Genomic DNA, 69,622 nt, shown 5'->3' with positions numbered 1-69,622 from the left:
GCGGCTCCAAGAACTGCTTATGGTGCTCCTAGAACTGCTACAGGTCCCAGAGCTGGTGCATCCTCATCTGCTCAAACAACTGCTGCTTCCTCATCTGCTCTAAGAACTACTGCTGCCTCTACTGCACCAAGAAGAGTTGGTTCTTCTTCATTTGCTCCTCCAAGGCCTGCTGCTGCTGGTGCATCTGGTTCTACAAGCCTCAGGAAGAAGCCAAGCAAGTTCAAGACTACTTCTATGCTAGTGGCAATTAGTTAGGCTTGATATGTTCTGTATTCTGGGCAAAACTTGTGATGTGGTAGCAAGTTAATCATGGTATGTTCTGTATTTTGGGCAAAACTTGTGTTGTGGTAAGCTATGGTAGACTTGATATCTTGCTGTCATGTTGGCAAGCTATGGTAGACTGGACATGTTTAACTTGCTCTTATTGATATATTGTTGTCATGTTGGCAAGTTATGGTAGACTGGACATGTTTAACTTGCTCTTATTGATATCTTGCTGTCATGTTGGCAAGCTATGGTATTTTGGGCAAAACTTGTTGTTGGAGTACTCCTTGTTGTTGTGATGATTATGCTCTTTTAATGATGTTGCTGTGATGATTATGCTCTTCTAATGATTATGTTCTTTTAATGATTATGCTCTTCACAAAGTGGTTGGTTCCTTTTTGGGCTAACGCTATCCTCTCGACAACCGTCGACGAAATGCATCAACCTTTTTAGGCTAACCCTATCCTCTCGACAACCCTTGATGAAAGGCACCGACCTTTTTAGGCTAACCCTATCCTCTCGACAACCGTCGACGAAATGCATCAACCTTTTTAGGCTAACCCTATCCTCTCGACAACCGTCGACGAAATGCATCAACCTTTTTAGGCTAACCCTATCCTCTCGACAACCGTCGACGAAATGCATCAACCTTTTTAGGCTAACCCTATCCTCTCGACAACCGTCGACGAAAGGCACCAACCTTTTTAGGCTAACCCTATCCTCTCGACAACCGTCGACGAAATGCATCAACCTTTTGGGGCTAAACCTATCCTCTCGACAACCGTCGACGAAAGGCACCAACCTTTTTAGGCTAAACCTATCCTCTCGACAACCCTCGACAACCGTCAATCATTTCATTCCATCACAACAATAATTTATAAATAAAATTCCATCAACAAGATCAAACTAGACCAGACTGATCACATCCAACAAACAACTTAGTGTTCACATCTTACATCATAATCCATTACAACTAAACAACATACTAATAAGATTTAGATTAACTCCATTACTGAAAATAGAGTACTTAGTTCAACAGAAACAACATAGTTCAACACAATACAACCAACCAAACTTAGTTCAACCTTGTTGCCCTCATACATTATGCCAACAAATTACTCACTCGTCACATATTTCTTTGATTTTCCTCATCTTCATCTTGTTTGCCTCCCCATCCTTAAGCAAATCAGCTATGATATACTCTAACTTCTTCTTATCCTTCTTCATCTGTTCAATCTGTTGAACACCTCCATCTGCTACATGTTGCTTCCAATTCCTAACAAGTTCATCATTGCTCTGCTTAATCACTTGCAGTGCTATCCTAAGCTCAATATTGTCTTTCTCAAGTTTAGCCTTCTCTTCCTGGGCTTGAGCTACAGCACTCTCTACATCACCATCCTGCATAATCTTCTGATAATTCTCTCTCATCACATTCTTGTGAATTGTAGCAAAAAAATTACTTGTTTCTTTGATGTGGTTGTGGTGCTTCTCTTGGATTAGCTTCGTCTCTTCTCCTAGCTTGAGTATGAGCTTTTCTTTAGCATCATTCTCTTTGCTACTCTGCTCATACATATCCCAAAGTTTGCGAAGTGCATTTTTCATGGGTTCTGGCCATTCTGGGTCAATCCATTGAACCAGACCACAATTGTCACCTTCCTATAATAATTCAGACAAAACCAGAGTTAACAGCCACATTCAGAGAAGTCAGTTAACACCATATTCAGTTAACAGCTACATACATTCAGTTAAACAGCTACATACATTCAATTAATAGCTACATATATTTAGTTAACTGAGGTCATTTAAAACCAGACACATTCAGTTAAGCATTGATTAAAGTTGACACCTTTTCCCCTCAAAACAGCTGATAAAACAACATCTTCAGTAAACTAAGTACAGAACTATATTCAGTTCACAGACATATCAACCTATATTCAGTTCACTGAGCATCAAAAAAGGATTTGTATAATGTACATGTACAAGAGAGGACCTGCCACTAACCTGATTACCGCATCCATAAAACCTACGGCCAGTGTTGATTCCTTGGAACACAATAGCCCTATGAACAGGAAGGTTGTGACAGCACATCGGTCCTCCGGCAACAATACCGCACCACTCCGGGTCAACAATGGTCTGTGGGATCTACAATGTTGCAACAGTGCTCAAATCCCAACTCAAATCCGTTAAAACTAAGCTCAAATCAAAGAAAACCCTAACCCTAAGTCAAAGAGAAATGATACTCACGTAGGTCTCGTCCGCGTGCGAGTTGAAGAGGGGGGACACAGAATCTTCGCTGCTAGTTTCGCCGTCCTTCCAGGACACCATCGCTGCGGCGGCCGGCGACGACAAATGGACGGCGGAGGCGGTGGAGAACGCGCCGCAGACAGAGAAGAAGGCGGCCGAGAGAGAGGGGAATGGACGAACGGGTCAGGCTGGGTCGGGCCGGCTCGTTAGGTCAGTGCAACGCCGTCTAACGGCGCGCGTGATGGGCGCCATCTCCCCCTGTCCACGTGGCGCCTGACATTGGGCCCAACAGGTCAGTTTTTCACTCAGACGCGTCAAACCGTGCGATCAGTGTTTTTTGAAAACTGTCAGCTCAAACGTGGTGGTTTTTTGAAAAAAAAAACGAAAGGTGGTGGTTTTCTGTTTTAGCATCCCCTAATGTGGTGATTTTTTGCAATTTACTCGAAAACTTATGTAAAACCAAGAGTACAATCATCCATTTCATGTTTTCAACCCATTTATTTAATTAGGAGAACAACAAAATGGCATGCCAATAATAATTCGAATTGTTACTGTGCCGTTTGCATCCCCTAATTTATTTACAAAAACGGCTTATAAAAAGTCACAGAGGGAGTACTTGAACAGCTTGCTGACACAAAAATCACACGTCCATACATAGCGAGAGACTTCACCTATCCACACATAACAATTTTTTGCTTCTTAGAAGCTGTGTCTGATCTTTCAATTAATCAAGCATGGCTGTGCTGTGCCGGGACTGGGAGGACTCCCTTGTCCTGGAAGCTGACGACGGTGTCGTAGAGGCACTGTGCCGCCGGCGTGAAGACGAGCCCCAGGTCACGGAGCCGCTGGTTCGATATCTTGTACGGCCGCTTCCTCGGATTCACCTCGTCGGAGCACCTGCATGGGGCGCGGTAAAAATATTGAGACAACTACTGCTAGCAATCACTAATATAGATTACTATATTAAGCACGTCACCAAACCATCCAACACACAATTTCCACGGATACACTTGGTAGGTGGTTCGATTATAAATTGACATGGAAGGGTCTAGCACACGTCATCTAATTCATTTACTAACCTGCTGGGGGTGGGGTACTCGGGGAAGAACTTGCGGAGGATCGTGACGACGTCCTCTCGGTGGAGCACGGCGCCGTCGGCGACGCAGAGGTAGCGCCCGGCGGCGGCGGGGGCCTCGAAGACGCAGACGTGCGCCGCGGCGGTGTCGCGGACGTCCACGTACGCCTGCACGGCGTTGGCATACGTCTTGGCGGAGCCGTTGAGGTACTTGAGCACGTGCGTTAGGCTGGCGTTCACCGCCGGCTGCAGCGCCGGGCCCTGCACCAGCACCGGGTTCACCACCACCAGGTCCACCCCGCGCGCCGCCGCCGCCTCCCACGCCGCCCGCTCCGCCACCGTTTTCCCATAGCAGTACCAGTTCTGATCGACATACTCCAAGTTAAGATTGCGACGAGCCGCCGGCGTCCATGCATGGCTGGTGCATGCAAAAATGGGTATTGTTGTACCAGGTACCTTGGTCTTTTTGCAGAACTCGAGGTCGCTCCAGCAGGACTCGTCGACGACGGTGTCGGCGCCGCGGTTGGGGTCCATGGCAATAGCGCCGATCGACGACGTCAGCACGACGCGGCGGACGGTGCCAGACTCCGCCGCAGCGTCGATGACGAAGAGCGTGCCCCTCACCGCCGGCTCCACCATCTCCTCCTGCATGCATGCGCGCGCACCCGTTTAAGAAGCATCGTTTACTGCATGCATGCATGGTTGCATGCCAATTGGCAAACCCTAAAGCAAAAATGGAGTACACCAACTTCCCCAAAAAAGAAAAGGTAAAACGTACTGGATCGTCGGTAACCGGGGACGCGGTGTGGAAGACGCCGTGGCAGCCGGCGATGGCTTCGCGCAGCGCGTCGCCGTCGAGCAGGTCGGCCTTGCACAGCACCAGCCTCTCCGCCGCGCCGGCGAGATCCCTCAGGTGCGCGTTCTTCGCGTCATCTGCACGCGTACGTAACACAACAGTTAAGTACGTCGCCAGCCAGTAAACACGTCGCCGGCCGTCGCCGTACATGCATGCATGGCATTCTACGTACCGGGGTTCCTGACGGTGCCGCGCACGGCGTACCCCTTCTCCAGGAGGAGCTTGACCATCCACGAGCCGATGTACCCGCCGGCGCCGGTGACGCACACCGTCTGCCCGTGGCCCGTGGACTCGGTGCCGACTGTCATGCTGGGTTAGGTGAATGTATGTGTTGGTAATAGATACTATACCCAAGGGCCTGCAGTGGGAAGCACTACTCTATCTATGTGTGTCTCAAGTTGATACATACAGTACTTATAGATTGCGTTTGTGGTTGGTGGCATGTCTTCGAATACAGAAGAATCTGACGATTCCGGCAAAGATGGGATCTCTTGCTCTCAAAGGCCAGCACTGACGATCAGTGCTGACGATACCTTCCATAAATTGTGTTAAATTGTCTAGAATCCTTTTTTTCTCTCTTTTTTTTTCTTGAACAAGGAAAGGCGCCCATAGTTTTCCCCTCCTTTGCAAAGGAGTTTACGTTGTGTTGACTGGTCTAGAATTTTTATTTTTTTTCTGTAGATAAGACTTGGTCTAGCATCTTTTGTTTCTCAAAATCGAGTTAGAGGAGGACGGGGCGTCGACCCGTTGGTTGGGCAGCTAAGGTTGCTGCCAGCTCATCCGAGTTCGAGTCCCGGCACGGACGCACGGTGCTCGCGGAGTTTCTTCTATAAAAAAATGCCAACAAAGGTTAGCCCTTGGGTTGGTCTCATTTTTTTGGTTAAAATCAAGTTAGAGCATCTACCCGGCAAATCCGGGCCCTCAAATACCCGGGGACGCACCCGGGCGCGTCCGCGGACAATGACCTGTCTGTCCTCAAATTTGCTCATCTACATCCGGATATATCATGCTAGAAATCTTAAATCCATACAAAAACATGCAAATGATAAAATCCACGTACTACGTAGATGAACTACCCTAATCCTCGTCGGAGGTGTCCACTATCTCTGTGCCCGGCTCCGGGTACATGGGTGGCGGCCGCAACTCCGGCTCATGTGGCTCCTCCGCATCCATCTCTGCTCCAACCTCGTCTAAGAATGCGCCGGTCGCCACTCGTTCCTACCGGATGAACGGCCGGTTGGCCTCCATATAGGCCTCATCCTGGATGGACTCTAGGATGGTCTGCTGCTCCGCCATCTCGGCCGCTTGGGCGACCGCAAATTCCGCCTCGACGTCCTCCATGTTGAAGCCCGGAGCCGGTGCCAGCTCCTGCTCCGACTGCTCCTTGGCGTGGATGGTAAGCTTGACATTCGGATATGGAGATTCCTTTCTCTGTAACCGACTTTGTACAACTCTAGTCCCCTCCGGTGTCTATATAAACCGGAGGGTTTAGTCCGTAGAGGCGATCACAATCATAATCATATAGGCTAGACTTCTAGGGTTTTAGCCATTACGATCTCGTGGTAGATCAACTCTTGTAACCCCATACTCATCAATATTAATCAAGCAGGACATAGGGTATTACCTCCATCGAGAGGGCCCGAACCTGGGTAAAACTTCGTGTCCCTTGTCTCCTGTTACCATCAACCTCAGACTCACAGTTCAGGACCCCCTACCCGAGATCCGCGGGTTTTGACACCGACACCAGTCGCCCCAAAATTCAATCCATGGTCGTCATGCCTGATCACCTTTGATCGCAGGGACCATCTGACTAGTATTTGTCATGGCGGGTTAGTCGCACTGGTCATTGACCCAATAATTGATGGATTCCACCTCACACGAGTCCTCATGGACGGTAGCAGTAGCCTCAACCTGCTTTATCAGGATACAATGTGCAAAATGAGAATCGATCCATCAAGGATCAAGCCCATCAAAACTACCTTTAAAGGAGTTATACCAGGTGTAGAGGCCCGCTGCTCGGGCTCAATCACATTGGAGGTCGTCTTCGGATCTCCGGACAACTTCCAAAGCGAAGAGTTAATCTTCGATATCGTCCCCTTCTGCAGTGGCTATCACGCACTGTTCGGATGAACCACGTTTGCCCGATTCAATGCGGTGCCGCACTATGCTTATCTCAAGCTCAAGATGCCCGGACCACGCGGTGTCATAACAGTCAATGGAAACATGGAGCGCTCCCTCCGTACCGAGGAGCACATCGTTTCCCTGGCAGCAGAGGTACATAGCGGCCTTCACAAGCAGAACCTTAATTCAGTGGACATACTCCCGGACACTGTCAAATGAGTCCGGGCTACTCTGCGGCAGGACAGTCCAGCTCGTCAGGAGCTCGACCTCCGTCTCAGTCCCGACCAAGTGGCGGCATACGTACCGCGCGTACATAGCTACGCATTAAAAATACCATGGGCAGAGACGGAGCATAACTAGACCGTGGTCCACAATATGGCTCAACCTTTCTTGGACACACATACTTTTACTTTTCTTTTTATCCTTTTCAGGATTCTTTTCCGCAGGCCCCTCTCGACGGCCTCATAATCGGTCCTTTCGAAGGAAGGATATACCAAGGTGGCAAGCAGCACAGACGTGTGGGGGAATCTCTAGATGTTCTTCTCAACGATCATTCTACCTGCTTTCAGGACCCGTATGCAGCTCCTCCTTGGTCTTGGCATGTTAAATAGCCATTGTTGCTTATCGCACTATTTCTACAAAATATGCTTTGATGTATTAATCAAACTATAATGAAAACAGTTTGCGGACCAACTTTTGCGGCACTAGCTTGCTACTTCATTTTTTCTTGATAATCTAATCAATTGCGCTCGTACACTTCGGTACGCCTTAAATCGCCAGGAGCTTTACTACGCTCTATTATATGGCAATAAAGTCCGAACACTTTTACAGTACAGTTCGGCACCTCGAATTTCAGCATTATATGCATGAAGGAAATATGCCCTAGAGGCAATAATAAAGTTATTATTTATTTCCTTATTTCATGATAAATGTTTATTATTCATGCTAGAATTGGATTAACCAGAAACATAATACATGTGTGAATACATAGACAAACAAAGTGTCACTAGTATGCCTCTACTTGACTAGCTCGTTAATCGAAGATGGTTATATTTCCTAACCATAGACATGTGTTGTCATTTGATTAACGGGATCACATCATTAGGAGAATGATGTGATTGACATGACCCATTCCATTAGCTTAGCACCCGATCGTTTAGTATGCTGCTATTGCTTTCTTCATGACTTATACATGTTCCTATGACTATGAGATTATGCAACTCCCGTTTGTCGGAGGAACACTTTGTCTGCTACCAAACGTCACAACGTAACTGGGTGATTATAAAGGAGCTCTATAGGTGTCTCCAAAGGTAAATGTTGGGTTGGCGTATTTCGAGATTAGGATTTGTCACTCCGATTGTCGGAGAGGTATCTCTGGGCCCTCTCGGTAATGCACATCACATAAGCCTTGCAAGCATTGCAACTAATGAGTTAGTTGTGAGATGATGTATTACGAAATGAGTAAAGAGACTTGCCGGTAACGAGATTGAACTAGGTATTGAGATACCGACGATCGAATCTCGGGCAAGTAACATACCGATGACAAAGGGAACAAAGTATGTTGTTATGCGGTCTGACCGATAAAAGATCTTCGTAGAATATGTGGGAGCCAATATGAGCATCCAGGTTCCGCTATTGGTTATTGACTGGAGACATGTCTCGGTCATGTCTACATTGTTCTTGAATCCGTAGGGTCCGCACGCTTAACGTTACGGTACAGTTTCATTATGAGTTTATATATTTTGATGTACCGAAGTTAGTTCGGAGTCCCGGATGTGATCACGGACATGACGAGGAGTCTCGAAATGGTCGAGACATAAAGATTGATATATTGGAAGCTTATGTTTGGACATCGGAAGTGTTCCGGGTGAAATCGGCATTTTACCGGAGTACCGGGAGGTTACCGGAACCCCCCGGTAACCTAATGGGCCTTAATGGGCCTAGTGGAGGAAGAGGAGAGGAGGCCTAGGGGCTGCCGCGCGCCCCTCCCCCCATGTCCGAATTGGACAAGGAGGGGGGCGGCGCCCCCCCCCCCCCCCCCTTTCCTTTCTTCCCTCTCCTCCTTCCCCCCAAGTCCTAATCCAACTAGGGAAAGGGAGGGGAGTCCTACTCGCGGTAGGAGTAGGACTCCTCCTGCGCGCCTCCTCCTAGGGCCGGCCGCACCCCCCCTTGGCTCCTTTATATACGGGGGCAGGGGGCACCCCTAGACACACAAGTTGATCTCCAAGATCGTTCTCTTAGCCGTGTGCGGTGCCCCCCTCCACCATAGTCCTCGATAATATTGTAGCAGTGCTTAGGCGAAGCCCTGCGATGGTAGAACATCAAGATCGTCACCACGCCGTCGTGTTTACGGAACTCTTCCCCGACACTTTGCTGGATCGGAGTCCGGGGATCGTCATCGAGCTGAACGTGTGCTAGAACTCGGAGGTGCCGTAGTTTCGGTGCTTGATCAGTCGGGCCGTGAAGACGTACGACTACATCAACCGCGTTGTGCTAACGCTTCCGCTTTCGGTCTACGAGGGTACGTGGACAACACTCTCCCCTCTCGTTGCTATGCATCACCATGATCTTGCGTGTACGTAGGAAAATTTTGAAATTACTACGTTCCCCAACAGTGGCATCCGAGCCTAGGTTTTACGCGTTGATGTTGTGCACGAGTAGAACACAAGTGAGTTGTGGGCGATATAAGTCATACTGCTTACCAGCATGTCATACTTTGGTTCGGAGGTATTGTTGGATGAAGCAGCCCGGACCGACATTACGCGTACGCTTACGCGAGACTGGTTCTACCGACGTGCTTACGATTCGTCTAGGGGCTTATCCCTGGGGCGCCACTCGGAGCTGCTGTTGATATCCCACGCGGGGTTGTCCGTGGCGGAGGCCTTCCCCTTCTTGGACACCTCTGCCTCCAGATGCGTGGAGGACGCCCTTTTCTTCCATCCCCCTTCAGAGGGAGAATCGCTTTCCTCCTCTTCCTCGTCATCGATGGCGGGAGGGGAGTGGGTGTCGGCATCTTCGGACATCACGTCCGAAGTGCCCTTGCGGCGGAGACCATCCCTGGTCCCCTTGGCCTTCTTTTTCGGCGCCTGATAGGGCGCCGGAACCAGCATCTTCGTCAGAAGCGGGATTGCTGGTTCTTCGGGCAGCGGAGCCGGACACTGAATCCGCTCCGCTTTCTTTGTCCAGCACTGAAAAAACAAAACAGAAAAGTTTAGACATCTTCCTTGAGTATGCAAGTAAAGGATACACCTTGATATATGGAACACTTATCGCACTAGCGGGATGGGCCAGGTCGTTCCCACGGTCCTCAGTCGTCGCTGACCATGTCTCGTTGGCCTTGAAGAGCACCTTCCATATGTCTTCGTGCGTAGTGCCGAAGAACTGTTGCAGGGTCCGGTGCTTGGCCGGGTCGAACTCCCTCAAGTGGCAAGTCCGGCTTTGGCACGGAAGGATCCGGCGAGCGAGCATCACCTGAATCATGTTGACAAGCTTGACGTCCTTGTCCACCATGCGCTTGATGCGCGTTTGGAGTGTTGTCAGCTCATCCGACGAAGACCAGTCTAGGCCCTTCTCTAGCCAGGAGGTGAGCCGCATCGGGGCGCCGGACTGGAATTCGGGAGCTGCGGCCCAGGTGGTATCGCGGGGCTTTGTGGCATAGAACCACTGCTATTGCCACCCCTTGACGGTCTCCACAGAGCTACCTTTGGGCCATGTGACATTGGGCAGCTTGCTCACCATGGCGCCTCCGCACTCTGCATGTTGGCCATCCACCACCTTCGGCTTCACGTTGAAGACCTTCAGCCACAGTATGAAGTGGGGAGGGATACGGAGGAAGGCCTCGCACACGACAATGAATGCCGAGATGTTGAGGAAGGAATTGGGGGCCAGATCATGAAAATCTAGCCCATAGTAGAACATGAGACCGCGGACAAATGGGTGGAGAGGAAATCCCAGCCCACGGATGAAGTGGGGGATGAACACGACCCTCTCATAGGGCTCTGGGGTGGGGACGATATGTCCCTTGGCCGGAAGCCGGTGGGTGATTTCTTTGGCTAGATACCCGGCCTCCCGGAGCCTGGTGATGTCCTTCTCCTTGACAGAGGACACCATCCACTTGCCTTGCGCTCCAGATCCGGACATGACTGGAGTGCTGTTTGGAGGCGGAAAGGATGGGAGCTTGGGCGCTAGCTGGAGCTCGAGAACTGATGGGAAGAGAGAGAGAGAAGGCATGGGTGAAAGGGGTGAGTCCTTATCCCTTTATAAAGGCAGCGAATATCAAGCGCCTCCCCACTAGCCTTAAAACTCGCCTGTTTCTCAAGGGCCGTGCAGGCGGTATGGTTGGATTACCCACGCCCGTATTGATGAGAATCTCGTAATAAGGGGACACGATCTCTGCTTTGATAAGACGTGCCAATAAAGCCGCATCTCGAAATATGAAGCGGCAGGCCGAAAAACGGTTCGAAATAATGATCGGATGGTGATGCGGTGTCACGCTACAAAAAGTTGTCAGCGGATTTGACTCATGGAATATTATACTCTCTGCGGTTGTGTGTGGTGCTTGTTTTGCACAGCCGGACACATTCTTTGTGTTCGGAAGTTGTTTTGGAGTATTCGGGGAGGAACCCGCCTTGCAATGCCGAAGACAATCTGCGCGCCGGACACCTCGTCATTGAAGCCTGGTTTAGGGGCTACTGAGGGAGTCCTGGACTAAGGGGTCCTCGGGCGTCTGGCCTGTTGGACATGGGCCGGACAATTGGGCCATGAAGATACAAGACTAAAGATTCTCTCACCCGTGTCCGGATGGGACTCTCCTTGGCGTGGATGGCAAGCTTGGCGTTCGGATATGAAGATTCAATTCTCTGTAACCGATTTTGTACAACCCTAGTCCCCTCCGGTGTCTATATAAACCGGAGGGTTTAGTCCGTAGAGGCAATCATAATCATTATCATATAGGCTAGACTTCTAGGGTTTTAGCCATTACGATCTCGTGGTAGATCAACTCTTGTAACCCCCATACTCATCAATATTAATCAAGCAGGACGTATGGTATTACCTCCATCAAGAGGGCCCGAACCTGGGTAAAACTTCATGTCTCTTGTCTCCTGTTACCATCGACCTCAAACGCACAGTTCGGGACCCCCTACCCGAGATCCGCCGGTTTTGACACCGACACCCGTGTCGAGGCGTTCCGGCGAGGTCGCGCTCGGGGAAGACCGTGACGGGAGCTGAAAGTTCCCTCCTGCCAACCGTTTTTTATTTTCCAGGTCCTGCAAAAAATGCCCTCAATCCCATAGATATGGAGGAAATGGCCTCGCGGATTCGGGATTCAACAAAAAAATCGGGACAACCGAATTTTGGGGATCTACTCGGGACGCTTACGGGCTCCATCTTGCAAACCGGCGGTTATTATACCGGATGACCCAGTTTGCGGGATCTGTTAGAGATGCTCTAACAATGTGTGTGTGTGTGTGTGCGCGCGCGCTCTGGTAGAGAGCGGAGAGAGAGACTATCTGCTTGGGAAATTGTAGTGGGCCTAGATGTTTTGGTAGGATATTTCGACCACGTGTGTGGTATATGTGGAAGTGAAACCATGGAGTAGATACGTAGAGTAATTGTAAAAAAACACCTTTGTATATTTGGTACATAATTTCAACATGAGATTTTATTAAAAATGGTATTTTAGATTTTATTAAATCATTTTGGACGGTTTATATCTGTGATCAAGCGGGCAGATACTACACCTTAAAACCTATATATAGTACAATGTACCGTAAAAACTGTTTCAAAAAAACATATGGGGTCAGTTGACCCCACAGATTACACGTAGTTTCGCCACTTTCACATAGTATGTTCATCGGGTTTTCTTTTTGCAGGTGACATAGTCTGTTCATCATTGTCAAGGTCTTTGCCGACGACGACATAATGATATGGTGCCCCGTTAGCTAATCAGTGGATTGGGTTTGAGCTTAAACAGTTCTTTCCCTCCCTCTTTTAACCTCTTGATTGATTAAAGTAAGGAATTGCATATGTAACGTTTGGGGGCAGTTGGGATGGTTGATTTTGGTGATGGTTTAGTATTGTTTTCTGTGATTCAGTCCACAGATTCAGACTTGAGAGCGTGGTCTCATATGCTTGGCGTATTGTTTTAAGGGCGAGCAATGCCACATCAACGGGCTTCCACGGGCTGAATTTGATATGGCAAACAGTCATTGGATTAAGGTAGATGACTGGACCCCACCCACCTGAAAATCGGGGGGGGGGGGGGGGGGTGCGGGGGGCGGGGGCAAGTTTAGTTTGTTGGAGAGGTCCGTTGTTACCCCGTAATGAGCCCGTGTGTCTACCATTTTCCTTTTAAGGGCGGTGCTTAAGCTATGTTGATTCTATCTTGCCTTTTCTATACGGACAGAACTGATAGTGTCAGTTTTAGTTAATAACTGACAAGTTAAACCTAAGGAATGGTATAGCTTTATTGTTGTTGGGCTTGCCTAATTCCATTGGTTCACGCTACCGTGTCAAGAACATTAAAAACAGTCACACAATAGTGTGCATGCTGGTCAATTGTTAGGTGTTTAGAATTTCAGGTTCAGTGTGTTACTCCCACCGTTCCATAATAAGTGTCGCAGTTTTGAACTAAGGTTGACAGACCTTTGTTCAAAACCATGACACTTATATTGGATAGGAGGGAGTAGCAGATTTCGACACCTTAGTACAGGTTTCCGTTGATAGTATGGTGCAATGAATTTCAAGTAGAGATCTGGGCTGTTTTTGTCCATAATTTTGAGTTAGTCTGAAAATATAGTATGCAGGATATGTTATATGCTTTCAGTAGAGTACTCGGTTACACTAGTAGAAAAAGGGCCTATAGTCCCGGTTCGTAAGGGCCTTTAGTCCCGACTAAAGTGTCGGTACTAATACCTCCCCCCTTTAGTCCCGGTTCAATCCAGAACCGGGACTAAAGTCCCTCCACGTGGGCAGTGCGCAGAGCCCAGTCAGGAGACCCTTTGGTCCCGGTTGGTGGCACCAACCGGGACCAATAGGCATCCACGCGTCAGCATTTCTGTGGCTGGGGTTTTTGTTTTTTTTTGAAAGGGGGGGGGGGGGGTTGGGGGTTTTGGGGGGTTAATTTAGGTGTTTCATATATTGTGTTAGCTAGCTATAATTAATAGAGAGAAGTGTCCTCTCTTATGTCCATGCTTGGTCGACGCTACGTACTATACATACGTATAGAGAGGACTAGACACGCTGGCTAGCTAGTAAGCAAACAAAGGAAACAGAAGATCGTCATGAACATATATGCATACAGAGAGAAGTGATATCGACCACCTCTCCTTCTCCGAGAGATTGGTCGAACAACAAGTTCTCGTATATCTATCTGACACTACCGGCTACATATATACAATAATTATCTCTTACAAATATAATCATACGGACTCAGGGTCCACATAGAATTCTCCGTCTTCAGGGATCACGTGGTCAAGAAAGAATGCCGCCAATTCCTCTTGAATTGCTCGCATGCGAGCTGGTGCTAGGAGTTCATCCCGCTTCCGAAACATCTAATTTGAAGAAGGGGGTCAATACATATATATATGAATGGATGAAACTCAACACAAATGATGTTAATAAAATAAAATTGTGAATGTTGTTATTTACGTACTTCATATTGTTCGTTAGAGTACCCGCCCCGCTCACAGGTCGTGTGGCGGATGGACTCGCAGATGTAGTATCCACAGAAATCATTCCCTTGTTCCTGCCACAACCATTTTACAAGAAATAGAGGTCAATCAAACTGATAAGCAAGAATGCTAAATGGTATTGATGAAACTAGCGCTTGAATCACTAGGAGATGCGCGGAACATGCTACTATAGTACTTACTTTCGGGTGTCTAAATTCCAGCTCCTTCGGCAGTCCCGGAACTGTTTTGGTGAATTTTCTCCAAACCCTGCCGGACAAAGAAAACAATTACTTGATATCAGGAAATGAACAAAGTTGCTGATATGGTGGATAATGATCGATTTAACTTACTTCTGGAGTATTTGAGTCATGTCTGCATAGTCCTGGGGATCTTTTCGTTTAGAGTCTAAGACGGTTACTACTCCCTGCTCAAGCTTAATCTCTAGGAGAATATAGTGGAAACTGCACACACATGCATAACTCATCAATTACATTACTATAACCTTGACTAATATATAAGGGAAACCGAATACGCACAAGACAGTAACACTCACCTGAAGTTGTAAGGAAAGAGTATTATATCTTTGTTTTGATTTATTACGAACGATCGTAGCAAGTTGGCCTCGGTAGCTGCGGCATGAAGTTTAACCTCGGTTGCATCTATGAGATATGTGTTAATGAACCCAATATCACCGACTTGTCTTTTCTTCAATTCGGCGATCTTCAATCTGCATAATATAGTGAGGATGATTATAAATACATGCAATGAAAGAGCTAAGCTATATAGAGAAACTTAATGACAGAAGTAGTACTACTTACAGACAGTAGCAGGCGACCGTTGTTTTATCGAGGGCCAATTGATTGAAAAACTGATAGAACTCCTCAAATGGAACAGGCAACAGATCAATTCCAACGAGGTCATGCTCCTTTTTAACTTTCACATACAAAGTACTCCTCCCCCCAGAGTCTCTGCAGATTTTCCAGTACCAATCATGCAATCTTCGCATCATCGTTGATAGAGATCTTTCATCTTTGACGAGAGGCTTCCCGTACTCGTATCTTTGTATCTGCACGTCCATGGGTTTATAATGTACTTCGTCGGGTAGGTAATCTGCAAGATTGCTATAACCGGGCACCATCCTCGGATCATTAGCGACGTTGTGGCTAGGCACCTTGAGCGGGGGGCACGATTGCTTCGCTTGTTCGCCGAGCTGGGCAATTTGTTTCCCAGCTCGTCGTTCTTTCAGCCTTTGATCACTGACAGTACTTCCCGACCGCTCCGCTTCGGCAAATTCCTTTCCAATAATGCGGTCATAGTTTCCTTTCGGCGGATCAGACTTTGGTGGTTTTGTCAGGGCAGCCAGAGTGCGCTTCACTTTCACCCGATCTACCTTCTCCTCCGGAGGTGGATGTTTCTTTGCTTTCACCCCTTCAAAGAAGTTCCTCACTTCTTCTCGCGCGATCTCGGCGTTCTCCTCCAGGGTCCTCTTATATGGTAACTTCTCTGGAGTCTTCAGAGAAGGACCGAATCTGTATGTCCTCCCGCCTCTGGTTGTACTGCTAGACGCCGACCGAGCAGACGTAGCGGTTGTCTTCTTTACTTGCTTAAGAGGCGGAGGAGAAGGACTACGACGCGCCGGAGCAGCTGGAGCGGCGGCAGGTCTCTTCCGCCCTTGCTGACGAGGCGGAGAAGGAGGAGGCTGGCTGCTCGGGCGCGTCGGCGCAGGCGGAGAAGGAGGCGGAGTGCCGCCACGCGCCGGAGAAGGAGCCGGCCGAGGGCCCTGATCGTCACTCGCCGGAGGAGGAGGCGGTGGAGGTGGAGTGCCCTGACTCGCCGGAGGAGGAGGAGGAGGAGGAGGCGGTGGCGTCCAGTTCGGAAGATTGATGAGCTCCTTCCGCCATAGGCATGGAGTCTTCAGAGTAGACCCCAGCCGAGTCTCCCCTTCACCGGTAGGGTGGTCAAGCTGGAGGTCCTCAAATCCCTCCGTTATCTCATCCACCATCACCCTAGCATATCCTTCTGGAATCGGCCGGCAGTGAAAAGTTGCGCCGTGTTCAGTAGGATAAACAGAGCCAACAGCCGCCTTGACCTTCAAATTCATCCATTGCGTCATAAGGTGGCAATTTTGAGACTCCGTTATAGCATCCAGGGGATAGCTGGCAGGAGTCGTCAAGGCATGCTCCGGTTGAAGCAGCTCGGTGGAAGCCACGCTACTTCTGCGCTGAGATGGCGGGGTAGCTTCGGGGGAGGCTTCGGCAGTACGTTTGCTGCGATTTGCTTCTCGTTCCTCTATCGCGTCTACCCTTGCTTGCAGCGCCTGCATTTGGGTCTGCTGCACTTTTTTCCTCCTCTCATGGGATTTGTAACCGCCTGCGTCCGGAAACCCAACCTTCCACGGAATGGAGCCTGGCGTGCCTCGTGTCCGTCCAGGGTGCTCAGGATTCCCGAGGGCCATTGTGAGCTCGTCGTTCTCTCTGTCTGGAAAGAACGTCCCTTCCTGCGCTGCTTCGATATACTGCTTAAGCTTACTGACTGGTATGTCCATTTGATCGTTCGTCCAAATGCACTTCCCTGTTACAGGGTCCAGGGTTCCGCCAGCCCCGAAGAACCAAGTCCGGCAACGGTCTGGCCAGTTAATTGTCTCTGGTTCGATCCCTTTATGAACCAGATCATTCTCAGTCTTGGACCACTTAGGCCGGGCTACGAGGTAGCCACCTGACCCCGTGCGATGGTGAAGCTTCTTCTTCGTAGCATTTTGCTTGTTTGTCGCCGACATCTTCTGACTCTTTTCCGATGTCTTGTGGGCCACAAATGCGGGCCAGTGATCTCTGATCTTCTCATATCTGCCCTTGAATTCTGGTGTCTCATTATTTTCGACAAACTTATTCAGCTCTTTCTTCCACCTCCTGAATAGTTCTGCCATCCTCTTCAGAGCAAAAGACTTGATTAATTTCTCTTTAACTGGGTTCTCTGGATTATCCTCAGGCGGTAGGGTGAAATTTGACTTCAGCTCAGTCCAAAGATCATTTTTCTGCATATCATTGACATAAGAGACCTCAGGGTCTTCTGTAGCCGGCTTAAACCATTGCTGGATGCTTATCGGGATCTTGTCCCTAACCAGAACCCCGCACTGAGCAACAAATGCGCTCTTTGTCCGGAGGGGTTCAATAGGTTGGCCGTCGGGCGCGATTGCTATGATCTCAAACTTTTCATCCGAGCTCAACTTTTTCTTTGGGCCTCGTCTCTTTACCGAAGTTGTGCTTGATCCGGAGGGCTAGAAAAAAGAACAAAGACTTAATTAATATGTGTACATACCAAAACAATGAATGCATCAATCAGCTAGTCAGCATAGGCTTAACTAATATATATACCTGGCCGGACTCGGTTCGGTCACCGGAGCCGTCCTCATGTTCTTCTTCTTGCACCGGCATTAGGTCATCGTAGCCAGCTTGTTCACCCTCTCCTTCCAGACCATCGGTTTCGTTGAGAAACAACGAGATGGCATCACTTCCTTCTGCGATTATGTCCCTCAACAACGCTTCTTTTGTTGCTTCGTCTAGGGCGGTGTCCATAGTTTCTACAAATATTTACAACATGGCAATTATTATTCAAACATGACAGATGGATATATTAGTGCCAAACGTAGAACTAGCTACCTAATCATAGTAAGCTATCGGGAGGGGGTATATATCGACAACGATGACACTACATCTATGTCCCTCGACGACCCTCGTTCCCGATAAAAAAAGAGGAAGAAGAAGAAAAAAAAGAGGAGAAGAACCCTCGAACCCTCGACCCCTAGACGACCCTCTTCTTCCTCTCATGTTGGAGAGGATCGCCAAGGGGTCGGGAGGTTGCCTAGTGTCAAAGGATTCAACAAAACCATGTCTTCATCATTAGGCGAAAGTAACATGTGCATGATGGTACGAAGCTCTTCAAAGTTGTTCTGGAACGGAGTCCCAGATAGAATAATCCGCCTTTTGGTACGAATTCAGCAAAGGCCTTCCGAATATCGCTATTTGGAAGGCCTTTACTGAATTCGTACCAAAAGGCGGATTATTCTATCCGGGACTCCATTCCAGAACAACTTTGCAGAACTTCGTACCAACATGCCCTGGTTACTTCCGGCTAATGATGAAGGCATGGATTTCTTCAATACTTTGACACTAGGAAACCTCTCTCGACCCCTCGGCGATCCTCGACCCCTCGAACCCTAGCGACCCTGGAACCCTCGACCCCTAGACGACCCTCTTCTTCCTCTCATGTTGGAAAGGATCGCCGAGGGGTCGGGAGGTTGCCTAGTGTCAAAGGATTCAACAAAACCATGTCTTCATCATTAGGAGAAAGTAACATGTGCATGATGGTACGAAGCTCTTCAAAGTTGTTCTGGAACGGAGTCCCAGATAGAATAATCCGCCTTTTGGTACGAATTCAGCAAAGGCCTTCCGAATATCGCTATTTGGAAGGCCTTTGCTGAATTCGTACCAAAAGGCGGATTATTCTATCCGGGACTCCATTCTAGAACAACTTTGCAGAACTTCGTACCAACATGCCCTGGTTACTTCCGGCTAATGATGAAGGCATGGATTTCTTCAATACTTTGACACTAGGAAACCTCTCTCCACCCCTCGGCGATCCTCGACCCCTCGACCCCTAGACGACCCTACTGGAACCCTCGACCCTCTACCCTAGTTCCCGACCCTCGACCCCTCGAAGAGGAAAAATAAATAAGAAGAAGAAAAAAGAAGAAAAAGAAGAGGAGAAGGAAGAAAGGAATAGTGGAGAAGAAGAGAAAATAGAATCTCTTCTTCTCCACTATTCCTTTCTTCCTTCTCCTCTTCTTTTTCTTCTTTTTTCTTCTTCTTATTTATTTCACCTCTTCTTTTCCTATCCTCTTCTTCTTTCTTTCCTCTTCTTATTTTCTTCTTTCCTATCCTTCTTTTTCTAAAATTGTAATTTTTGCATACATAAAACTTTTCTAAAATTGTAACTTTCTATATAAAACTTTCCTATCGGGAGGGGGAGAAGATCGAAGAAAAAAAAGAAAAAAAGAGGAGAAGAAGAAAAAATAGAAAAAAATTCTATTTTTTCTTCTTCTCCTCTTCCTTTTCTTCCTCTCCTCGTCTTCTCCTTCTTCTTCTCCTTCTTTCTCTACTTATTTTCCTTTTCCTTATTTTACTTTTTCCTCTCCACTAACATAAAATGCACTAACCTAAAATGCAACAAACATAAAATGCACTAAAGAGGCTCAACTAACCTAAAATCAGTGATAAAATGCACTAACCTAAAATCGATATCTACTAACAACTTAAAAAATTAATACATATATGAAAAAATGCATATATGAAAAAAAAACATCATCATATCATCAACAGAAAAAAAACATCATCATATCATCAACAGAAAAAAACATCATCATATCATCATATCATCAACATCATCAACCTAAAGGGCCGGCGCCGGCGCGGGGCGACGACGGGGAGGGGCGGCCACGGGCTCGGGGCGGCGACGGGATCGGGGCGGCCACGGGGCGGGGCGACGGCGGCGGGCTCGGGGCGGCGACGGGGGAGGGCGACGGCGGCGGGGCGGGGCGACGGCGGGGGGCGCGGGGCGACGACGGGCTCGGGGCGACGGCGCGGGGCGACGCCGTACGGGCTCGGGGCGGCGATGGCGCAGGGCGGGGCGACGGCGGGGCGGGGCGACGGCGGCGAGCGCGGGGCGACGGCGCGGGGCGACGACGGGCTCGGGGCGGCGACGACGACGACGAACGGCCTGGGGGCGTCGGGGCGAATGGGAGGCGGTTGGCCAAAATTTCACAAGTGTTGGCTTATATAGCCAGAGCAATGGTCCCGGTTCGTGCTACGACCCGGGACTAATGCTCCCTTTAGTCCCGGTTGGTGCGACGAACCGGGACCAAAGGCCAATTTTCAGCAGCCGAAAGGGCGGGAAGCGAAGGCCATTGGTCCCGATTGGTGGCACCAACCGGGACTAAAGGGGGGCAATGGTCACGGTTGGTGCCACGAACCGGGACCAATGCCCCCTTTAGTCCCGATTGGTGCCACCAACCGGGACCAATGGCGTTGTGCTGCCCCGCGCCCAAAAGTTTAGTCCCACATCGCTAGCTGAAGGGCGCCGGCACTGGTTTATAAGCGCTGGTGTGCCCCCCCCCCATTCGAGCTCCTCTCTAATGCAGGCTTTCGGGCCTAAACTTGCTACTGCCTGTGGGCCTATTGGGCCTTCTGCGGGCCTGAATCCTGGCCCATGTAGGGTTTGTAGTCGTATTCAGGCCGTGGAGGCCCAGTAGGAGGCATTTTTTTGGTTCTTTCTTTTTTATTTCTACATTTTTTTTTGGTTTTTTATTTTTTTATTTCTACTTACAACTAAATACTTACAGTTTTTTAGTGATTTCTTTTTGCTTTTAGGTCACAAAAATTATAAACTTTCTGTTAGTGCCATTAGTTTTAAATTTTGAATAGTTTAAATTTGAATTTTAAAAAATTTGTGTGAATCACTAGTTTATGAATAACTTTACTATAAAAATAGAATTTTTTTTCTATTTATTTTTTATTTCTACTTACAACTAAATACTTACAGTTTTTTAGTGATTTCTTTTTGCTTTTAGGTCACAAAAATTATAAACTTTCTGTTAGTGCCATTAGTTTTAAATTTTGAATAGTTTAAATTTGAATTTTTAAAAATTTGTGTGAATCACTAGTTTATGAATAACTTTACTATAAAAATAGAATTTTTTTTTCTTCTTTGCTATTTATTTTTTATTTATACTTACAATTAAATACTTATAGTTTGATTTTAGGTCACAAAAATTATATTCTTTTTGCTATTTAAGAATATTATAGTTTTATTTTAGTTGATCATAACATAATATTTTAATTGATTGTTTTTATTTTCATAAAAGTTTTGTAGTTCATTATGTTTGCTATTAATTCATTATTTGAGCTAAATGACTCTGAAATTGGAAAGCATTTCAAAATGAACTCTGAAAAGGTTGAAAGTTGGCATGGTATCATCATTTCACCCACATAGCATGTTCCAAAAAGTAGAGAGGGTTACGACAAAAACTTGATGCACTTCGTGTACAAAATGGACAATCACTTTCGAAGTATCAAAGTTTCGAACCATAAGACATGAAAGCATTTCAAATGAACTCTGAAAAAGTTGAAAGTTGGGATGGTATCATAATTTCACCCACATAGCATGTGCATGTACAAAACGGACAATAGTAGCATGTTCGTCTGTTACAAATTTGGCATGGTATCATCATAATAGTTGCGGGAGAAAGTCTTCACTTTTTCTTCGCTTGTGTCATTTGCTTATTGCGCCGTAACCATGGATAATCTTCATTGTTTATCAGGATGCTTGGGTCAGCCTTGACATTGAAGGGAGGAATTTCATGAAACTTTTCATAATCTTCAGACATGTCTGTCTTGCCGTCCACTCCCAGGATGTCCCTTTTTCCTGAAAGAACTATGTGGCGCTTTGGCTCATCGTATGATGTATTCGCTTCCTTATCTTTTCTTTTTCTCGGTTTGGTAGACATGTCCTTCACATAGATAACCTGTGCCACATCATTGGCTAGGACGAACGGTTCGTCAGTGTACCCAAGATTTTTCAGATCCACTGTTGTCATTCCGTATTGTGGGTCTACCTGTACCCCGCCGCCTAACAGATTGACCCATTTGCACTTAAACAAAGGGACCTTAAAATCAGGTCCGTAGTCAAGTTCCCATATGTCCACTATGTAACCATAATATGTGTCCTTTCCGCTCTCGATTGCTGCATCAAAGCGGACACCGCTGTTTTGGTTGGTGCTCTTTTGATCTTGGGCGATCGTGTAAAATGTATTCCCATTTATCTCGTATCCTTTGTAAGTCAATACAGTCAAAGATGGTCCCCTTGACAACAAGTACAACTCATCACAAACGGTGTTGTCACCTCTGAGACGTGTTTCCAACCAACTGCTGAAAGTCCTGATGTGTTCACATGTAATCCAGTCGTCGCACTGCTCCGGGTGTTTGGAGCGCAGACTGTTCTTGTGTTCATCGACATACGGGGTCACCAAGGTAGAGTTCTGTAGAACTGTGTAGTGTGCTTGAGACCAAGAATATCCGTCCCTGCATATTATTGAGTCTCTTCCAAGAGTGCCTTTTCCAGTCAGTCTCCCCTCATACCGCGATTTAGGGAGACCTATCTTGTTAAGGCCAGGAATGAAGTCAACACAAAACCCGATAACATCCTCTGTTTGATGGCCCATGGAGATGCTTCCTTCTGGCCTAGCGCGGTTACGGACATATTTCTTTAGGACTCCCATGAACCTCTCAAAGGGGAACATATTGTGTAGAAATACGGGCCCCAGGATGACAATCTCGTCGACTAGATGAACTAGGACGTGCGTCATGATATTGAAGAAGGATGATGGGAACACCAGCTCGAAACTGACAAGACATTGCGCCACATCACTCCTTAGCCTTGGTACGATTTCTGGATCGATCACCTTCTGAGAGATTGCATTGAGGAATGCACATAGCTTCACAATGGCTAATCGGACGTTTTCCGGTAGAAGCCCCCTCGATGCAACCGGAAGCAGTTGCGTCATAATCACGTGGCAGTCATGAGACTTGAGGTTCTGAAACTTTTTCTCTGGCATATTTATTATTCCCTTTATATTCGACGAGAAGCCAGTCGTGACCTTCATACTGAGCAGGCATTCAAAGAAGATTTCTTTCTCTTCTTTTGTAAGAGCGTAGCTGGCAGGACCTTTATACTGCTTCGGAGGCATGCCGTCTTTTTCGTGCAAATGTTGCAGGTCCTCTCGTGCCTCAGGTGTATCTTTTGTCTTCCCATACACGCCCAAGAAGCCTAGCAGGTTCACGCAAAGGTTCTTCGTCACGTGCATCACATCGATTGAGGAGCGGACCTCTAGGTCTTTCCAGTAGGGTAGGTCCCAAAATATAGATTTCTTCTTCCACATGGGTGCGTGTCCCTCAGCATCATTCGGAACAGCTAGTCCACCGGGACCCTTTCCAAATATTACGTAGTGTAAATCATTGACCATAGCAAGCACGTGATCACCGGTGCGCATGGCGGGCTTCTTCCGGTGATCTGCCTCGCCTTTGAAATGCTTGCCTTTCTTTCGACATTGATGGTTGGTCGGAAGAAATCGACGATGGCCCAGGTACACATTCTTCCTGCATTTGTCCAGGTATATACTTTCAGTGTCATCTAAACAGTGCGTGCATGCGTGGTATCCTTTGTTTGTCTGTCCCAAAAGGTTACTGAGAGTGGGCCAATCGTTGATGGTCACGAACAGCAATGCCTTAAGGTTAAATTCCTCCTGTCTGTGCTCATCCCACGTACGTACACCATTTCCATTCCACAGCTGTAAAAGTTCTTCAACTAATGGCCTTAGGTACACATCAATTTCGTTGCCGGGTTGCTTAGGGCCTTGGATAAGAACTGGCATCATAATGAACTTCCGCTTCATGCACATCCAAGGAGGAAGGTTATACATACATAGAGTCACGGGCCAGGTGCTGTGATTGCTACTCTGCTCCCCGAAAGGATTAATGCCATCCGCGCTTAAAGCAAACCATACATTCCTTGGGTCCTTTGCAAACTCATCCCAGTACTTTCTCTCGATTTTTCTCCACTGCGACCCGTCAGCGGGTGCTCTCAACTTCCCATCTTTCTTTCGGTTCTCACTGTGCCATCGCATTAACTTGGCATGCTCTTCGTTTCTGAACAGACGTTTCAACCGTGGTATTATAGGAGCATACCACATCACCTTCGCAGGAACCCTCTTCCTGAGGGGCTCGCCGTCAACATCACCAGGGTCATCTCGTCTGATCTTATACCGCAACGCACCGCATACCGGGCATGTGTTCCGATCCTTGTATGCACCGCGGTAGAGGATGCAGTCATTAGGGCATGCATGTATCTTCTCCACCTCCAATCCTAGAGGGCATACGACCTTCTTTGCTGCGTATGTACTGTCGGGCAATTCGTTATCCTTTGGAAGCTTCGTCTTCAATATTTTCAGTAGCTTTTCAAATCCTTTGTCAGCCACAGCATTCTCTGCCTTCCACTGCAGCAATTCCAGTACGGTACCGAGCTTTGTGTTGCCATCTTCGCAATTGGGGTATAACCCTTTTTTGTGATCCTCTAACATGCGATCGAACTTCAGCTTCTCCTTTTGACTAATGCATTGCGTCCTTGCATCGACAATGACCCGGCGGAGATCATCATCATCGGGCACATCGTCTGGTTCCTCTTGATCTTCAGCAGCCTCACCCGTGGCAGCATCATTGGGCACATCGTCTGGTTCCTCTTGATCTTCACCAGCTCCCCCCGTTGCAGCATCACCGTATTCAGGGGGCACATAGTTGTCATCGTACTCTTCTTCTTCGCCGTCTTCCATCATAACCCCTATTTCTCCGTGCCTCGTCCAAACATTATAGTGTGGCATGAAACCCTTGTAAAGCAGGTGGGAGTGAAGGATTTTCCGGTTAGAGTAAGACCTCGTATTCCCACATTCAGCGCATGGACAACACATAAAACCGTTTTGCTTGTTTGCCTCAGCCGCATCGAGAAACTCATGCACGCCCTTAATGTACTCGCGGGTGTCTCTGTCACCGTACATCCATTGCCGGTTCATCTGCGTGCATTATATATAATTAAGTGTCCAAATTAATAGAAGTTCATCATCATCGAGAGGAGAAAGCTTAAGTAGTGTGGCTCGGGCATTCCATCGAACACCTCATGTGCATAGGAGGTGAGCTAGAGCACCACAAAGCCCTCTCCCCCTCGGCCAGAAAAAACAGAGCACTGTGCTCTGCTCTTGCGCGAGGGGGTATATATAGGCACCTCATTGGTCCCGGTTGGTGGCATGAACCGGGACTAAAGGGAAGCCTTTGGTCCCGGTTCAAGCCACCAACCGGGACCAATGGTGGTGGGCCAGGAGCGAGGCCCATTGGTCCCGGTTCGTCCCACCAACTGGGACCAAAAGGTCTAGACGAACCGGGACCAATGGCCCACGTGGCCTGGCTGGCCCCCTGGGCTCACGAACCGGGACCAATGCCCACATTGGTCCCGGTTCTAGACTGAACCGGGACTAATGGGTTTAGCCGGCCTGGACCATAGCCCTGTTTTCTACTAGTGTTACACTATTTGGCTCGACGGTGTGAGAGGATCAGGCATTCGGCAGATTTTCTAGCATTTTGGTATTAGTCAAAAAGGGTACTTTTATGCATTTTATAACCCTTGTGGCTATGGAGCTACTTCGGTTATTGTCGGATAAAAAGGATTCTAGGTATGGTTTCTAGATCACAGATTCCGTGTTGAAAGCTTTGGGTCGATCATTTATTTTTCTAGTCTTGTATTGTGACCTTAGAGTTGATTTTTAGTGTTGAGCAACAATTTCTCCACATTTTTCGGTACAAAAAAAGTCAAACTCGCTAGATTAAGCTTGGCATATGAGAGGTTCTGAAAATAAGTTTGGTATACCAGATCCAAATTAGGTTACAATAGATAATGGTACGATTTGTATGACACTTGATACAGAAGGAAACGTTTTAATATTTTATTCCTTTTGCGAAAGAGAAGCTTCATAGAATTCTGAAAACAAATATCGTGATCACAGTACACCTGTGATTATTTGCATATATTACAGTAGAGTGTTGCACGCATGCACTGATGCACACGCCTCTAGTGAATCATGCTCACGTTAGACTGGCGAACTAGTGAATCATGCTCTCCCTCGAGAACCTTGCTTACATGACAGAAACTAGTGACTCATGCTCACATGACAGAAACTTATCCCTTGTTTTCTTGGTGAAGATGCCGGCGAGATATCTGCCAACCCCCTCGAGAGAGAGACCGGACGATCGGGCGGCAGTTAGGAAGACGCCATTGCAAATCCACCCTCTGTAAGATGGAGGAAGGAGCTAATGTTCTGTTGGTACGTCGTTGTTAGACGATTGAGTTCCTGTCAACTAGCTTGTAGCAAGCTAACAGGCTGACAGTGCCAGTGAGAGGAAATATACGATATTACCAACAAGTTGGAGTTCTTCTTTGAGGTTGGTAGGTGTGTTGTGGTTGGTAGAGTAGCCGCACAACGAAGGAATTAATTGGATATGTGTGGGGGAAATATTGAAATGCGTCTTGAGATGGACATGCTTCTTCTTCATTTCGACCTTAGAAGAAGCACATCTTTCGTCTGTGGCTTTATTCAAAATTTTCTCTCCGTTTGTAATGTTTGTCCGCCGAACCATGCATGAACCAACAGCGCAAACGCTGTATACCACTTACTGCGAGCAATATATACTGCTCGCCCACTAGCGGTCGTGCGCGCCGGCCCATACGCCAGTATTTTGTCAGACGGTGCTTTCACTGGTTTTCTTTCGGTTTTCTGGAATCTGGTTTCATGTGGTTTTCATTTTATTTTATCAGGATTAGGTTTGCTTTTCTAGGTTTTATTTTTCTCATTTTTCTGTATTTTTAATTTCATTTTACTAACCCTTCGATCCAAATTAATTGTTGATTTAGTACGGTCGGAGGGAGTATCATCTTTAATAATGTGTGAGGACATTTACAGTTATATTAAAAAATTTAAAAAGACATGACCACCATTTAAAATTACAAGGATATATTATTTAAAATACATGAACCCGTATTTTCATCACACACTTCTTAAAGTACAACTATAATATTTAAATGCGCCAACACCTGCTAAATTTACATGCATATATTTTTTTAAGTGTGAACCTTATTTAAAATTACATGAATATTTAAAAAAGTGTGAACCTTATTTAAAACTACATGAATATTTTCTAACATGAGTGAACACTTTTTAAAAAATTATGAACAATTTGAAAATGGAAAAAAAAGACAGGAACACCTTGTAAAATAACGCACATATTATCTAAAAAATCCATAAAAACTTATGTTTTATTACATGATTATTTTCAAAATGCAAAACTTTTTTTAAATCACATAAATAATTTTTAAATGTGTGAACACTTGTTACAATTACATGAAATTTAGAAAACATGGCAGAACAATAGTTAAAATTCCATGAGTATTTTCTAACATATGTGAGCACCTGTTAAAATCACATGGGTTTCTTTAATTAGTAAAAACATTAAAAAATCATAAATAACTACCAGCTGTTGACTGAGTGCGAGGAGCAGCTGCAGCAGCGAGGAGGGGTCGCCTTCATCTTTGTTTTTTTTCGAGAGCCTTCATCATTGTAGCATGAGGGGAGGGAGTAGTCGCAATGGCGAGGAGTCATCAGTCCTTTCCCCGGCGCTGGCGTGAGGACATGATGACATGGTGATCGTTCGTCTGATTGAACGAATGAGATTGCGTTGCGGAAAAATACTACTCCCTTCGATCCAAATTAATTGTTGATTTAGTACGGTCGGAGGGAGTATCATCTTTAATAATGTGTGAGGACATTTACAGTTATATTAACATTTTTAAAAAGACATGAACACCATTTAAAATTACAAGGATATATTATTTAAAATATATAAACCCTTATTTTGATTACATGAGCATTTTGTAAAAATGTGTGAACACTTCTTAAAGTACAACTATAATTTCTAAATGCGCGAACACCTGTTAAATTTACATGAATATTATTTTTTAAAGTGTGAACCTTATTTAAAATTATACGAATATTTTAATAATAGTGTGAACCTTATATAAAATTACATGAATATTTTCTAACATGAGTGAACACTTTTTAAAAATTTATGAACAACTTGAAAATGAAAAAAATACATGAACACCTTGTAAAATAACGCACATATTATTTAAAAAATCCATAAAAACTTATGTTTTATTACATGATTATTTTAAAAATGTAAAACGTTTTTTAAATCACATAAATAATTTTTAAATGTGTGAACACTTGTTAATATTACATGAAAATTTAGAAAGCATGGCAGAACAATAGTTAACATTCCATGAATATTTTCTAACATATGTGAGCGCCTGTTAAAATTACATGGGTTTCTTTAATTAGAAAAAACATTTAAAAAATCATAAATAACTACTAGCTGTTGACTGAGTGCAAGGAGCAGCTTCAGCAGCGAGGAGGGGTCGCCTTCATCATTGTTTTTTTCAGAGCATTCATCATTGTAGCATGAGGGGAAGGAGTAGTCGCAATGGCGAGGAGTCATCAGCCCTTTCCCCGGCGCTGGCATGAGGATGCGACGACGTGGCGATCGTTCGTCTGATTGAACTAATGAGATTGCGTCGCGCGCTGGTGAAGTTCGTGAGCGAATGTCATCGGTGTGTGGAGATTCACGTGGCGATCAAACTGCCGACGTCGCGCAAGCACCATTACGTCAGCGCGTTAACATTCTTTGTATTATTTTACCTATGGACCGACCGTGGAATAAAGTGGCATTATGTGATGGCAGTTTGCCTTTGGTAGTTGAATTAAAACCAGTAATCAGGGTTTGGCACCGGAGCAAGAGGACACTCCGGTTCTCTATTTTCTCTAATTTGACACTGCCTTCACAATGTGGTGCGAAAAGCTGGCACTAGTAAATTGACATACACTATGTACTCCTCGCTGCTGCAGGAGGAACTAACAGCAGGCATTGCCGAAATGACTGATCACCACACCACTGCTGCCGATAGTTTTTGCACGACCTTTACACACATATGGAGAAGCTGTGCACACTCAGAATCTCTCTTTTGTTGGAGAGTACAATAGAAATATGTAATGATATGACACTAATTAATTAACACAACTGTAGTGGATAATTACTAACTTGCAGCTCTACCTTGAGGCAGGCATGATAGAGATTCACTCCAGCTTAGAACACGGGGCACACACTGTCCGGTCCAAGGTCTACCCCTTTGGCAGTGGGGCATGAGGCGAGAGGGCAGTGCTCGCCGCCCGTGCCCCACCAGTTGATTGTCCGGTTCTCCATGGTGAGCGTGAAGTAGAGCAGCACCCCCATGAAGGCGGCGCCCGCGTCGAGCCCGGCCGAGAGGATGTAGTTGTACCTCTGCCACCACTTCTTGCGGTACCGGAACACAAAGAAGTTGAAGATGATGCCGTAGAGCAGCCACGCGTTGAAGTTTACGGTCGTCGCTGGCGGCATTAAGGCCGTAGCGCCGGTGAGCACCGGAATGTTGATGAGTAGTATCCACTTGTGAGTGGGGAATGTCCTGTGGAGGATGTACACGATGACAGGGCCTGCCGCGCCAATTAGGAAGAACCAGTTGAGGGCTATGTAGTTGCCATTTGACCCGAAGATGCGATTGGGGCCAACAAGGCCCCAGATGACCGATGCGTCGAAGAAGACACGGTCGTTGGGGCATGTCCATGGGCTGTTTGGTGGGAGCAGTTGGTCCTGGCAGATGTTCTCGACCGAGCCAAGTAGCCACCATCCGACGATGAGGTTGACAGTCCCGGCCACCACTGTACCGACAAACTGCATGCATAAATTACAGGGATGTCAGTAAACTCTATGTTTCTATACATCACTCATTGGCTTTACAAAGGTGAGAAGGAAGATCAATTAATTACCTGAACAATGAACATTGATTTGGGAGGTATCTTCATATAGTGTCCAAGCTTGAAGTCTGCGAGGAAGGAGATTGCCTGCGACATGCTGATGTAGCCGTACACCTTGAAGCAGACGTTGGCGATGGGGTATCCAGGCATTATTAGCCCCATGACGTATTCAGTGATGACATTCAGACCAGGCGTCTGCGCATCAAGTTTCGAAGGCTTTTGTCAGTTTTTTCTTTTGTTGCAGAAATAAAATCAGGAGAGTGCGTACGTGCAGGAGAAATGAAGAAGAGGCATTAATTAAAATTGTTGAAATAGACTTGCCTGGTTAGTGGTTGCAGAAATGATGCTTACGGGTAGCGTGAAGGTGAAGGCCATGGCACAGGCAAAGAGGAAGCCCCACCATGGGAGCTGAACCTGGTCCTTGAGGAGGGTGCAGAGGATGAGGGACACTATCATCGACAATGCCGTGACAGAGTAGAACCACCACGCTGGTATGTCCTCGTACTTCCTCATTAGCTTTGTGTGGATGTCAGGCTCCTCCTGCTGCGAAGCTCGGAATCGGTGGTAGATCTCCCTGCACAAAATTTGCAGACGTGCACCTTTCAGTTCAGAAACCTCATGTAATCATTCACAGCTGACTACTTGTCTCGGTTTATTAATGTACAGACAGACTAAAAAAGAAGAAGCTTTACTTACTTGCCGTAGAAGAGGCCGACGTGCGTGATGGTTGCGGCGATGGTGGCAAAGTTGAGGCCATAAGAGATTGCAAAAAAGATGCTGAGGTTTATGCGTCCGAGCTTGGCGTACGCCTCCGTGTCAAGCCAGAACTGCTGGTTCACAATGTCGGCGATCTTATAGGGCGACCCATTGGAGGCGAAGAGGTGAGAGGAGAATATGGGGAACGTCTTGGCGTTGTAGAGGTTCATCCCCCAATACGCCGTGGGCATCACCACATACATGAACAAGACGTAGCCGACGAAGACGTTGACGGTGGCGAAGAAGGGCGAGATGAGCGGGCTGAAGAGGAAGGAGGAGACGGCGGTCCAGTCGAGCGTGAAAGCTCCGAGACCCAGGCCCTTCATGCCCGAGCCGAGCTGCTGCGCCGTGACGGACTTGGAGAAGACCCAGCACACCCACGAGATGGAGGTCAGCGACTGGAAGAGGTAGCCCGGCACGAAGGCCCACACGAAGCTGCAGATGAGCACCACCAGGAAGATCTCTGCTTTTTTTTTCACCAGTTTTTTTCCTAAAACCGTCTCCTGAAGCACCTCCTATTGATGTGTCAATGAGTGTTTACCAAATAAGTTCTCAGCAAATAGAACCTTCTTCTTTTACAGAAACATATTAATATGGGCAGAAACTCACATGTTACCCTACTAGAATGTGAATGCCCCCTGCTGCAATCATCTAGTCATCAGAAAATGTCTCATTTTAGAATAATGAGAATAAATGGCTGCCAGAATGAAGACTTGCAGATGGCGTGAGACCTGGTCTCATAGAATTCTTCCGGTGGTTATTTCTTGGACAATTGAGATGGCCGTGTATATTAAGTTGGGCCAGATTCTCCAATCCGAAGCCAATAATTATGCACCTTGGTGACGACTCGTAATACCATGTGCGCGGCCTATTTCTGGCGCTACCTCTTCTATCCACTTCACCGATCGAGAAACCAGGAAGCAGTGCCATAAAACGTAAAGTTGCAACGTCCTGGTGCTATTTCTACCTAGGCGCCATGTGAGAGGTACACCCACCTCGGGACAAACTCATCGGAGCATCAAGAATTAGATGCCGATGATTTAGAGAAAAGAAAAAAAAAGGATAACCCCGGTCTCTGCATCGAGGGACGCACACAGCCATGGTGAACCAAAGGGAAGGGAGTAGAGTATGGTGGTGCATGCTCACCTGAAGAGCGAGACCTGGACGAGCGTGCTGGGCCACCACATGTGCGCCGGCTCCACCACGTACTTGCGCATCAGCCCCGCCCACCCGTACCCGAGCACCTGCAAATCATCATCCATTTCATTCACTTGGACCGTCCAACCTGATCCACGTACTAATTGTGCCGATAATGGAGCGGCTAATCATCATCGGAGAGAACAAGGTACCTACTTGGGTGGTGATGATGAGGATCCACGCGGCGAGGAAGGAGATGGAGCGGCGGTAGAAGGCGCGGATGATGTCGACGATCATCACCGAGTAGGCGTTGCCGTTGCCGAAGGCGAAGCCGGCGTTGGCGAAGATGGAGATGAGCACGTGCTCCTTCATGCTGAAGGGCCCCGGGTTGAGGCTCCACTCCCGGCCGCCGACGCGGAACCTGCGGCGGGGCAGCGCGCGGGCCAGGAAGTGGCCCACGGGCAGCGACGCCACCTGCACCGTGATCTGGGTCACCACCAGCGGCTCCGTCCGGTAGGAGAAGAACTGGCTGAGGAAGCTCATGAGCGCGCAGGCCAGCAGCCCGATGGCCCACATCCGGAACGTCCACACCGGCAGCGTCGGGTCGTCGCCGTCGGGCACCGTCAGCCGCACCTCCTCCACCGGGGACGTCTCCCACGCCGCCGGCCCCGTCGACGGCCCCTGCTTCCCGCCCGCCAGCCCGCGCTCGTCCGCCGCCGCCGCCGACGACGACGATATCTCGCTCATTGCGCCCAATGCCTAGCTTGGTCGTGTGTTGTGCTCTGTAGTGCGTCGTGCCGGAGAGGAGCTGAGGGCCGCCGCGCGCGCGTGATTATATGAGCAGAAGCTGGGTAGGATGACCCTCTCTACGTACACGTAGTGTGTCCAGGTTCTATGGACCTCGATCGTGGCGTCCAGTTTATTTTTGCTGGGCATTTAGGGCGCGTGGTAAGCGGCCAGTTGTGGTTGCATTGCGTGCTATAGGTAAGGTAAGAGTGATCTCCTAGATGGAAGGAAATAAAGACTGAAATCTGGCTGTCCTACGTATATGTAAGGTGAATCTTGTCAATCTGGAATATACTGCGTGCTGGAGTATCAATCAAGCAATTAGTTCCTAGAAAATCCAAGTGGTGATATCAAAATTCATTGTTTCTCTATAACATGCAGTGCAAAACTTTCGTATCAATGAATGCTGATAGGCTGATATATATATGGACGGAGGTCCACTGGCATGCCAATATATGGCGTAACATGGCCGTTGACCCAAAATGAACCTCACATCTAGACGACCCAAAACACTGGATGTGTATTGTTCGGGTTCCTCCTTGTAGCGTCGGGTATTGTTCGTGCGTAAGTTGGTGGTTTGGAATGAGTTACTTGATATGCCAAATGATGCACACTACTAGAAGGATTTAGGTGCAATCTCCATCGGGTTATAGGTACGAATGAGCACGCAAATCACATAGTTCTTCTCATCAAAACAGGATTTCTCACCAAGTCACCCTTGTTGTTAATTAGTCCTTGAATCTGAACAAGTTCTAATTCCTGACGGTGGCTTTTCATTTTCTTTTCTTTTCTTAGAAACAGGGCCTTGCTCCTAATTTCATTTGCTGAAATTGATAACACAAATGCAACCCAACCAGTTCACGACCCAGCAAAATTGTACACCAGGTTTTTTGCGGAAGCACAGAGGCTAACGAACACTGGAAGGATATCAAACTATGAAGAGCTATCAACTCAGCACCATAAAAAGGACCAACGCATCACAGCAGAGACATCCTCCCACACCCAGGGAACAAGAACAATTCTGAAGATTAACAACCAACAGCGCAAAACAGAACAGCAGAGGCTAGCCGGACCATCAAACCACGAGGCAACAAGTTGCTCAAGAATTTATCATGAGTCGTCGATGGAACACCTCAGTGGCCATCTCGACCGGCAACCTTGCTCCGCCGCACTGTCATTTTCGAAGTCTTGGTTTCTGAAAATTTGCCCAGAATGGTGAGTACGGAGCAATAACAGAAATCGCACTAGTGGGAACAGCAGGGAAAACTTTCCTAAAGCAGGCATCATTACGAGTTTTGCATGAGTGAAACAACAACTGTTGTCCCATGCTATACTATATGTTGAGATTACAGAAGTTCGGTGCTCTAGTTTAACAGATGGAGATCTTTGTCGAGACCATGATCCGCAGGACAGCTATCATCGGTGTCGATCCATCAGAGACCATCCACGGTGTCAAGGCAAAGATCCAGGATCAACGATGGACGCGCTCTGGCAGATTACGACATCAAAAGGATGCATCGACTCTCCACCTCGTTCTGCACATCCAGAGAATGTTCATCAAGAAGTTGACTGGTGAGACCCTCGTTCTCAAGGTTGAGAGCCCAGATACCATCAGGTCATGGCAAGGATGGTACCCCTGGTGGACAAGCAGCGTCACATCTTTCAAGGAAACTAAACCTGGAATTTTGCTGCACTATATATATCCAGCAAAACTGTACATATGTTTGCCCAGATATACTGCAGTCAGCAGACATGTATACCTGTCTTCCCTGTTATCACTAAAGTCCAGCATCTTTATGTGATAAAACTGATCGTCCAGATTAATACTGTGAAAGTTTTGTGCACCCAGGTGCGACAAGTGGAGGCAGCAACACAAGTTGCAATTTACCTAAGCGCCTGCCAGGAAACAGTAGCAGCCTCACTATCAGCATTGGCACAACCGCGCAAGCAGTGGTGTCTCCTTGTGTTGAAGAGACTGCCAAGGGAGAAGGCGAAGGATCCTGTCCGCACTACCCCAACAGCCCAGCTGCCTCCATGCTGTATCAGAACAAGAGAACGGCTGGTCTCCCATAGGTGGGTCAAGAAAAAGAAGCAGCTTATTAGGGAGGTGATGAAATTAAGGATGCACCATTTGCAATCCAGAGAGCAGAATGACGCACATCAGATGTGATGCGGTGTGGTGTGGTGAGAAAGCAACAACAGACTCATTGCCCATAACCATAAGAGAAGGAACTCTGTCTAAGGTGTGGCAGATATACGACATTCAGTTTGTTCCTAACCTAGATTGTTGTTCCTGTATATAAATGGACACAGAGATGAAATTCAGTCCTCCCCCCAACCAGCCATACCACCCCGCCTTCTACCCAGCGGTTGTCCGATCATGCTCAGGACAAGTTTTTTTACGAGGATTAAATGCAAACCCTTGTGTTGCTATGCTGCCACCGAAGATAGTATTCTTGGATACCAGAAACTCCAGAATGTAACAGACCTAAACATTACATTTGAGAGATTTGAAATCACTCGCCACAGAACAAGCTTATTGTCGCAAGAAAGTGCTAATGAAACACAAGTTTTATAGCAGTCATGGTGTAATCATCATACGAGACATGCTAAAGACCAACCACAAACCTAGTCATGGAAGCAGCTTCCCGGCCATGAAGCACGCGAACTTATTGCTCCGGGAGTACTCATACGGCACCCCAGCGACCGTGAGCAGCCGCTCGAGGACCTCCTTGGCCTGGTCGGGCTCCGCGGTCTCGCACTCGAGCTCGTAGTTGGTGCCGAAATCAAAGTGCGTCTCGTCGAGCTCCAGCACGAGCCCCTGCCCCTCGCCCTCCCCGAGCTCGTACACGCCGCGGGTGTTCCGGAACCCGCCGAGGCAGACGAACGGCGCTCTGTCCCCGCCGACGCCGTACTCGTCGGAGACGAGCCGGACGATGGGGGAGTCGACGGCGCCGAGGCGGGCGGGGTCGTCGAGGCAGGCGAGGGCGAGGGCCGGGTCGAGGGGCTCCTCGACCTCCTCGACGCGGCTGACGCCGGCGTCGATGCGCGCGCGGCGCTTGAGCGCGAGCACGGCGCGGGAGGGGGCGCGGTCGTCGGGGCCGTAGAGGCGGACGCGGAGGGCCGCGGTGGCGGCGGCGAGGGGCCGCGCGGGGGCGTCGAAGAAGACGTTGCGCTGGGCGTCGGTGCGGAGCAGGCGCGGCGCGAGGAAGGCGGAGAGGCGCCCGTGCGCGGCCGCGTCCGGGAGCCGGAGCTTGATCTCGACCTCCATGGGGGTGGGGGTGCGGCAGCTAGGGCTGCGGGGGCGGGGGGTGGAGGCCGATGCGCTGGGCCTTGGAGGGCGCGGCGTCGGGCGGCGGGTGGAGGAGGCGGAGGAGCGGGTTGGAGATGGGGTTGGAGGGGCGCGGGGTCGAGAGGGGCGTGGATTCGGCGGCGGACTTGGCGGCGGCGGCGGCGGCGGCCTTGGAGCGGAGGTGCTCCTCGAGCTCGTCGCGGTCGGAGCTGCGGAGGTCGATGCGGGTGGGCTGGCGGCGCAGCATCGACGGATGGATCTGGATGGGGATGGCCCTGTGGGTTTGGGGTGCGGCGAGCGGGCGAGGGTAGCGATCAGGGGAACGATGCGTGGACGCATTGGTGCGGTTGCATATCTATCCGGATCCTCTCCTTTGAGGCGAGCCGTGCGCCGCGCGCGTGACATTCTAGTTTTGCATCCTTATACGTGACAAACACCACACAAATTAGGGTGTGATCCTATACTTTTTTTTTCTTACATGAGTGTGATCCCATAGTTATGATCGCAATAAATCCCCTCTATTGTTGGCCCTTCTGCGCCGAACTCGGTCATAGACAATTGCAACATGGGTCATGTTGCGCCCACCCATTGCAACATGGGTCATGTCGTGGACACCTTCAACTTGCCTGACACGAACTTTTGGTCAACTATTTTAGCACGGGCAGTGTTGCAGTCAACATAATCGCATCCAACTTAATCATGGACAGAATCAGGATGAAAAGTTGTAGTTTTAATAGCAAAAAGATCTACATAAAACCTCTGGCCACCCAACACAACACTCCTGATTTCACTTCTAGAGACACTATCTTCATAATATTCGTACAGTATGTCCATTCGAGGGATAAAATGATGCACAATACGCCTTGTTGAACTCCTTTTTGCACTCAAGTACTTGTTCACTTCAAGCACCCCCCCTGGTAAAAAGAGGGAAATTGCAAGTAAAGATGAAAGATGTCTGCAAAAAGATAATAATTGATGGCGGCATACCTTCTTTGAGATGGGCTTTGAGAACAATCAAACTCGTCATCCATCCCTTGCTCTATGTATCTCTTAAACAGAGCCTCCGCAATGCCATGGACAGCGACCAACAAAATTCCTAGACACAGACTGGTTAGTTACAGTGCAAAATATAATAGGCACCATAGATGTCATGAAGAGGAAAATAGGTTCACCTCTTTCCCCAAAGATATCGCTCTTGTATTCCTTGTTCTAGAGTAGTAGCAAAGGTGAACGGGGATCCCAGTGCAACTCACCATCCAAGAGCAACATTGGTTGTCCTTCTATCAACAGCCTAGTGCACCGACCATCCAAAAGCAAATGCACGCATGTGCTTAGTGCATAGCTGCATGTCTTCACACCAAATCGTTAGTTGAGAAGTGTTCAAAATACCATACCAGGTGAATAGTAAAGCTAGCGTTGATGCCAGCACCATTTACTTCTTTGCCCTGAACATACAACATCCGAACCCATGGGCCCATTCCCGTTGGGCATACAACCACCACACAGATGTTCTTTTGGAAATCATGGCCATGTGATTGCAAATGTCCAAGAAGAAATCCATGAGATAAACAAAGAATATTCTTTGGTTACATGTGAGAGAAGATTTTCTCATAGTTGTCTGCCTGCAAGGCATAAACTGATGGCGGGACTCGACAATTATATCATGCAGTGAATAATAAATACTCCCTCCGTACGTACAGAGGTAGTAGTATGCTCCAAAGAGAGCATACAAGTTAAATTATTTAATTAAACCAACAGGATGCAAGGAAACATCATCCTGATCCTAAGCCTGATCCAAACAAACACTTGAAAAGGAAATCTTAAAATCACGGAGAGAGCTAGTGAGCATGATGCGCACCTGTGCAGAATCTGGGATCAACAGAAGCAGAAGATCACTGCCCGGAAATGTCTCCCGGTGTTCCGTTCTCCTCAGTGAATCTAGCTGCACGTGCTTCCTCAAGAGATTTAGATCCTTTCCTGAGACCAGTCTGAAAGCGAACAGACAATTTATTGACCAACTGACATGATAGTCCAAAGTACATACCAAATGGGACAGAATATCGGCTGTCACATGCTTTTCATATTCCAAGTTGTACAATATCAAATGCCACTTTAAGCAGGAACGAGTGATAAATAGTGCCCAGTGCAAGTTGTAAAACCAAAAAAACAATAAACAATAGTTGTGGGTTTTCACTCAGGGCTGCAAAGCGAAAGCTTCGGAGGTTTTCACTCAACACACGGCAAAAACTCAATCCCATGTCTAAAACTGGACATGCATGATAATAACAAACCTTAACGATGCCGTCAGACTTGGCTTGAACCAAATAATCTTTCAGGTTCTGGACCTTGAAAAAGCACTCCGAAAACTGTGAGCCAACGCACAAACTTACGGACTTTGAACCCAAGTAGCAGAACATGACAAATATGTGTGAAATTTGTCACCCAATTCGATCGCACCGACTGATGTTTACATTCAAGTGGTGTCTCGAGCAGATAGACATTTAAATCTCGAGAGTGAGGGAAGAAACTGTACTGCGAGGGGAACAAAGTGAAGCTGGGATGAACTTGGGAGCCCCATCTGATGACTCCGATCTTCTTGATGCCCTTGAACACCTCGGAAAACAGCGGGAAGAGGTTCCGCTTGCCCCTCACGATGTACTACAGGGTACAACACACACAGAACAAAACGTCAAAACCTAATCATGGGAGGGATAACGAGAGTGATGGTGTGGGAGCGGGGGTGCGTACCTCCTTGTGGCTGACAAGGGAGACCTTCTCCTTGTTGAACATGGCGGTGTTGATGTCGAGCGACGGCACGGGTGGCGCCAACCTTGGCCGAGGCTGCGACCATGGCGCCACACGCCCTAGACGGCGAGGGCGCACGTGGGGTGGGATACGGCCGGGGAGAAGGCGACGGAGGAGGATGAGCCTCCTAGGATTTTGGGTTGGTCAAGGGGGTGAGTGTGGGTGTCACTGAGGAGGTGGGCGACGACGGTTGGGAGACGGCGATGGTGTGTGGCTGTTTGAAGGGGTAGAAGAAGAGGTGGCGTGCGGTGTTTTTCTATGTGGTGGAATATGTTCAGTCAACTTAAATTACTAAGTGCACATCAGAAAATGGATTTTGTTAAAATTACTCCTTCCGTCTCATAATATAAGAGCGTTTTTCACATCAAAGTCAAAAACATGAATAATATCTGCTATTTGGGTTCCTTTTATGATTCGTCGTCTTATGCGTAGAGCGGAGATAGCTCGTAGTAGAGGCAAACACGCGCCGTTCCCGGAAAGCAACACGCGCGAGTCCAATTCGGATGCTCGTGGGCCCGTGACCCTACATAACATACCTATAAAATCTTCACCGCGCGGTCTCCTCCCTGTACGCAGCCAAAACTCAGACCTATCTCGACCCCGCTCTCCGACGACCGCCCAGCCGCCGCCCAGGAACCAATCGCCGGCGCGCCGCCCCCTCCATAAGAATCGCTCAAGGTACGCACGCGAGCTTCTAAGCATGTCCCGATCTAAACAGCAACCGATCGCTAGTTCGCTACCGTTCGAAGTACTTGGTTGCTGATTGAAGTGCTTGTTGTTGGACAGATCGATGAAGATCCACGTGAGGTTGCTAAACAACACGGCCCACGATCTCGAGGTCGAGGGCTCGGACACCGTCGGCAGCGTGAAGGCGAAGATCATGGAGAAGGAGGGGGTTCCCCCGCAGCAGCAGCTCCTCTTCTTCGCCGATCAGGGGCTGGAGGATGCCCGGACGCTCGCGGACCATGGCATCGAGGACGGGGCCTCGGTCTGCCTGATCGCCATCAACATGCAGGGTTAAATTTGTTTGATACTCTAGATCGATGAGTGATTTTCAGTTTTTTTGTAGTTTGCTTAGCGTTTTCAGTTTGGTTGCATCGTTGTTGTCCAGCCCAGTATAGATAGTCTTCGTTTACATATGTGCAAATGGTGTATGGTTGGGTCAGAGATTCGGTACTACTATATATTATGATCTGAAACTAGCAGGTCACACGTTAATTAGGCAGCCGTGTATATATGCTTGAGGTCTACACTTCTCCTGCAGAGAAGTAATTTGCTCAATATACGCTTAAATTTGTACTGCTTTTTCGATCTGAGCTTAAATATAGTTAATGAATCCTGATCTTTTTACTCTGAGGAATCGGGTATAGCCTTTTTCTTCTGCTTCCTGGCATGTGGCATGTGTGTATTGTTGCCCCAGCAAATCTCTTATTTAGTTCAAGTTCGGAACTCATCCCAACTCTCCAAACTCCACGAATCCAGCTTCTTGCTCCACGTAGAGAAGTCATTCCGTTCGGCAGCATAGCTACGCTTCTCCTCCATCGCTATCATGGGCTGGCAGCGTTGCTGGCCTGCCTAAGCGCCATAACGGGCCGTCTGGAGCCAGCCCAGTTCGGCCAGCTCTATTATGTACGAGAGAGAGAGGGAAGCAACTAGTTAACGAGCGCTCCTTTGGAGCCTCGCAACGATCAGCGCCACTTGGCACGCTCTCAGCCATTCGTCACGTGTCGCGCTCTGGATGCTTCCTTCGGATTTAGTTTTTTTATTTTTCCGCACGCGTTTTCGGCTTTTTAAACGGGTTTTTCGACGTTTTAGTTTTCCCCCAGTCTTTCTTAGCTTTTCGATCAAAAAAATTTGAATTTTTTTTGCATGAAAAAAACATGTTTTCTTTTATTTTCCTTTCGCGAAAGTAACGGTTTTTCTTCCGCGAGAGGCACGGTTGTGCTTTAGCGAGAGTCACGACCGTGCCTTTCGAAAACGAAAAAAAACGCGTTTTCTGTTATTTTTCTTTCGCGAGAGTCACGGTTTTGCTTCCGCGAGAGGCACGGTTATGCTTTTGCGAGAGTCACGGCCGTGCCTCTCGGAAAAGGGAAAAACAAAATGCGTTTTCTGTTTTTTTTTCTTTCGTGAGAGTTACGGTTTTGCTTCCGCGAGAGGCACGGTTGTGCTTTCGCGAAAGTCACGACCGTGCCTCTAGGAAAGGGAAAAACACACATTTTCTGTTTTTTTTTGCGAGAGTCACGGTTTTGCTTCGCAGGCACGGTTGTGTGCCTTCTCGAGAGTCACGGCCGTGCCTCTCGGAAACGAAAAAAACGCGTTTTCTGTTTTTTTCCCTTCCACGAGAGTCACGATTTTGCTTTCACGAGAGGCATGGTTGTGATTTCGCGAGAGGCACGGGCGTGCCTCTTTCGGAAAGGGAAAAAAACCATGCTCCCCGTTCGGTTTTTTCGCCCGGTTCTTTCGTCCGGTTTTTTCGTGAAAAAAAGTTCGTCAAAACCTATCAACATGGGATCTAGTTTTGAAGATCTCGACGCGAGGAATCCAATGGTGAAAACGGTTCGAGATTTGGACGCACGGTTTAAGAGATAAAATATTTTGAATAAACGGATCTACGAAAAAAGGAAAAACTCTCAGGTTGCGACAAGTGACGGCATGTGCACCACTTGTCGCGACCTGAGAAAGTGGAGTGTTCTTTGCAACGAGTACTCCTTAATTAGTGATTTCGGAGAGAGGGAGCCGCTCCTCTAGCAAATCGTTTTCTGTTTCGAGGGAGAGAATAACAAATCGTTTTCTTCAACGGTGGCAACACCGCTGTAAATACTCTCAACTCTCACTTTTTGCTTTCGTGGAGCTGGGTTTCCCTGGCTTCTACCGTTCGAGACAGATTCACTCCAGGAATTTGAGAAGATGGAAGCTGGAGGAGATCAGAACAGGCCCTAAACTTTCTCGCACTTGAACTACTTCTATGGACATGATTGCCTTATTTATGAAGCGAGACAAAAGCCTATTTCGAGTTAATGAAGCTTGATCTTCCTCTTTTTTTATCTGTGCTTAAAAGGAATCAACACCGTGAAATAGCACTGTATACTCTACTTTTGGACGCAACAAGTTGAAAATTTACAATACTATGCAGTATTTTTCCTGAAAATATCTATCAATTTTTTAGTTACTATATATATTTCAGAAAGTAGCCTAGATCAACAACCGCCAGTGGGCCTCTGACTATATTTTTTTCACTCTTTCAGTCTCGCTCTAACCTTGTCAGATTTTACTAAGACTAAGAACAACTAAAGCAATTATTTGGTGAATTAAACAAAAGCCATTAAAGAGGGTTCATATCAGAGACTTCCTAGGTACACACGATTAAGTAGCATAAAATTTAGTGGTGAATCCGGACTCCCTAAGAACGCCTTTAGCCTTACTCTCTTGTTCTTCAGTGATATTCTAGCGCACTTTAATTCTTGTCAGCATGCTATTGCAATAATTTCACTTACACACTGCTTTAGATTGGGATCTAAAATAATTCATAGGCACATTTAGATAAACCTTTATACTATTTCCTAAGCTTTGTGGGGGGGAGGGGGGGGATTGATACTCTTATTTTGAAAAGGCTATAACTAAGCATTGTGCACTTACAAGACATCGGGATGTGAGATATATGAATTGATAATATACGCTTGAAAGCAGGGATAATTATGAAACATTTTTTTACCCCTCAAAAAAACCCTGGGAATCTTTTTGAAAAACCGCTCACCGTAGCTTTACCGAGTGTTACACACGCCAAATGCATGTATGCTGAGTGTAAAACTCGACAAGTCTGCCATGTGGCGCACTATGGTAGCCAGGTAGTATTTGTCGAGCACCTGCCTGCGACACTCGACAAAGGCTACCACATGGAAGGCTTTGGGAGTGTGCCAGCTGGCAAGGAAACCAAGTGTCGGGAACGGTACTAGGCAAACAAAAGGACACACGTCGCTCTCAGGTGAATCAACCTTCGCCGAGTGTCGGGCACTCAACAACGAAGCTCGGCTCTTTTTTGAGTGTCCTGCCATCGGTACTTTACAAACTTGAATGTCATGTGGAGCTCTCCAATGGATCGGTCTTCACCGAGTATTGTCGGGCCTTAGGTAGTCGACAAATGTTGGTGCCATGTGGCAAATGTCGTTCTGTTTGCTGTTCATCAAGCCACTTTAGTTTACCGAGTCCGCATGTCTAACACTTGACAAAGGCTTTGCCAAGTTCCCCATGATAGGAACCCGACAAAGCCCGCTTCGCCTGAAGGGTGCATGCCAAGCACCTTTTGCCGACTGCAATACTCGGCCCTTCGCCAAGTACACTGGATAGCCGGCAAAGAAACAGATTCCAATAGTGCACATGATATGCAGACTGGACAAATTTGCTAGCTAGTTGGGGTTAAGGAGCAACACCGCTTATTCTTATTTACACTTTTTTCACATTCGTGTAGTGTAAAAAACGTCATAAACATTATGGGACGGAGGGAGTAAATCCAGGGGCGGAATTGGGCCAGGGGCAGCTGGGGGGCTATAGTCCCCAGCTGTGGCCCAACTAGTGTTGTACATCTAGTAGGAATTTTGGTCAGATTTGTAGCCCTATAGAGGCCCAGCCATAGGCGTGCTAACACAGCCCCATGCCTCAGCCCACACAGCTTCTCAACCCAACCGAGCCCCCATCACGCACGAATCGCCGAAGGGAATCGATCGCTAGTGTTTCCATTTTCTAGGGCAAAAAATCGATCGCTAGCGTTTTCATCTCTCGCCTGATGCCGTTCGTGCGCCGCCCCACGCGTTTCCCTGCTCGACAGACCGGACGCCCGGAGCTCGGACTTTCCAGATCATCTCGCTTTGTATCTTGGTTCATCTCGCATCATCGGAGCAGCCCTCCTATTTTGTCATCCTGTTCTGCTCCATCTCCGTGACTGGTTGATGGGTGATTTAGGTAATCTCTCTTGTTTCTCGTATCAACTAATCGCCCATAGTTCCTTTGTATGAGCCGAATCAATGGGGTGGTGGTGTTAAATTGAAGTCAATTTCTCTTTCTCTCTTTCGCCTTCTTTGTAAATACTCTGTTAAACAAAAATCAATAAAATGAGTTCAACCCGCCGTAGTTCCCTCAAAAAAAAAATTTTGAAGTCAATTTTTATTTGTTAATAAGAAAAAAAATAGAAACTCAAGATGTGTGGTATTTGGCCTTTTTTTGAGGTATTTTTTTCAAGGTAGTGTTCATTAGCGTTATTTATAACCGTTTAGTTTTAGCCCTAGGCTTCGTGGTGGTGGTGTCGGGGAAATGATTTGATAGGATGATGATATGGACTGTTTCATCCAGTGTATTGACTGACTTGCACTTGGATTGCATGAATTAATTTTGGAATGAACGCTGCACCATTCTTGTTGATTTGGATTCTTTACGACGCGTTATGCTGTCGAAATTTCTAGCCACGACTTGTCCAAATTTTGGCCTTGTTTGTAATAAAGCCAAAACTTTTGGGTCTTGATTCACATATCGGAGGAGGTCGATAATAGTTTTTAGAATTAATATTTTGATCCATTCGCACATATCTGAGGAGGTTGATAATAGTTTTTAGAATTAATATTTTGATCCATTCGCACTATATTTCTACGAAAGCTTATAACAAACACAATTATGGTTTTGATTGACTACTTCCACACTGCAAATGCACTTCAATCCTATATGATTTAGAGAAGCAATTGTGCTTACATAACCCTCAAAATTATGTGGTGTACAACGTGTACTATACCACTGATTCTGCATTGGCTCAGTGAAAAAACACATGACACAGAAAAACTATCTAGGAGTTGCTACAGATATGGTTATATCATTAACACTGTAGGAGTGGGTAGCAAAGGAATCCTCTTCATCGCCTACCCTTAGGTTGAAATATGCCGGGTGCTTTGGCCCCCGCAGGAGCATTGTCTTGCTGCTTAGCATTGCAGTAACATCCAACATGTTCGGTCGATCAGCCGCATTCTCTTGCACACATAGTAGTCCGACGTTGATGCACCTCATCATTTCTGCTGGGTGAGACTTGGGAGTCAATGACGCATCAACAATATCAATCCAGTTTCCCTCATCCCATAACTGCCAAGACTATATGCAATTTCACCATATAGTTAGGTACAATACTATAGGTTAATAAAGCATTTAACTTCATGTTATATGGGTGTTTATGAACTCACATATCCGAGGAGGTTGATGAAACCTCCACATTGATGGCTACCAGAATTCCTTTTCCCACTAAGGATCTCAAGAATTAAGACACCAAAGCTGAATACATCGGATTTGATGGAGAATAGGCCCTCGGAGGCATACTCCGGAGCCATGTAACCACTAAAATGATGCAATATATACGTCAAGTTACTATATGGCTGACTAGTATATGTAAATATTTGTACGCGATCTAATTGATATAGAACTTACTAAGTACCAACCACTCTTCTTGTGGTGTCTTCTTCCGTGTTATTTGAGCTAAATATTTTTGCTAGGCCGAAATCTGAAATTTTAGGATTCATTTCATCGTCCAAGAGAATGTTGCTTGGTTTAAGATCTCGATGTATCACACGCAAACGAGAGTGCTTATGTAGGTAAAGAAGTCCTTCTGCTATTCCTTCAATTATTGCAAGACGTTTGTTCCAATCCAATAAAGCTTTTCTACATTCATCTGCACATGATCTAAATGTTAATACATGGAGAGAAAAACATGTAAATGATAAAATTTGCACACTCAAATTTCAAGAGAGTGCAATTACGCACATAGGATTTCTAAAGAATATATAGTAACATATTTTCTATCATGTTTCAAGCATCATTGTTAAACAATATATATAAATATGGGAATGCAAATATGTACCAAATATGTAGAAGTCCAAACTTTTGTTTGGCAAGTATTCATAGACCAATATTTTTTCCTCTCCTTGGGAGCAACATCCCAAGAGTCTAACCAAATTTCTATGTTGAAGTTTGGCTATGAGCTGAACTTCATTTTTGAACTCTAAGACACCTTGTCCTGAATGTGAAGCAAGTCTCTTGACTGCTATCTCCAATCCTTGAAGAAAATGACCCTAGGGAAACAAAGATGATATTATGCCTCAATCGTGTTACATTATGGTGCACAATTTAATTCAAAACTACCAAGTAATGAGTACAAGGAAATTAATCACAATTTCAATCAATATTCCTCCACAGTTTCAAATAATTGTATGAAAAAATCAAATACATACAGCATATTCTTGTTTCTCTTGATTAGAGAATGCGTGAGGATTATACAAAGTATGATATATCATGTATGTACCTTATATACAGGGCCAAATCCTCCTTCTCCAAGTTTATTTTCTTCGGAAAAGTTACTTGTAGCTTCCAATATCTCGTGAAAATCATAAACTGTAAAGCCGGATAATCCTGCTTCCATATCCCATACTAGTTCTTGATCTCCTTCTTGCAACTTGTAACTACGTTTTTCTCGTAGTATCTTTGCACCTGAAAAATTGGGAATTGACCCAATATGCGACCCCCTTAATCAAATCTCTTTATATTTACCACATGCATGGAGTATGTGGTGAGCAACCTCCAAGCAATCAAAAATCTCTTTATATTTAGCGGAGTACTACTACATAGTACGTAGTAGCATTTCAGAAACTAATTTACCCACCATTTTTGTTCTTTCTTCCTCTGAGGCGACGACAGTAGACAGTGACGCAGAAAGCAACCAGTGCTAGTGGAGCAGCTACAGATATAGCAATTACCCAAGGCTGCGTTCCATGACCTTTAAAATTCGACATCCACAAATTATCGTACGGAGCAAAATAAATGAATGAATCTATTGTCAAAGCAAAATAAATGAATCTACACTCTAAAATACGTCTACATCCATCCATCCATATGTAGTCTTTAGTAAAATTTCTTAAAAGACTTATACTTAGAAAATGGAGGGAGTAGCTAATTACTGATAGCATGCCAACTAAATCAAGATTGGAACCACCACCAGCAAATGAATTTGTAACCTTTCAATTGTGTTTGTGCAACGACGTATGGATGGAGACAGAAACCAAAGTGTACTCTTGCCTGTGGGAGGAGCCGGAGCGTTGGACGATGGACTGATCCGCCGCATGGGATGATCGAAGAACATGAAAGTCTCGAACCTGACGTTGCAACGCAGCACGAAGATCCGTCCTCCCAGGCGCACAGACGTGGTGGCGTTGACCATGCCGATGAGCCGCTGGAGGCACGCCTGGCAGTCGCTGGCGGACAGGTCCGGCGTGCACTGCGCTAGAGAGTAGAGCGTCGGGGCAGAATCCATGACCACGGTGGCGTACCGCCTCGTCGCGTTGGCGGCTGCGTCCTCGGACGTGGCGGTCAGCAGCTCGTGGACGCCGGCGGCGATGACACCGGCGACGCCGGAGATGTTCCCCGTGTTCCACGCCTGGAAGAGAGTGCCGTTCCCGGTGAGACTGGCCGCTGGGTTGAGGAAGCCATCGTCGCCGGAGAAGCCGAGCACGCAGCCTGGTCTCTGGTCGTCTTCGTACTCGTAGTAGACGGTGGCGGCCTTGTCGCTGGGGCATGTCCGCTGCGCGTGCTGGAAGGAGGCGGCGACGCAGTCCCTGCATGCGGTGTCGTTGGCGAAGTCGCCCCGGCAGAGCGCGAGCGCGTGCACTGCGTCTGGGGATTGGCCGGCAGTGGCGGCAGCGAAGAGCTGCGGGGAGGATGAGGCGTTGGCGGGGAGGGTGGAGGCGAGGGCGGCGAGGTTGGACTCGTAGGTGCCGTTGGCTACGTAGCTGCCGCCGCTGCCACAGAGCTGTGCCGTTGCAGTCGCCGGCAGCGGCATGAGCAGGAGGAGGAGCAGCAGGACGCCCAGCATGCTAGCTACCTAACCGCGGCACGGCCGGCCGCTCGATTTCTCCTTGTCCTAACTGCCTTGCTTGCTTGTTGCTTTCAGCGATCAGACCAACAGTCCATAGATTAGAAGCCGTAAATCATCGGTGCCACCTGTTTACTTCATTAATATTGTTTATTTATTTAGCAACTAAACTTCTTTTCCTCAAAAAAATCAGCGACTAAACTTTTCCGGTGTTTTGTAAATATCCACATGCTTATCATTGTTTCTTTCTGGTGTCATCAAAATGATATATTTTTAATTACATTGGCAATGTCGGTTTTTCATTTATGTGCCATGTTTAGATATGTACATTATGACCACGTGCCATATGTGGTAAGCAATTTAAATTAATTTTTAAAAAATATGTACATTGTGAAACAGTGGGAAGGACGTGAACATCAAAGGGAGATTAATGGGAAAAGGACACCTAGAACGTGATCATGGAGCTCGTCCTACATTTCGCATTTTTGCATAAGAAAACTGTTTAGGAAATTAAACTCAATTAGCCTTTCCCCCAAAGCTTATTATTTCAGGAATTATAGCTTTCCCCCCTCAAACCGACCCATACTAACCCAAATTTTCTTTAAATAACATTGTGTTGCTTTCAGTATCAGTCCGACAATCCGTAGATTAGAAACGTTCAATCATCCGCGTCACATGTTTCTTGGACTTCCCTAAAAAACCTGTTTCTTGGATGAAATAATTCTTCACGGTGTAATGCTTCATCGTACAAATTCTTTTTACGGACTGGGTTTACAAGATTAGGTGGAATTCAGGGGTGTCCACACGAAAAATCGGACCGAATAGAACAATGACTTAGTCCAAATGTCAATTCTCGATGTCACCTTCTTTAGTACTCTCAAGAATGAAAATTTCCATGGAAATTAATCCAACAGAACTTTCAAAAGTCAAGTCGTGGCTGTCGTGGAAGAATCGTTTTTTTCTTCTCTTAAATCTCTAACTAAAGAAAAGGAGAAAAAAAAACAGAATATCTACCAGATCAGCCAAAGTTTCTATCAATTGGTCACCATCTTCTGGAAAAGAAGATACAAGTGTTCGGTATCTGCATACTCTTCCTATATGGTCCAAATCATGTCTACATCAGCTAAAGAGAAACAAAACCATGCCTTTGGGACACCATGCATAACTATGCGTCTGCCGACTGATCTTTTTAAAAAATCGGCCGGGTTGCGAGCCACTAGATCTAGCGTTATCAAGCGGCTGAACAACGTCGATCACCATTGCAATAGAGCTAATGCTACAGAAACATTTGTGGCATAGGTAGTGTTGCAGAAACATTTGCAACGGAGATTATGTTAAAAAAATTGAAATAGAGATCATGCAGAAACGTCTGCAGTTTTTTTTGCAACATGGTCATAGTGCATAATTATTTTGCAACAGAGATCATGTTGCAAAACATCATATTGTGTTGCAACAAAGGTCATGTTGCTTCTGCAATAGAAATCATGTTGCATGAACTATTGCTGCGGCAACACCGACGGTTGTGGTTGAGCTCGATGGGGCGGCAGCCATGGACGCCGTTGCTCCTACAGGACGGTGTCGGTGTTGAACGGCGGGCGACCCTATGTCAGCGGATTGCTTCGTTTGGTGGTGTAGTAGTGGTGTGTCAGCGCCGCTGCGCCGAGCGCGGTAGCGATCATGAACCCCGTCGCCCTTTGCACCGCCTGCCGTCGAGGCGCCAAACCACCGTCGTCCACATCGCTCCAGGCAACCAAAATTAGTGCTTGGTCTCACAACTACGTACAAGAACACCGATCAGTGATCACGGGAGTAAGGGGAGATCGAGAGGCTCAGACTGACAAACAAATCCACCCGTCACGTTAGAGGTTTGCTTCATTGTGAAAGAACTTAAGGAGATTCACACGGAAGAAGATGGTTCAGTGGTGGAGAAACGCGTGGATGCTATTTTGCTGGGAATAAGGATGGATGAGCCACACATGGGACACACGTCACGTGCTAGAGGCGGCGGACACCCGCACCTAGATCGGCGGAGTGGTCAGAATCATTTCCCATATCATAAACAAACAATTAATCTAGGTAAAAGTATGCAAAAATATAATGAAGGACTATACACCAATTAGGAAGGGCGGCTTAAACTTATAAATTGTACAAGAGTTGTAGTATCATCAATATAGACTGCGACATATAAACCATGTAACACGAACAAAATATTATCTAGGAAGTGTGGCTGATATGGTCATATCATTAATACTACATGACTCTGTAGCAGTCGATGTCTCTTCATTTCCTACCCTCACATTGAAATATGCCGGCTGCTTAGGCTCATCGATGATCATAGCCTCATTGCTTAGCATAGCTATAACATCAGCCATAGTTGGTCGATCGGCTGCATTCTCTTGTACGCACAATAGTGCTATGTTAATGCACCTCATCATCTTTGTCGAGTGACTTTTGGAAAACGACGATGAACTAACGAGATCAATCCACCTTCCCTCATCCCATAATTGCCATGCCTGTTTGCAAATTGGAGGTTGTGTTATAACTTCTAATTCCTAAGTAATTGAAAATTGTACAACAAATTAAAAAAATGCATGCTTAAGTTTCTGTATAGAATCTCACATATCCAAGAAGATTGATGAAATCTCCATATTGTTGGTTTCCAGAATTCCGTTTTCCACTAAGGATCTCAAAGATAATAACACCAAAGCTGAAGACGTCGGATTTGATAGAGAAGACACCCTGTGAAGCATACTCAGGGGCCATGTAGCCACTAAAATTGTATATGACACATGTAAAAGTTAGTGCGTATTGTTCAAATGTAAGATAAATACTTATGAGATGATTTTATTTATATGAAACTTACTATGTACCAACCACTCTTGTTGTTGTGTTTCCTTCGGTGTTTGAGCTAAATATTTTTGCTAGCCCAAAATCTGAAATTTTTGGATTCATTTCACTGTCCAACAGAATGTTGCTAGGTTTCAGATCTCGATGTATGACACGCAACCGGGAGTGCTTATGTAGGTAAAGCAGTCCATGTGCTATTCCTTCGATTATCGCTACAAGTTTCGACCATTCCAGTAATTCTCTTCTTTTTTCATCTGCACGTCAATTAGATATCAGTATAACAGGGGGAATAGACAAGGTAAATGATCATATTCTTTACAGGCCAGTTACCTAGGGAATACAAACTATATATACTCATGGGGCTAGCAGTAACAAAATGTCGAGTCAATTTCTAGTCACTCTAATCCGTGAGAAAAAAAAGCATGTAAACTCAATTAAGAAATGCAAATGCATACCAAAGATGAAGAAATCCAAGCTTTTGTTTGGCAAGTATTCATACACCAATATTTTCTCCTCGTCTTGATAGCAACATCCCAAAAGCCTAACCAAATTGCTGTGCTGGAGTTTGGCTATGAGCTGGACTTCATTTTTGAACTCTGTGAAACCTTGACCAGAATGTGAAGCAAGTCGCTTAACTGCTATCTCTAGTCCATCAGTAAGCTTGCCCTGGGAAAAATATGTATTCAAAAGTTAGGCTCTACCCTCCTCATGTAAATTATGCTTCCATCCTGGTCATGTTGAGCTGTTAGTTTTCCCCCCTTCTGTTAGCATTTGCTGGCTTTGTTCGCCTGTAGTATTGTAATTTGGTTGTCTTTTCAATGTGAATGAAACAGGCGTTTTGCCCTGTGGGTTAAAAAGCTTCTAATCTATTCTCAAAACAAAAGAGCCTCTAATCTGCTTCTCAATTCCAAATTGCCAGCTGGAGGTTGGTCACAAAATGTGGGCTTATAAATTATTTCGTTCCCACAATAATTATAATTCATATAGACTAACTAAATACTCCCTCCCTTCACAAATATAAGATGTTTTGGATATTTCAGTATGAAGTTATATATGAACTACATACAGACTGAAAGGAGTAAACAAACACACTAAAACATGTCTATATAGATCCGAGTCACAAAAAAATTTAGAACATCTTATATTTGTGGACCGAGGGAGTAGTTCCCAATAAATAAGGAAATCATATAAGCATACAAATTTACCTTGTAGACAGGGCCAAAGCCACCTTGTCCAAGTTTGTTTTCTTCTGAAAAATTATTTGTGGCCTCTAGTAGCTGTTCAAAATCAAACACCATGAACTCTGAATTCCCCCCTTGCCAAACCAGTTGTTCGTCTCCTTCCAAATCTTGAGAACGCCTTGATCCTTGTAATGTCAGCAGTGTACCTAGATGTATGATTGAGAATAAGGGAAATTAATCCCTCACGTTTAGTCGTATCTGACACTATGATTAACTAGAAGTAATTCAAATAATGGAATGGAACATCGTTTCAGCACTTAATTAATTAATTAGTTAGTGGAGTACCTTTTTTTTGCTTTGTGAGATGACGAGAGTACAGGATGAAGAAGAGAAATGCTGCCGCCGCTAGAGGTACTAAAACTATGGCAATTATCCACAGCTTGCTCATGCGCCCTGATATGAAAGCATGTTAGCTCTGAATTAGTCTTCTACAAGTTCTTAATTAATTCTTGGCATAACTAGAAGAATCAACAAGGGTATAGGCTTACTCTTGTGTTCGGTTGGAGTCGGAGCCGGCGGCCCGAGGCTTACCATAGGCTGACCTTGGTAGAACGGAGACGCCTCATACCTGAAGTAGCACCGTATGACGCCCATCTGTCCTCCCATGCGCAGGGACGTGGTGGAGTTGATCAAGCCGAGGAGATGATTCAGGCATGCCAGGCAGTCCCCGGTGGACAGGTCCGGCGTGCACTGCGCCAACGAGTACACCATTGGGAAGGTCCTGCCGCTGTCCATGACGCCCGTGGCGAACCGCCTCGGTGTCGCGCTGGCCGCCTTCTCCACGGTCTCCACCAGCAGCTCGCGGATGAGGCCGGCGACGAGGGGCACGTCGCCGGTGACGTTCTTGACGTTCCACCTCTCAAAGGGAGGGTCGCCACCGTTTTCATCTCCCGTACTATTGGTGTATATTGAGGGAGCAAGGATGTCGTTGAAGCTGTAGAGGAGGATAAAATCGCCATAGTAGGAGACCACCTTGTAGCACCCCAGGCCCGGTGGCGTGGCGTTCCGCACCAAGTCGAACCTGTTGGCGATGCTCTGGGAGCAGGCGGTGTCGTTGAGAATGTCACCACGGCAGAGCGCGAGCGCGTAGACGATGTCAGGGGCTTGGCCGACGGTGGCGGTGGCGAAGTGTACCGGGGAGGAGGAGGTTTTGTTGGGGAGGGTGGCGGCGAGGACCTTAACGTTGTCGCAGAACGCATCGGCGGCCGCCTCCTGGAACGGCGTGAGGCAGCTGAGCAAGAGCAGCAGGATGATCGCCATGCCTAGCTAGAACTGCCTGCTGTTGTTCTTGTCTCGGTCCAGGTGATGAACTCAGCCCGTGGCACATACAGTACTTATCAGCAAGTTACCTGGAAAAAGGAATAGTAGACCATTTTTTTCAGCTTATTTCTGGCCAGCCCATTTCAGTTGGTCAGTATTAGTATGACTAGTCAACACCTAACTTTGGAATCTAATTTTTCTTCTTATTCCGTAGAGAGTTCTTTTTTCTGTTGTTTCGGAATTTGTAGAGAGTTTAGTTAGCCCGTGTTTGGCGCTACTTGTGCGTTGTGTCTATACGCTATACAGAATCGAGCTTCTTTGAAGTGATTCAGCTTAAATATTTCTATCAAGAAGCTAAGGCAAAATTGCTGACAGTGCTAGGCAGTTTTTTTTTTCATATATGGGTTTTCAGTTTTTGAAGCAATATATATATAATCAAAGGCTACCAAAGAATTCTTATGCATTTCTCGCAAAAAAAGAGAGATTCTTATTGCAAACAATACGTGCAGATCTTTTGTGAAGTCTCCATTTTCTCCCGTTTTTACTTTTGGAAATCGATACATGTCATCATCTGTTTTCATTTTTGGAAATCGATACATGTCATCATCTGTTTTCATTTTTGGAAATCGATACATGTCATTATCAATATCTGGTGCCCCCCCCCCCCCCCCCCCCGTCCGGAATTATTTGTCGAAGAAATGAATTTATCTGAACGTATTTTTAGTTTGAAATATATCCATTTCTGCGACAGGTAATTCGGGGCGGAGGGAGTACTCACTTAAATGTAGGAGCAAGTATTGATGTTGAATTTTAAGTTTTCCACATGACGTCTTGACTCAGGCACTTAACTGTTGACGTATTAAGAGTCAAGTCTTTGTCTCTATTGTGACTTGTCTCCAGCACCACTGCGTGTCCGCCAGGTCAAGTAATTATCGGGTCACCATCAGCGATGACTTGACTTCCAATAGACTAAGACTGATGCCACCTAGCTCGTGTTCTTCAAAATTAAGGTTCATTTGCAACTACTGGCTGGGAGAAGGATTCAAATTGGTCACCATCAGTATCGTGTCCTCCGGTGGGGTTTGTTCAACTTAATGTTAATGCTTTTTTTGACCATGATTTACTCAAGGGTACGATTAGGGCTGTCTTAAGATATGGCAAAGGTAGATTTATTGCTGGGAAAATTGTAAGATTGACTGGTGCGCGGATATACTGATGGCTGAAGCTCTGGCCTTAAAATTCGGTCTATCGCTGGCGCAAAGGACGAGTACAACCGCATTATAACAAAATTGGATAGCATGGAGGTGATTGATACCATGAAGGAAGAAGGACGATTGTCGGGGGCTGCGGCGGCAGTTTTTGATGATTGTTTTCATTTTGCTTGTGATTTTCCTATTTGTAGATTCGAGCACTGAAATGAAGAAGCAAATAAAGTTGCTCACAAACTTGCAATTGGCTAGATTTCCTTTCATTTCTGATTGGTTCGAGGAGACAAAAAGTGAAATTGTACCAATCCTCATAAACGATGTGATGGATATTTCTAATGAATACAACTATTTTTTTTAAATGTCCTTCATGCTACTAGCAGTGTACACCTCACAGCTGTTACACCGTACTCTATCACCTAGATAATGTTTGTTTCTAGCTAATGGAAAATGAGCTCCCAGTGTGTTTATTTTAGAGTGAATTTCATTTTTTGCCCCTAGATTTCACATTTGTGACAATATTTACTCTATTTAGAAAAAAAACATTATGAATCAGTTTAGCCAAGCTGGTACCACAAATTACCTCGTTTTTTTCGTCTCAGTGCTAACTAAGCATGCCATGTTGTCGGTTTATTTCGACTTCTGGTTTTCTCCTGGTCCAGGGCGGTAGCGGATATTTAACAGGCTAGACCGGGCAGCTATTGGTGCTCTGGTTCGTGCAGAACGTGCGTGTGGCCTCGTGGGCCTAAAGTAGTTGGGCAGTTGGCTAGGCTGCGCTGCTGTGGCTACTGTTTCGGCCCAGTGAACAGTGCCCTTTTTAATTCCATTTAATTTGAACTAGAGAGTTAATGTGGCTCAAAAATTGCCATTCCAAATCCAAATATCACATATACTTCCACAAAAATAGTTGGGTATCGTAAATTATAGGAAAAATATTTGCAGCACCAATGCAGTTTTTAAAATCCGTTTTCGATAGGCATTAATATGGACGTTAAATAAATCCCTAAATGAATTAGGGTTTATTAAATAGCAAAATTAATCCCTGGAAATTTCCAAAATGCATGTAAATCATGAAATGCATATGCATGGTTTGTGAGCATCTATATTCAAAAAGAATTTGTGATGTGACACCATGATCAATCTATGGTTGTTTATTCAGCCTTGGTTACTACTATAGTAACTTTTATCTTTACCCACAAAAAAACTTTAATCGTTACTACGACTAGACTATGCCTATTGGTCTTGCCCCCTCTTCTCCATTGTTTGCAACATAAGCTATGATATAGTCAGACAACTTTGACTCCGCCTGACATGTCTAGCTCCTCCTAGTAGTACCCCCCTCCTGCTGTGGAGTATTCCTGCATTTTCTCCAAATATTCGGAGTCTAAATTTATAGTAGATGAGTAATGTAATTCTAAAAAAAACAGATGAGTAATGTATGCTCTAACACTACTACTGGGGCCAAAGGGCCACGACAATGCATTTTGCAAATATCTTGTAGGAGTCAAGTCTTAGTTAATTTCATGTGATCATCGGACTTCATGAGCTGTTAGAACCTCTCATGGTTCCTATTCTGCCATGATCGTCGATCTTTCCCAGCTCGGGAAGTAACAAGTCACAATTCAATACACTCTATAGAGGTGCGCTACTTTACCCATGATTGTTAACTTAGCCTTTATGTCAGGAAATTAAATAATTAAGGAAATTTGCACTCGGCCTCTACTACAACCTCACTGCTGAGTTCCTCCTCCTCCTGTGTCATACCATGGATTGCTCTAAGCTCATGGCTTTGTGCCATGGCTATTCCAGACTCGTGACATGGCCATCAAACAGTGATTGTGCTCTCTTGGGTCCAATTGTGCTATTTGGGTACTGTTGAGGCACTGTACTATTTTCCTGAGCTTGTTGAGGTGGTATTTGAGGGTTGATATGGCTCTGTGCATTGTGCTTGTGCTTGTTGTATTGGCTTGGTTCCATAGCTTGGGAAATTCCCAATTTCCAGGATTATAAGCTATTATTCATGTCCATATGGTCATGTTTATGTTTTATTTGTGCATCCTAGGGTCACTTGCTCTCTCTTTGGCTTGTTAGTATGCTAATTATGACATGTTTAACTCGTAATTGTCTAAGTTCACTGACATGGCATGATGTACTTGCGTAGCACTCTTGGTAAGTTAAAGACGGTAAGGAAACCATTCATTCCACGCTCTGTTTTTTTTACTTTCACGCATGGATAACTTGGAGGGGGTCATCTACTTCGACTCTTGATCGGCAGATCGTCTTAGAGAAATTCTCGTGCTGGGAGGTATAACCTAGCTGTGGGAATTGTCGCGCTTCACGAACTTCTTACGGCTTCCGCAACTCTGCTAGTTTGTGAGCTTGATCGTTACCCGCCATCTTAATAGTTGTCCTGGCCGTGATCGTGTAGCATATTTTTTGTTGTTGCGTGACACGTTACCCAGGGCCGTCTCCAGAAATTTGGGGCCCTGGTGCGAAATGCGGAATGGAGCCCTAAAATTTTGAATATTCTTATGATACTATCGAAGCATACTCTCATTTATCGATATAACTTCAGATACATGTTACTTCGTATAAACTTAGAAATATATCAAATACAATTCTAAAGAAAACTGAATAAATGTAATACTAAAGCAATAATCTGATCTCCCGATCTACCAAAAAGCATCATCCGTCTAGTATTTCTTGAACGAAATCGTCAATTATATCTTCGTAATACCTTCCACAAACAATTTGGCTGCATAGCAGAAGATGACATGAACAAAATTAATAAACCTGTGCACATGTACACAAAAGATGGAAATGATAAAATTACATAATGGTTCAATATATTATTTGTGAAGATGAATTGATAAGAAAAACATAATTGTTCAATATTCTGTATACACCTTAACATAATTATCTATCAGAAAAGAATAGTCTACAGCAGTAAAAAAATTGAGGGTGTCTAAATTAGTAAATTATAAGTAGGTTTAGTAAAAAAAAGATGGAGCACTAGGGCCCATGCAATTTCCTGCAAGCCTAGTGCGTTGTTACATTGAGAAAAATAGCTACCCACAAAGAAAATGAGGAAATAGTTGCCACCTGTCCTACGTCGTGTGCATGTAGACCGAACAGATCTTTTTGTTTTTGAGAAATTAGATTTTTTTTGAGGCAATTGAGAAAATAGATCGGCCAGATTGAGTTCGCCCGGAAATTTGCACTCGTGGGCCTCCACTTGTTTAACATTTTTTATATACTTGTTCAACATTTTTTTCAAATATTTGTTCAACATTTCTTAAAATACTTCTTCAACATTTTTCAAATACTTGTTCAACATTTTTTCAAATGCTTGCTCAACATTTTTATATACATGATCAACATTATTTCAAATGTTTTTTGAAGAGTTTTTATTTGTAATATATATATTTAGAATATTTTAAAGTATAAACAAAAGTACAAAGGAACACAGAAAACGTAAAAAAAATAGGGAAAACAGGTTGTGTCTTCCCGCGCTCGTGGGCCGGCCTAGCTCGCCCACGCTTCAGTGAGAGCTTTGCTGTCGGCTCGCGTGAAGCGAGAAATAGGGGCTCCAGGCTAACAGGGCCCAGACAGCAAGGCTAAGCCACTACTTGTTGTTCTGATGGGCCTATAAGCGAAAATTCGGCCAGATTTTGGGGGCCCTGCGGAGCGCACAGCTCGCACAAGCCCATGGACGGCCCTGACGTTACCCTACAATTATACCTCGGTCTACCGGGACTGGTTGGGTGATGCAGTCATTGGCGCCTCTTATATTATGGAGGCGCTGATCTAGACCCCGTGGCTGATGCCAGACTAGGAGTGGAAGGAAGTGGCTTCTGTTGTTCCTACCAAGGTTTGTGTGTTGTGATGTACACGATTGGTCGTGTCCTTGAGCCATGGATGCTAAGGTTGTTGCCTCAGATGCCGGTCCGCATAGTTGACTCTCCCGGTGGGCATCATGTCGACGGCGGTGGCATGCCTCTTGGTCGTGTGGGCGGCAAGGGGTGTAGTGGTGGGTTGCTCGCGCTTGGTTTTTTGTTGGTACTGGTGATGTCCAGATCCAAAGCTGGAGGTCTATGCACATCGTAGTTGTCATGGATGCCTCGTGCTGACACCGATCGATGAGCCGCTGAGCGAAACCTCCACGCTTTGTGCCGATGGCGGCGATGCCTACGGGCGCCGCCCTCGTCTCAAGGACGTCGTTCTGGTTCTCCTCTCTTTGTCAGGGCTCCAGATGAAGACCCTTTTTCTGTCCAGACTGGGTTGGGGCGGCGCTTCACATTGTTTTCCCTCCTAATGATGGCGTCGTGGAGTTTGGGTGTCTTAGGGTGTGGCATGGTGTTGTCTGCCTTTGTTCTTTTCACAACATAGTAGCGTGCGTTTTATGTTATACGGTTAACCCGGAATCTGTTTTCTAAGAGGGTCATCCTACTACTTTGTATTGTTTAAAGGTGTACTTTGATTTGTGCTTTATCTAAAAAGGGTGCAAGCCTGTTTAGGTGAGAGATGGGGTTAGATTAGATGTATGCATCATATAGACATAGTATTAAAAACTGCACCAAACCGGCGGTCCGACCGAAAAAATTGAAAGCCGGCGTCTTGAAAAGTCATTTAAGAAATTAATAGGGCATCAACGAGAAATCAAAGATCTGACCTGCTTGAGGTAAGGCATGCTAAAGGCCCCCTAATCAACTAGGCTAGTAATACTTTTGATTTATTAATGGTTTTCATCCAATATCATGTGTATTCATTTGATGTGTGGTCAAAAATTGAAAATACACTTTAATCTTTTTTTTGGCAAATGAACCGATGAACTGGAGGTTTGATCAGAAAAATCTCATCCGACGATGGCCTCATCCGTTCGGTTTTTCAAACTATGACTATCGTGGCAAAATGGACACAGTTGACCTCGAGACGGAAGTATTTCACAAACTGAATTGTTGGTGAAAATATCGTGGCAAAATGGACTGACCAGCCCCAGTTTGCTCTCTCTACTGGCTGGGGCTTCCTCCTGACATAGGGGCGCTACACTACACTGTGTAACGCCTGGATGTTAGGCGTTGCATTAATTGATTATAGTGCCCGCCGTCACGAAGCCATCATGTGGGTGACAGTGACCACATGGCAGTTAGTTCGCCGAGTCTTGCATGTAAGCCGAGTGTTTTCCATGAAATAAACCGAGTGTTTTTTGGCCTGAGTGTAGTTTTCCATGAAATAAACCGAGTGTTCTTTGGGCCGAGTGTTTTCCATGAAATAAGCCGACTGCCCTATGTAAGCTGAGTGTAGTTTTGCTGATACTACTTGGCTTACACAATAATGTACACTCGGCTTACAGACGGCAACATGTTATTTTTCGTTGGGCATACACATGGATACATCTGCGCTTGAGTCAACTTGGATGATCACAAACTATATATTTTTAAATTCTAGCACAAAACTCCACGCGACCAAGTTCTTGTTTATTGGATGAAGCAGCGCATGCCGCTTTGACTCCTCGTGCCATCATCAAGGAAGCACTTGTGCAGCTGTGCGCCTACTAGATTGGTCAGCATGGACGGTGCAAGGTGCCACCATTGGTGCATGGCAGGTCGCATCTAATGCTCCTACTCGATTGGCCGGCATGGACGGTGCCAAGATGCGACCATTGGTGCATGGAAGCTGGTCGCATCTACCAATGCTCCTAGATCCTCTCCATCTCCCCCGCGGGCTGCGGCTTGCTCCACATAACTCTCCTCCGCCTCCAACGCTCCGAGCACCCACACCTCGCCATCGCCATTCTGCGCCATTGAGAATTTGAGATGGCAACCAACGGCCCGACCAGACGCAAGCGCAAGCGCGATGCAGAGCCCACCTCCCTCATGTCTCTCGGCGACGACATGCTCGGCGAGATCCTCATCCGCCTCCCGTCGCTGCCCTCGCTCGCCAGCGCCGCCCTCGCCAGCCCTCGGCTGTGCAGCGTTGCCTCCTCCCTTGCCGTCTACGACCGCTTCCTTTCCCGGGCTCCCTTACTGGGCTACTTCGATCATGTCGCCCCCCCCGCCCCGGCGGCGCCGTCCCCGCCTTCCACCGCGCGCTCCTCCGCCGCGACCGCCACCTCGCTGCCGTCGTCCGCCGCGGCGAGACTTCCATCTCGCGGATTTCGAGGAGTACGAGTGGCGCGTCACGGACTGCCGCCACGGCCTCGTACTCCTCAGCAGCGGCCGTTACTTGGCCGTGTTCGACCCGATCTCCCACTCGCGACTGCGCATAACCGACAACCACAAGAGCATCACCAGCAACTCGTCCCAGTTCCACTGCTTCCTCCCGGCCTGCAGTGTCAGTCCGACTTCATTCCGTGTGCTTTCTCTGGATAACCAGGGCGGCAGGTTGTTCGCACACGTCTACAGCTCCCGGACGGGCGAGTGGTGCTCCCATCCGCTGGCGCCCAAAGGCATTACTGCACCAAGGAGTGACGACCACAGGTGGCCCGTGCACGCCGGTGGGAGCATCTATTGGAGGGGGTCTAGACGACTTCGGCTCGCCTCCCTCCATGTTGGCTCCATGGAGTTCTGCCACGTCGCTCTCCCGGAGAACCTAGGCTCCGATCCGTCGTCGTGCGTCGTCGGGGAAACGGAGGACGGCACAACCTGCCTCGTGGCCATGGAAGACAGTCTCCTGCGAATGTGGTTCCGGAAGGAGGACAAGTCCTGGGAGCAGCAGTGGGAGGTGGATGCTTCGAAATGGTATTTCGTCCGAGGCCAAGTAAAGAAGGTTTGCGGTGTGACCGCCGGCGTCGTGCTGGTCTCCATGGGCACGGAGAATGGCGCCCTCCGCTATTGTGCCTTTCGCCTCAAGAACGCCCTCCAGCCTGAGTTGCAATTGGAGGCAGACTTCTTCACATCCAGTGGATGGGTGCGCCCCTATTTCATGGCATGGCCACGCCCCACCCTGAAGGTGCGCCAAAATAGTTTCTCCTCTCATTTTCTTGCTTGACTGCACTTTTATCTCTTGCAGAACATCTTTTTTCTAGCAGTGGTACTGTTTAGTAGAACATTTTGCTAACAATCACTTGTTTGTGGATTGGTCGGCACTCTTTTATTTAGCTATACTCCATTTCTTAGTTGTTGATCCAGTGACTAATCTAAATTTCAAGAAAGTGGCTAGAACCCTTCCTTAACTAACCAAGCTAATGTTACCCGGCCGGGGTATCAATATTAAGAATTGTATACAATGTAGTTTCTGTTGCCTATGAGGCAATGACCGTCTATATTTACTAAAAAATCTATTTATTGTTTTTTCAAAATTGCCCAGCTGAAGGACGAAAGTTTCTTCCCAGTCGTATCAACTACTCATTACCGACTAGTGCGGTCATTGGTGTTTTCCACTTCTCTTCACATGTTCTCTCCAAATTGTCCGATAAAAATTTACAAAATTCTCGAGTTGTTTTAGAGCAGCCCATACCATAACTGTGACCCGCGTAGCTTGGCTGACTTAGCTAGAATGGCTATGTCACAGCTTGACCTAGCCACTCTGAACCGCCGGATCATAGGTGACTGGTCCAAATCATTTCACTGTGCGTGAGCCTCAACTTTGAGTCGTTGATCTGAAATCAGACGGCTCACAACTGGCCAAGCCAGCGACACCATACACTTCAAGTAAGCGGATCCCCATCAAACTGCAACCAGTCAAACACGAAATGGCTGCAATGAAATGATATATTGCAAGTTTTGAATCGCATTTGGGAGTCTCCTATTCAGTACCTCCATCCTACAACTTATTTGAATTTTGTCTTTTGATATCTGCCGTTTTCAGGCTGGTAGCTCTAACACGAAGGAAAGTTGATACGTCTCCAACATATCTATATTTTTTTATTGTTTCATGCTATTATATTATCTAATTTGAATGTTTAATGGGCTATTTTAAATTATTTTTGAGACTAACCTATTAACCGGAGGCCCAGTGTCAGTTTCTGTTTTTTTCCCTATTTCAATGTTTCGCAGAAAAGAAATACCAAACGGAATCCAAACGGAATGAAACATTCGTGATGATCTTTCTTAGACTGAAAGTAAACCAGTAGACCTGGAGTGTAAGTCTGGAACTTCGTGAGGCAGCCACGAGATAGGGGGGCGCCCTCGTGGGCCCCACGGAGCTCCACCGACGTACTTTTTTTGCCTATATATACTCTTATACCTAAAAACATCAGGGGGCCAAGAAACCACTTTTCCATCGCCGCAACCTTCCGTACTCGTGAGATCCCATCTGGGGACCTTTTCCGACGATCTGCCGGAGGGGGAATCGATCACGGAGGGTTTCTACATCAACATTATAGCCTCTCCGATGAAGCGTGAGTAGTTTACCACAGACCTTCGGGTCCATAGTTATTAGCTAAATGGTTTCTTCTCTCTCGCTGATCTTCAATACAAAGTTCTCCTCGATGTTCTTGGAGATTTATTCGATGTAATACTATTTTTGCGGTGTGTTTGTCGAGATCCGATGAATTATGGGTTTATGAACCTGATTATCTATGAATATTATTTAGTTCTTCTCTAAATTCTTATATGCATGATTTGATATCTTTGCAAGTCTTTTCGAATTATCGGTTTAGTTTGGCCTACTAGATTGATCTTTTTTGCAATGGGAGAAGTGCTTAGCTTTGGGTTCAATCTTGCGATGTCCTTTCCCAGTGATAGTAGGGGCAGCAAGGCACGTATTGTATTGTTGTCATTGAGGATAAAAAGATGGGTTTTATATCATATTGCTTGAGTTTATCCCTCTACATCATGTCATCTTGCTTAATGTGTTACTTTGTTCTTATGAACTTAATACTCTAGATGCATGCTGGATAGCGGTCGATGTGTGGAGTAATAGTAGTAGATGCAGAATCGTTTCAATCTACTTGACACGGACGTGATGCCTATGTTCATGATCATTGCCTTAGATATCTTCATAACTATACACTTTTCTATCAATTGCTCGGCAGTAATTTGTTCACCCACCGTAATACATGTTATCATGAGAGAAGCCACTAGTGAAACCTATGGCCCCCGGGTCTCTTTCTTATCATATTGCATCTCTTTTATTGTCGCATCTCATTTACTATTTTGCAATCTTTACTTTTCAATCTATACAACAAAATATCAAAAATATTTATCTTATTATCTCTATCAGATCTCAGTTTCGCAAGTGACTGTGAAGGGATTGACAACCCCTTTATCGCGTTGGTTGCGAGGTTCTTAATTGTTTGTGCAGGTACTAGATGACTTGTGCGTTGTCTCCTACTGGATTGATACCTTGGTTCTCAAAAACTAAGGAAAATATTTACGCTATTTTGTTGCATCACCCTTTCCTTTTTAAGGGAAACCAACACATGCTCAAAAGGTAGCAGAAGTTTGAAGGATCAAGAAGCTGGTGGCTCGAAGAAGAAAACAAGCGTGAAAGATCAAGAAGCTGGCAGCTCCAAGAAGAATTAACAAGTCTAAAGCACTAAGGAACTGAATTCGTATGCATTTGGAGTCTTCAAATAGCACTACAGTAGTTGTTTTGTGGGTGTACTTTTGGTTCTGGCCTCCTGGGTTTGCACTGCTATGTTAGTTGATCCAATTTAGCCATCTCCTGGCATGAATAAGAACTTGTTAATCCATATCATGGTTTCTAGTGGTAAAGTTATGTGAGCATTCTGAAGAAAACTTGTGCTAAATTCTATCTTACGTTTCCCAAGATGAAGTGGTTCCATATTTTGTTGTCTTCCGTGCATGTTTGTGGCAAATCGACCACGAACATCAAGATTGCATGGTGACATTCTAATTCTACTAGCAAATATGCCCGTGCATTGTAGCGGGAGAAACAAACTCTCGTGCACCCCTAATGAGTTCTCACTTTTTCAATTTATACCATCGTCGATGGTGGTCACTTGTCCATCTATTTACGACAAACGTGATAAATCTCAAGGCGGTGTGTTTGGTCATCACATTTTAGCATGGACAAATTGTATAATGTAAACATGGCTAAGCAAAATTTGTAACATGAGGTTCAAAAGGAACAAAGATCATTCTCAAGGCGGTGAGTTTGGTCAGTTGCCAAGCGCCTCCAGTGTGCATGTTTTGTTGCCAACCAATTCAACACCAATATGTGCATGAATGCCACACGCTGCGCCCTCAAATCACTATTCAAACACACTCACATGTAGGTTAATTACCACACCTATGTGTTCCTTCTTTTAATTCCAATTCCTTTCGATGCCCAATTATTTAATCGAGGTCCTCTCTCTCCATTGGCACATCCAGCCATAGAATTCCTAGGCAACAACTCATTTAATTAATGGGATTTTTCCTTCATCCAATTTAATTATCCGCATATTTGTTTATTGATTCTCGAGGAGGCTCCTTGTTTTTCCAGGCAACTCACGGAAGCATTTCAATGGGCGAGAATTCATGTAAAGAGGCTAGGTGGGATTATCTAATTAGCATTGTCCTTATACTCTACATGGCTAATTGTGAGATTGAATCCCCACGCAACTATATTTTTCGGCCTACAAAAGACCGCGGAATATTTTTGGGCCAAAACAGGTAGCGGGGTTTTTTTGGGCCCAAAAATGGCAGCGAGGCGAGAGCCGGACTGAGCCCAAACGAAAGCTTGTTCTTATGTCTTGGTGGACAAGCTTTTTTGGGCCAAGGTTGGAGCATGGGAGAGCAGCGGGATATGACCCTTCTCTCCAAGAATTAGTACCACCATAAAAAGAAACCTAATCTAAAAATATATAATATAGGTGAATGTACGAGTTTTTCTATATGAGGCATGTCGCGTCAAGTTATCATGGAAACACACTGAAGAGGAACAGACGAGTAACTGGACTGGCCCACTTTAGCCGCGAGTGAGCGATTGGTAGAATCTGGTTTTGGCAACCTCATGGAAGAATCCTGACGAGTAACTACTGGATTTTCAAGTTGTTTCTTTTTTCCCCTTATTCTTTTTTCTTTTCATTTTTCCTGTTTCTTTTTTTCTCTTCCTTTTCTCCTTTTGTGTTTTCTATTTCCCTTTTGTTTTGTTTATTTCCCTTTTTAAAAAATGTTCATGATTTTAAAAAATCATAAATTTCAAAAAATATTTATGTGTTTTATAAATAGTTCAAAACTTCCGAAAAATGTTCATGTTTAAAAAATCACAAATACTAAATATGTTTTCTTATTTGTTAAGAAAATTTAAAGTGTTCACATTTTTCCAAAATTATGTTAAAGTTCGAATATTGTTGCTACTTTCAATTTTTTCCATAAATTCAGAAAATATTCAAGATTTTTTAAAATGTTCCAGCTTTCAAAAGTTTTTTGCAGATAAAATAAAAATGTTTTCCTTTTTCAAATTTTGTTCCGAGTTTCACAAAATGTTCCCATTTACAAAAAATGTTCGTTGTTTCAAAATATGTGTCGTGTATTTTGAAATATGTTCGGAATTTTCAAAAATTGTTTGAATTTAAAACTATTTGATATATTTAAAATGTTCTTGTTTTGTAAAAAAATGTCTAGAATTTCTAACGACCCAGTTGTAGTATGAAAATATATTCTTAGGTTCAACTCACTCGCTGAGGCAAACGGCTTCTGTATATCCATAGTATGACATGGGCAACGATCGTCGTCATCTATCGTTTGCAAAATATAAGGCAAATACGGACGCAACACAGACATAATCATCTGCGGATCATTGTGAAAAACATCATTTAGATAGTTTGCCTAAGTTCTCTATTGCATTGGTATTCACCCTTTTATGGATCAATCATAGACTATGGGGGTGTTTGTTTCCAGGGACTTTTTTGTGTAGGGACTAGAAAAAGTCCCTTTTAGAGACATTTTTACCAAACGGGAGGGACTTTTTAGGGAGTAAACTAGGCATTTGGGACTAAATGAAGAAGACTCTCAAGGAGAGTCTTTTTGGGACTTTTTCAACAATGCCCTTCCATGCATCCATTGGCCCGTCACCCCATGGTGTTATTTGATTGTTATTTTTCTATATATTAGGGGCAACATGGTCATTTAATAACCTCTAGGAAGGGACTAGAGACTTTTTAGTCTCTGGAAACAAACATGGAGGGACTTTTCAGGGACTAGAGACTTTTTAGTTGGGACTAGAAAAAGTCCTAAGACTAGAGAACCAAACACCACCTATGTTGTTCATAACTTGCTTCCCTTCTTGGATCCAGTTGGTCTTTGTGCCAAGGGCAACGGTCATCTATTCTTATTCATGTTGATGCCCTTTGGGCATGATTTATAAAACAAACATTTATTAGATGTGTTGCTCATGGCTTGCTTAACTTCCTGGTCGTAGTTCTACTTTGCGCCAATGGCGCAACGGGTCATCTAGTGTTGTCAAGACATAATAGAGGCGGAGGCGAGTAGCTTAAGGCATATTGGGTGTTGCATGTGAGATTTTCAAGAGGCCCAAGTTGGGCAATTTTTTAACCCAAAAACTTGGCATTCCCTATTTAGCGCTGAAGGCGCCCATTAATGTGTGTTTTGCAAGCCGGCGCACAACATTCTTCACACCTGGGCTGGCCCATTTCCTTTTCTTTATTTTTCTGTTAAAATAGCAAAAATTAGTGCATGGCAACGAAATCAAACCAGGGACCTTAAGTTCACAGAGCACGCGCCAACTACGACATCACACCACCTTTGACTAAAAACTTTGTTTTCTCCTTTTATTATTTCTCCAGTTAACCGAGCCCCCGATTTCGGGAAGCTTCCAAAACTGGGTTTTATATTTTTTTTCTGTTTTTTCTAACGGTTTGGTCGGTTTTTCTTTTATTTTTTGTTTGCATTTTCTTTTCCAAATACTTGAACTTTTTTCAAGTTTCATAATTTTGGTTTTGAAAATTGATTTGTTTTCCAAATTTGTGGACATTTTAAAACTTGATGTACTTTTTTTTTCAAATTCGTGTACTTTCTTAAAATTTGATGAAGTTTTTTCCATGATTGATGAACTTTTTTTCAGAACCAATGAACTTTTTTTCAAAATCGCTGAACTTTTCTCAAAATTGATGAACTTTTTTTCCAAATCGATGATTTTTTTTCAAAATCAACAAACTCCTTTTCAAATTTGTGATTTTTTTTTTCAAAATTTGGTGATCTTTTCCCCAAAATTGATGAACTTTTTTATGAATTCAACAAACTTTTTCAATTTTTCTAACTTTTTTACCATGTTGGTGAACTTTTTATTTGCAAATCTATATGTTTTTAGAAAAGCAAATGCGTTTTATTTTTTCAAATGGTCTATATGGGTATGTTAATGTTGTATTAAAAGAATTATTAACTCGAAGTGTCCATAAATTATGGACAACTAGGTAGTCTTGGTCCAGGTGGTTGGTCGGCTCAGACTTTGGCGATGTTGGTGACCATGCAGGTTCGAATCCCACCTCTCCCATATTTATTCAGATTAGGCGGCGTGAAAGCGCCGAATAGGAGCTTTTACGCTACAGGCATGGTAGTGAATATCTTGGAATTTGGCCCCAAAACCCAAATGGAAGGAATAGCTCATCGTAAGTAAAGGCACGAAAGGCCCAAAGAAAGTTTCAATTATTATTTTCACAAAATATTATGTATTAGATGACCAGTTCTACTCCCTCTTACGCAGTAGCTGACATGATCCCTAGTAGAGTATTTGCATGTAACCATATTGACCATTAAATGTTTATAAATGTAATGATTAAATGTTTTTAAATGTAATCAATGGTCGCTATAGGATTTGGTTGCAATTAATAACCAAACGGATGTATCCACAATTGTGTCATACATTGCAATAAAACTTTCTTAGATTTAACCCCTTATTAGTTGCTCAATGCTCTCGAGTGAGGATGTGGATGTGCTCACATAGCAGCAATTTAATGGTTCCACTTTTATAATTTGTTTGGAAGTGTTTTAGTGGTTCTAAATAAGGATGTGAATATGCGCATATAGCAAAACATATAATTATCGGCTCCAAAAAAATTAATGTGCTCATATATGCATAGTTTGGCTAACAATCAATATTATATAAAACTACCATCTTTACAAATTGTGTATGTTACTATTTACTAAAGATTTGCATCATCCATCCATACACAAAAAGCAACGGTTATGTATCAATTGCTACTAAATTTGGATGTACGGATAAGGATGAACTTTAATACCTTCCATGTCATGCAAAAAATTATTGATCACCAAAGTTTCTCGTACAATATTCTAAAAGTGTCTCTGACAATTGGATCTAACATGACTACACATAGATGAAACTCTTTTGAGTGAACTATGTAGTATTAGTCAAACCCTCTTGTGTAAAATGGACAAGTTTTATGGTCCTTGGGGTGATAATTTTGTTTATACATGTCCACTTCTATATAAGGGAAATGCATCTCCACATATCTCCCACGAATATGTCGTTAGCCAACGGTTTCAGTAAATCTTGCAGATCCTTTTGGTTCCTACTTATAGTAGTAGGTTTGTTTGTCATTATAGGATTTGGTATGCCGAGGAGGGGTAGGCGGGTGGGTATCGCTTATGTCCATGACGACAAAGAGCGTGATGTCACCTTCTTCAAGCGACGTGGCGGTTTATTCAAGAGCGCTGCCGACCTCAATGCCATCACTGGTGCTAGGGTTGCTGTCATCCTGGAGACAGGAAAGAAGAAAATGTACTCATTCGGGACGCCATCAGCTGGCCCCATTGTCGATGTTTTTTTGTCAGCGGCACCGCTAGGAAATCGACTCACTGAGAAGGAAACAAGTGCCAAGATTTCCCAACTACAAAGTGAGGTGGCTCGACTTGATATGGAGCATGGGATGGAGGATAAGAGAAATGAACTCTCCATCCAACACGTGAAACAAATCCAAGAACAGTACCCAGGTATGGTGGCAAACCTTATCTTCTCGAAGGAACAAGATCTCAACCTGGAAGATGCTAAAAAGCTCTTCAATGAACTCTCTCGTGTCCATGAGGACACTAGACGTCGGCTGCCTAAATTGCATCATAGCTACAAAGCCATAACTAGTGATGCAAGCGTGATTCAAAACATGCTACCATCAAGTGGTCCACCACCAAAGAGCTTGAATACTATCCCTTCATCAGTGCACTCAATGTGGGATCATCATCTTCCGCAACACCATATGCCTTCCACTCCACTAGTATCACCACCAGATCACAATGTGGAACCAGTTTTTCCTCGGGCACCACAAATGTTCCATGTTGCATCAGTGACTTCAGGGCCACAATTTGCTTCCCAGCTACAAGGCATACCTAATCAGGTACAGGATCTGCCTCCAACAGATTTACATGTCGAGGACTATATAAGCCCTTGCGACATAGTGCACCCACCACAAAACAATGCAAGCCCTATCTCAACAACTGAGCATAATATGGAAGCCTCTCCACTATTGGTCTACTCAAGTGGCAACGATTTTGTTGTGGATGACCCATTTGGCCATGACCAATGGGGTTTTGCTCTACCAGATCAACAACTCTACAATAGATTTCTAGGGATGGATGGTTACTTGGGCTATAATGGTACCGATGTAGGACAGTCTTCTATGGGTAATGGTGGACGAGTTGATGCTCCTCCAGAATCTTCTCCTGGCAAGCAAGATGCCGATGCTCATATAGAGT

At 45.5% G+C, this 69,622-nt stretch overlaps 7 protein-coding genes and 1 pseudogene across 9 annotated transcripts in view; 2 read left to right on the top strand and 6 right to left on the bottom strand.

Annotated features, from left to right (window-relative positions):
• Positions 1-3,053: 3,053 nt before the first annotated feature.
• On the bottom strand, positions 3,054-4,858 carry LOC125521916 (cinnamoyl-CoA reductase 1-like). Its single transcript, XM_048686975.2, has 5 exons — positions 4,612-4,858; positions 4,362-4,516; positions 4,040-4,228; positions 3,588-3,946; positions 3,054-3,405 (listed from the first exon to the last, which is right to left on the bottom strand). The coding sequence occupies exons 1-5, from the start codon at positions 4,745-4,747 to the stop codon at positions 3,237-3,239; spliced, it is 1,008 nt and encodes a 335-aa protein (XP_048542932.2). The 5' UTR covers positions 4,748-4,858; the 3' UTR covers positions 3,054-3,236.
• Positions 4,859-28,762: 23,904 nt separating this feature from the next.
• Positions 28,763-33,159, bottom strand: LOC125519906 (oligopeptide transporter 4). Its single transcript, XM_087531924.1, has 7 exons — positions 31,896-33,159; positions 31,689-31,786; positions 31,159-31,183; positions 30,483-31,057; positions 30,108-30,360; positions 29,799-29,981; positions 28,763-29,703 (listed from the first exon to the last, which is right to left on the bottom strand). Exons 1-7 carry the CDS (start codon positions 32,424-32,426, stop codon positions 29,080-29,082), a joined length of 2,289 nt encoding a protein of 762 aa, XP_087388050.1. The 5' UTR covers positions 32,427-33,159; the 3' UTR covers positions 28,763-29,079.
• A 312-nt stretch (positions 33,160-33,471) lies between these two features.
• On the bottom strand, positions 33,472-36,164 carry LOC125519907 (triphosphate tunnel metalloenzyme 3). 3 transcript variants are annotated; one of them, XM_087536633.1, is made up of 2 exons: positions 35,094-36,164; positions 33,472-33,660 (listed from the first exon to the last, which is right to left on the bottom strand). In XM_087536633.1, the coding sequence occupies exon 1, from the start codon at positions 36,160-36,162 to the stop codon at positions 35,098-35,100; it is 1,065 nt and encodes a 354-aa protein (XP_087392759.1). In that variant the 5' UTR covers positions 36,163-36,164; the 3' UTR covers positions 33,472-33,660; positions 35,094-35,097. The 3 variants fall into 3 exon arrangements, with proteins under 3 accessions (XP_087392759.1, XP_048540646.2, XP_087392760.1); XM_048684689.2 differs by lacking the exon at positions 33,472-33,660 and adding an exon at positions 33,711-34,000; XM_087536634.1 differs by lacking the exon at positions 33,472-33,660 and adding an exon at positions 34,027-34,524.
• A 286-nt stretch (positions 36,165-36,450) lies between these two features.
• Positions 36,451-38,678, bottom strand: LOC125518363 (ketol-acid reductoisomerase, chloroplastic-like; annotated as a pseudogene).
• Positions 38,679-44,255: 5,577 nt separating this feature from the next.
• On the bottom strand, positions 44,256-47,525 carry LOC125519679 (cysteine-rich receptor-like protein kinase 10). Its single transcript, XM_048684409.2, has 7 exons — positions 46,660-47,525; positions 46,247-46,360; positions 45,890-46,074; positions 45,449-45,659; positions 45,019-45,259; positions 44,778-44,928; positions 44,256-44,688 (listed from the first exon to the last, which is right to left on the bottom strand). The coding sequence occupies exons 1-7, from the start codon at positions 47,450-47,452 to the stop codon at positions 44,386-44,388; spliced, it is 1,998 nt and encodes a 665-aa protein (XP_048540366.1). The 5' UTR covers positions 47,453-47,525; the 3' UTR covers positions 44,256-44,385.
• Positions 47,526-49,550: 2,025 nt separating this feature from the next.
• Positions 49,551-52,877, bottom strand: LOC125519680 (cysteine-rich receptor-like protein kinase 10). Its single transcript, XM_048684410.2, has 7 exons — positions 52,029-52,877; positions 51,826-51,933; positions 51,505-51,686; positions 50,755-50,965; positions 50,316-50,553; positions 50,072-50,222; positions 49,551-49,965 (listed from the first exon to the last, which is right to left on the bottom strand). Exons 1-7 carry the CDS (start codon positions 52,798-52,800, stop codon positions 49,663-49,665), a joined length of 1,965 nt encoding a protein of 654 aa, XP_048540367.2. The 5' UTR covers positions 52,801-52,877; the 3' UTR covers positions 49,551-49,662.
• A 7,245-nt stretch (positions 52,878-60,122) lies between these two features.
• LOC147958023 (uncharacterized) lies at positions 60,123-61,912 on the top strand. Its single transcript, XM_087535357.1, has one exon. It carries the CDS (start codon positions 60,564-60,566, stop codon positions 60,993-60,995), a length of 432 nt encoding a protein of 143 aa, XP_087391483.1. The 5' UTR covers positions 60,123-60,563; the 3' UTR covers positions 60,996-61,912.
• A 6,560-nt stretch (positions 61,913-68,472) lies between these two features.
• The window catches only part of LOC125518362 (uncharacterized), a 1,167-nt gene continuing 17 nt past the window's right edge, over positions 68,473-69,622 (top strand). The window contains exon 1 of the mRNA XM_048683234.2: positions 68,473-69,622. This exon is cut by the window's right edge and continues 17 nt beyond it. Coding sequence (XP_048539191.2) covers positions 68,488-69,622 — 1,135 coding nt within the window. The 5' untranslated portion in view covers positions 68,473-68,487.

Source organism: Triticum urartu, chromosome 7A (genome assembly GCF_056163025.1).
Source record: "Triticum urartu cultivar PI428250 chromosome 7A, HENAU_Tu73, whole genome shotgun sequence".
NCBI classification, from domain to species: Eukaryota; Viridiplantae; Streptophyta; class Magnoliopsida; order Poales; family Poaceae; genus Triticum; species Triticum urartu.
The sequence above is the reverse complement of the archived record's forward strand: the minus strand, read 5'-3'. Positions and strand labels throughout refer to the sequence as shown.

Bases quoted from the DNA above. Each gene is read 5' to 3' on its own strand.
- LOC125521916 (XM_048686975.2), bottom strand. From the start codon at position 4,747: ATGACAGTCGGCACCGAGTCCACGGGCCACGGGCAGACGGTGTGCGTC. The intron at 4,229-4,361 runs GTACGTTTTACC...GCATGCATGCAG, and splicing joins CCCCGGTTACCGACGATCCA to GAGGAGATGGTGGAGCCGGC. The intron at 3,406-3,587 runs GTTAGTAAATGA...CGCCCCATGCAG, and splicing joins GAGTACCCCACCCCCAGCAG to GTGCTCCGACGAGGTGAATC.
- LOC125519906 (XM_087531924.1), bottom strand. From the start codon at position 32,426: ATGAGCGAGATATCGTCGTCGTCGGCGGCGGCGGCGGACGAGCGCGGG. The intron at 30,361-30,482 runs GTAAGTAAAGCT...AATTTTGTGCAG, and splicing joins GTCGGCCTCTTCTACGGCAA to GGAGATCTACCACCGATTCC. The intron at 29,982-30,107 runs GCAAGTCTATTT...CTTGATGCGCAG, and splicing joins TTTCTGCAACCACTAACCAG to ACGCCTGGTCTGAATGTCAT.
- LOC125519907 (XM_087536633.1), bottom strand. From the start codon at position 36,162: ATGTCACGCGCGCGGCGCACGGCTCGCCTCAAAGGAGAGGATCCGGAT.
- LOC125519679 (XM_048684409.2), bottom strand. From the start codon at position 47,452: ATGCTGGGCGTCCTGCTGCTCCTCCTCCTGCTCATGCCGCTGCCGGCG. The intron at 45,260-45,448 runs GTACATATTTGC...GATCATGTGCAG, and splicing joins TTTGGACTTCTACATATTTG to ATGAATGTAGAAAAGCTTTA. The intron at 44,689-44,777 runs GTGAGTTCATAA...AATTGCATATAG, and splicing joins TCATCAACCTCCTCGGATAT to TCTTGGCAGTTATGGGATGA.
- LOC125519680 (XM_048684410.2), bottom strand. From the start codon at position 52,800: ATGGCGATCATCCTGCTGCTCTTGCTCAGCTGCCTCACGCCGTTCCAG. The intron at 51,934-52,028 runs GTAAGCCTATAC...CTTTCATATCAG, and splicing joins GACTCCAACCGAACACAAGA to GGCGCATGAGCAAGCTGTGG. The intron at 50,966-51,504 runs GTAAATTTGTAT...TATTTTTCCCAG, and splicing joins GCTTTGGCCCTGTCTACAAG to GGCAAGCTTACTGATGGACT.
- LOC147958023 (XM_087535357.1), top strand. From the start codon at position 60,564: ATGGAGTTCTGCCACGTCGCTCTCCCGGAGAACCTAGGCTCCGATCCG.